General features: G+C 40.1%; 1 protein-coding gene across 1 annotated transcript; it reads left to right on the forward strand.

Annotated features, from left to right (window-relative positions):
* Positions 1–2,746: 2,746 nt before the first annotated feature.
* Positions 2,747–19,621, forward strand: LOC117062266 (ATP-dependent RNA helicase DDX3Y-like). The gene is given in 18 exon segments (XM_033175622.1): positions 2,747–2,941; positions 5,494–5,554; positions 7,803–7,850; positions 10,331–10,460; positions 11,221–11,376; positions 11,457–11,556; positions 12,181–12,316; positions 13,036–13,121; positions 13,344–13,442; positions 13,527–13,687; positions 14,435–14,579; positions 14,687–14,777; positions 14,780–14,830; positions 15,076–15,257; positions 15,336–15,453; positions 16,022–16,175; positions 16,526–16,659; positions 17,172–19,621. Coding segments are annotated over 18 exon segments (1,977 nt in total). The 5' UTR covers positions 2,747–2,896; the 3' UTR covers positions 17,252–19,621.
* The last annotated feature ends 52,468 nt before the right edge of the window (positions 19,622–72,089 follow it).

The raw sequence follows: 72,089 nt of genomic DNA on the forward strand, positions 1-72,089 counted from the left end.
GATCTCCTGACCTCGTGATCCGCCCGTCTCGGCCTCCCAAAGTGCTGGGATTATAGGCTTCAGCCACCGCGCCCGGCCTGCTAATTTTCATATACAAATGAGAGGTGTCAGAATTCACAGCTTCTGAATATCAGAAGCTCATGTTTACCCTGGTCTATACAAAAAGGAAATAAGTGAGGCCAAAAATGTACTTTAACAGTTCTCCATAATACGAATCTCATAAATGAGCTGGAATAGACCCTGAGGTCTTCAAGCCTAGTTTCTCAAGATCATATTTTGTAAACTGATGCTAGCAGTTTTGAATGTCAGAATGATTGGCAAGGGCTGCTGACATTTTAGCAGGCAGGGCTCAGGGTGTTAGATGTCCTGTAATTCAGGGACAGTCACAGTAGAAAATACTTTTATTAAGATTTCAACCTACAAAATTGCTTTACACATAAACCCCCCAAAAAAGTATTTTTAGGCCGGTTGCAGTGGCTTGTGTCTGTAATCTTAGCACTTCGGGAGGCCAAAGCAGGCAGATCTCTCGAGCCCAAGGGTTTGAACCCAACTTGGGCAACATAACAAAACCCCTTCTCGATTATTTAAAAAAAAAAAAAAAATTAGCCTGGCATGGTGGGCCTCCATGGTGGGTGGTGTGCAACTGTGGTCACAGCTACTGGAGGCTGAGGTGAATCACCTGAGCGTGGGAGGTGGATGCTGCAGTGAGCCAAGATCCCACCACTGCACTCCAGCCTGGATGAGGAAGTGAGATCCTATCATAAAAACAAAAACAAACAAACAAACCAAAAGGATTTTTGAATAGTTTAAACATACAGGGGTTGTTGTTTTTTCCCCCCAAAAGGCAAAGACTGTATAAATTTATATTGTTATCCATTTTAGAAATATTACCATTTGCAACCCTGTTCATAATACAGTGAGTTGTGAATACATTCTGTTTGTATTTGCAGTCAAATTAGGCAACCACTTGTCTTGTGTATTTGTCAGTGTAGCAGTGGCAGTCATTTACATGCTAAAATACATATATTATTATAAATATTCTTTTAATTCTATAACAGTTAGGCTTGTTAGGGGCCAGAGGGGTGTCATTGTGAATCACTTACTTCTTTGGGAGCAAGGAGATAGAAAAGGAAGGTCAAAAATGGACAAGGCCAATAAATTTATTTTATATCACGTATGAATTTACTTGAGAATGGTAAAGGTGTCCACACAAAACATGCTATGAAAAAGGAATTCTAGTTGAAACTTTAACTTACCAAAGCAGTAAAGCAACTTCACTCTGGGAACACTGAATAGAATATGTATGTTCCAATCCCTTTGAATGTTTTTAAATTAGGAAAAGTAGAAATATTTGTGATAATGTTTTGACAATGCAGGTGTTTGAATTTCAGCACTAGGAAACCCATTGAAGGACGGTGTAAAACCTGTATATTTAATCTGGTTTCACTGAGAGTTCAGACGGAAGAAGTGTTTGTAAAACCACGCATACGGCTATATGTTAGTTAAAGCCAGAGATCTCGTACTACAGTTCCTCGACCCGCTCCCCACCCCCTCCCCATCTGTCCGCTGAATCTGGATTAGAGAGAGGACTGAGAATCTGGCCAAGAAAAGTAACTCCTTCTAGGGCAAAAGACTATTTCCCACCCACCGCAGCCGCCTGTAAGTTGTTACGAAGGTAGGACAGCTTCGGCATAGATCCCCCTCAACCCCAATTCCTTTGGGCAACCGAGAGTCTTTCACAATCCCATGGCTAGGCTTTGGGGACTCAGTATAGCATTGGTTAACCTAGGTTGCAGAGCGCCCGGAAAAACAAGGGAGCTATGCCAGTGTGCGTTAAGGGCTTAGGTCCCCCGGTAGGTGTGTTATCACCAGCGTCATTCAGTATATAATTGTTTCATTATTTCGTCAAAATAAGGGACTTATGCCAGTGTTCGTTAAGGGCCTAGGTCCCCCGGTAGGTGTGTTATCATCAGCGTCACTCAGCATATAATTGTTTCATTGTTTCCTCATCCTGTGATGCTAAAGCCCTATGCTCATAAAGCGCAGGCACACTGCTAGAAAAACTAGAGGGGTCTTGGGTTGCTAGCTGAACCCCAGCAGCGTAACCCAGTCAAGCCTGTCGAGCTTGTGGCTGGTCACACGTGCTGCGGAATCCACTCAACTTTCCTCAGGTACAGTCAGGTCCATCCTGCAGAGGGAACGACTGCGGACCTGTTCTTTCACCTCCGTAACCTGAGGACTGTACTGAAACCACCGTGGATCGCTCACGTAAAATGGTCACTGCGCCTGACACTTGGGATCCCGTAACCCTGATCTGTCTTGGCTTCAGAGAGTTTTTTGACTAGTTCCAGCTTCGCTGAAGCTTGTCAAAGGTAGGCGACGGCTAGCTAGAACGGAAAAATTTTACAAAACCTCCAATTCTCGAAAGTAAAAGGGAAGAGAGAGTGCTTAAGGAAGAAGGGAAGTTGAGGGTGGGTAAGGAGGAGGGAGAGGGAGTTAGCGGTAGATTGTCACTGTGTTTAAGAGTTCCCCAAGTGGAAAAAGGCGAAATACGCTTTCTTGCAAGATCCCTAGAATTCGGAGACACTGAGAGGGGGCGGGGATAGCAAAGATCTCGCGAATTTTGAGAGTTGTTGGGACTACTTAATGCCGCGATCTTATGACTAAACGAACGCGATTTAGGCAGAAGTAATGGTAGCGATAAAGGGATTGGGTGGTGGTGGAGGGGTGGAGCCAAGGAGGTCGCACGTCGTGCGTGCTGACGTATAGTGTGGGAGGGGCCATATTACCGCGTAGGCTAACCAGTGTACCTAACAGCTGAAGTTCCCTTGTGAGAGCTCAGCTATTCGGTCTCGCACTTACAGTGGACTATACGATTTTTCGCTTCTCTTCAGGGATGAGTCATGTGGGGGTGAAAAATGACCCTGAACTGGACCAGCAGGTGAGTCAAAGTAAGCCTACCGAGGCTCCTTTTACTTGGCTTAATGGTTTGTGGCGCACTGCTAATTGATATTTGTTTGGCCTCTTTTGGATTCGTGTGTTATGTGACTGGGACTCTAGAGAAATGGGAGAGAAACTGCATGAGACCATGATTAGACCACGTACGGTGGAGACCGGACGATGGCAGTAACGTTAATGGTTGTGGTTACGTGGTATTCTGGTGTAGTACTGGGCCGCACGCAATGGCGGCTTTTGTGTTTGCCTGAGCGGTAGCGTGGAGACGCGCATGTGCGACCACGGACCCATTAGAGAGGGCGGGAGAGGGAGGCGGTTCGTAAAAGGGGACCATTTTTTATGTCTAGAGGTTAGGCCCTCACCAGGCGCCCCTGACGTATTCGCAAAAGTGTCATTGTTAAGAACAAAGTGTATTCAGGCCACCTAGTGTGTGTAGAGAGAGGAAAGAGTATGGTCTTTGCTCGGGCAAATGGCCAGAGTCTTGTATACGATTGTATGACTGGGCAGCGGTGTGGTCCTTCAGCAGAGGGACCAGGTCTGTGGAGTTCTTGAGGAGGAGTGCATGTAAAACACAATGAAACAAGTATCTTATATCTTGTTTCTGGCGGGGTCCCCTAGCGACGGAATAACCGTTGCCTAGGTGCTGAGCGTGCCGAAACCGGGCTTCCGGTGTGGAAAGTTTTGTGACGCAGAAGTACCGGAAAGGATGGTGGAAGGGAGGGAAGGATGGCTGCCGCGTGCTTTGCTTGACTCGTGTAGAAATAATGGAAATTGAACGGCAGCGGAAAGACACCTGGAGGGTTAGGAATCCAGCATTGCACTATACTCCTTTTTTAATTCAGTTAATTCAGTCACTGGATAGCTGCCTAGCCGAGAGCTGTGCGGTTTTTGTATAGTATTGTACCTTTACGTTAGGCGATACATGCAGAAGTCGTCCGGTAGAAAATTAACCCCGCATGTTGATTGGCGGGACAGGTTATTTGTGGTTTACTTTCTTGTTACCGCTGAAGGAATGTTGATACAGGTGTAACTTTGTCTCCATTAAGGACTGATCCTTTACTTTGAAAGTCTGGGCGATGAGGCAGAGGCGTGAGCCTGGGCGTGTTATTCAGGTCGTTTTCTGTGTCAGGAACCTACCGCGCTTTTACATTTGGCACTCCAGTCGTTTGCAAGATTATCCCTGCATTTGTGCCTCCCAAGTCTAGGGGAGAGAATTGAATAAAAGAGCAATATATATATATATATATATATATTTTTTTTTTTTTTAGCCAAAAAATACTGCCCGAACTTTTTACTTGTGATTAAAGCTTAGTGATGCTAAATGATTTTAAATTTTGCTGTTAGGTGTCGTTTGAGGGATTTAGCGGTCTGCCTTTGAAAGTTGTTTTTCCACTGGCGACATACTAATGCCTTCTGTTTACTGACAATATGTTAAATGTTAAATAGACCACAGAAATAGAAAATTAAGAGCCTGGGCAATACGAATTCATGTTTCTATGTACGTGGCATCCGTTTAACTCCTGATAAACTGTGCTCTCTAGTTCACTAGAATTAAGTAGTAACCAAATTCAGAAGGCAAAATGTTGAAGACAGTGTCTTAATTGCTGATTCATGTAATGTAATAGTATCTTGGCTTTTAATATATATGTAAGCATGTTATGGCATAGAAAGTTTGTGCAAAGAGGTGAAAAAGTTGCTCTTGGCATTGGTCTTAACGTGTTTTTTGAAAAAAATTATTTTGACGTACGTGTTTTTTTTCCCCCACCGCTTCAGAGTAGTTCTAGGTAAGGTATTATGCTGAAGCCCTTAAAGTGAAATAACCTTTTTTCTACAGTTTTAAAATCCATCAGTATAAGGAGGCAGGAATTGAGATTGCATATGTCATTTTAGGAACGTTAGTACGAGATGTGTCTGTCGCTTTTTACCTTTGTAACCGAAGACCTCCGAGTTTGATAGGGAGAAATAAGTGCTACTATCTTCATCGTAGAGTATCAAACATTAAATGACAGCTGTGTAAAGCCGCATAGTACTGAAAACATAGTGAGGTTGGTTTTTATTTTAACTTTCGATGTTTAGGAATTTATCTGCATTAAAAATAGTTTTACAGTCTTTAGGGCAAAGAGAAATTAAGGAAATCTTCAAATGCTTCTAATGTCCATTTATTTCTAGGTTTTGAACATCAAGAAAACCACTGTCTTTGGAAACATTTCACTATTATGACTGTAGCTAAATTGGATGTTTAAGTTATTGAGAAATTGGTGGTAAATTTTTTTAGTTATGAAAGCTTTTACTATGGAAAATTGTTAAAATTTGTTTTGAATTAATGAATTTGAACTCATTACTGTGAAACTGCTGGTATTCAGGTGCTGCCATTTGCATTTGTCATGGCTGGTAGACTTAGGCATCTTTAAAACCTAATGCCAGACCGATATGGTAGCTAAGTGTGTGGTACAGGTTAAGATTGGAAGGTCTCATTCGTCTTTTGTGATGTTATCTGTTCTTGTGTATCAGCGTGTGAGCTATTGATATCTCTTCTAGCTTGCTAATCTGGACCTGAACTCCTCTGAAAAACAGAGTGGAGGAGCAAGTACAGCGAGCAGTAAGTAAAACTTTTTTAAAGAATGGAATATTTATCTGAGTTTAATATTAATATCTTATTGGACTTGTTAATTTTAAATTTCCTTTTTTTTCTCTTCAATTTGACTATGTAACAATATGAGATACTTTGGTACGTCAGGGTAATAGAATACACTGTTTTGTTATTTTTCAGTTAAAGCAATTTAAGAAAAATCTTAGTGGGTGGGATGCGGTGGCTCAGGCCTATAATTGCAGCATTTTGGGAGGTCAAGGCTGGTGGATCGGTTGAGCCCAGTAGTTCGAGACCAGTTTGGGCAGCATGGCAAAACCTGTATCTCTTTTTTTTTTTTTTTTTTTTTTTTTTTTTTGAGACGGAGTCTCGCTGTGTCGCCCAGGCTGGAGTGCAGTGGCGCGATCTCGGCTCACTGCAAGCTCCGCCTCCCGGTTCCCGCCATTCTCCCGCCTCAGCCTCCGAGTAGCTGGGACTACAGGCGCCCGCCACCTCGCCCTGGCTAGTTTTTTTTGTATTTTTAGTAGAGACGGTGTTTCACCGTGTTAGCCAGGATGGTCTCGATCTCCTGACCTCGTGATCCGCCCGCCTCGGCCTCCCATAGTGCTGGGATTACAGGCTTGAGCCACCGCGCCCGGCGCAAAACCTGTATCTCTACTGAAAATACGAAAAATTAGCCTGGCGTGGTGGTACCTTCGTGTAGTCCCGGCTACTCATATGGGAGAGTTTGCTTGATTGAGCCTGGGAGACTGGAGGCTTCAGTGAGCTGCGATCAGGCCACTGCACTCCAGCATGGGCGACAGAGACCTTGACTCAAAAAAAAAACAAACCAGAAACCAAGGACCTTAATGTAATACACACTATTTTTAGAAAAGCAGTGCCATTCATTTCTGGCCCAGCATGGGTTATAACCCCATCCTTGTGAATTGACCTGCATTGTGTTAAACCTAATAAATTAAACCTGTGTATTTATGTGCTACATCTACTGCTGTTGCCCATGAAGGACCTAACATTCAGTGATAAGACCAAGCTCATCTGATTTTAAGGTGATGTGGTTAGCTATATTTCTTTGAAAGGAAATTAGTTACAAATACTTTTTGAAACACTTGGTCTCATTTGTTTTTGGAAGTTTGCGTGAGATTAGTATTTGGATAGGAGGGTAAGGTTGGTGATTATTTGGTAGTATTCCTGATTTGAGTCCATGTCTCTTCCTGTTGTTCAGCAAGGAAAGCAATTGGTATGCTCTGAAAAAACAAAACGAAACACTTTGTTTTATAAATTTATTTCAGGCTTTGTCATTATATGAGCATTATACAGATTTAACTGGTAGAGGCAGTTTTGGATATTTAGTTAAATCTAAAAGTAAGAGATTTATTTCAAATTCGGATTTTTTGGATTTTTGAGTAAGAAAATCAGGTGGTCAGTTAAGTAGACTTCTATCTACTTAGTAAGTTATTTTACTTCTTAATCATAGACTGGGCTCTTGATTTCACTTAAAACCTTGATTTGTTTTCCAGATCATTTTCACTTTCCAACTTTTCATGTGTTTTTATGGTATCATTTTACCAGTACAGATTTTCTTTTTTTTTTTTTTTTTTGAGACATATCTCGCTCTGTTGCCCAGGCTGGAGTGCAGTGGCGTGATCTCCACTCTCTGCAAGCTATGCCTCCCAGTTCATGCCATTCTCCTGCCTCATCTTCCTGAGTATTTGGGAATACAGGCGCCCACCACCATGCCTGGCTAAGTTTTTGAATTTTTTTTTAGTAGGGATGGGGTTTCATCGGGTTAACCAGGATGGTCCTGATTTCCTGACTTCGTGATCCGCCCACCTTGGCCTCCGAAAGTGCTGGGATTATAGCGTGAGCCACTGTGCCCAGCCCAGTACAGATTTTTTAAAAGCCTCTTACAGGTTAGTTAATTTAGTATAGTCCATAGTCTTTTTTTTTTTTCCTAGTAGGCTGTTATATTGGAGTAATGATCATGTTTAATGATCAATGTTGATTCATGTAGCAGTTACTGGAAATAGAGCCTTTTAAAACATGATTGTTAAATAACAACTGTTAGCTACTGAAATTTATGTGGTTTTGCAATGTATTTTAGAGTAAGCATTTTTTCCCCTCATCTTGCAAAGTAGTTTATTGTATAAAATACAGGTTTTAAAAGTTTGTTTTCCAGGACCTATTTTTTAATAGACATTTTCTAAAAAAGCAGTATCTTGGTGATGTCATGGGCTTTCTAATTTCACATTTTCTCTTTTAGAAGGGCGCTATGTACCTCCTCACTTAAGGAACAGAGAAGCATCTAAAGGTACGTCTTTAAGGCAACTTTGTAGACCTAACCTTTAGCAGCTGATCAAAGCCTAGGGAAAAAAGTAACTTTAGAAGTCTATAAACGTTTTTTGTCCCCTCCTGTGCCTCTTTTGGATTGTCCTTAAGAACTAGCATTTTCTGTTTTTGGAAAAGTTCATATAGTGTTGAATGATACATAGTTCTTGCTTCCTTTGGCAAACTGAGCTCAAAAAATCTGGGTTTTATATAGTTAACTATAGTGCTTTATCTGTTTGTAAACATTTATGTTTTGAAATTTGAAACCAGTGTATTTGTGGAATGCCTTATGTAATATAAACTGTGTAGTGATAAGGTCCTGCTTGATGCTGTCTCGAAAAGTTGGCACAGTGAAAATGGTTTTTTTTTTTTTTTTTCAAACTAGTTAACAGTTAGTTGTTAAGATTACCACTTTTGGCCACATCCAGTAAGTAAGCTGGTGAGATTGTCTAGTTTCAGCCTAAATGACTTCATTTGAAAGGTGTTACGTGAAATGCATTAAAACACCTAGGATTGTTTATTATTAAATTTGTAATTCAGAAAAGTTTAATTGGGGTGATGTTTTGAGTGCTGCGTATACATCAAAAAAAATTCTAGGAGAAGGAAAGGTCAGGAAAAGTATTTAAAACCAAAAGGAAAGAAGGTAATAAAGGGGTGTGGAGTGGGTTTGTACTTCTCTATTTAGTCTGTGGCCTCTGTATACATCTGTTTATCAGAAGACCACTTAGCTGATGATTATATTCTTTTTTCAGAATAACTGCAGAATTTTCTTTTATCACAGGTATTCTTAGTATTGTATCTGGCTGGAATTGCATCCAAGGTTTATTAAGTGCCTTGAGAGTTAGCAATATTTTAGTATTTAGGGGGATGGAAGAGACCTTAAACATCTGACTTCCTAAATCTGGGAAGTACAGTGGATTTAGTACAATAGATCTAGATTTAGGAAGTACAATTATTCATTTGTCTAATACTGGATATTTAAAAGCAGGGGAAAATAACTTTATTAACTTGCAACTTTAAGCATTTATTGAAATGTTTGAGTTTAGGTAAGCCCTCAGCTTAAGCAAGTGTGTGGTTGTGGAGCAAGTTTATTCTTCTAATTTTTCTTTTTTTTTTTTTTTTTTTTTTTTTTTTGAGGCGGAGTCTCGCTCTGTCGCCCGGACTGGAGTGCAGTGGCCGGATCTCAGCTCACTGCAAGCTCCGCCTCCTGGGTTTACGCCATTCTCCTGCCTCAGCCTCCCGAGTAGCTGGGACTACAGGCGCCCGCCACCTCGCCCGGCTAGTTTTTGTATTTTTAGTAGAGACGGGGTTTCACCGTGTTAGCCAGGATGGTCTCGATCTCCTGACCTCGTGATCTGCCCGTCTCGGCCTCCCAAAGTGCTGGGATTACAGGCTTGAGCCACCGCGCCCGGCCCTAATTTTTCTTTTTATCAGTGTGTAGACCTGGAAAATAGGCAACAAAGAGCGTTTTTTTTTTTTCTTTTTTTAAATCAAGTATACTTTATTCTCACTGAGCATGTTAAGATTACACAATTACTTTTGGACTTTTAGAATTTGAGGCTATCTTAGAGGTCTGGTGGAGCAAGGTAGACAACATGGAAATTCCTTGTTTTGTATTGACTGTTTCCATTTAGTTGATCTGTTTGTTTTTGATGTTACTAGACAAAGCTAGATTTTAAAAAAATACATTCAGATGCTCAACTAACTAGTCCTGTTTATACTGATGTTGATAGGTAGCAAGTTGCCTTCTCCAGGTTCTTTGTTGATGAGTTCTTGTTTACCATGATGCTTGCTACATACAGTTGCTACATACTACTACATATGAGTAGTTTTTGGTCATAAAGTGCATAGAGTTGGAGTTTTTTTTGAGATGGAGTCTTGTTGTGTCATCCAGGCTGGAGTACTGTGGTGCCATCTCAGCTCACTGCAAGCTCCACCTCCTGGGTTCATGCCATTCTCCTGCCTCAGTCTCCTGAGTAACTGGGGTTACAGGTGCCCACCACCACGCCTGGCTGATTTTTTTTGTATTTTTAGTAGAGACAGGGTTTCACCGTGTTAGCCAGGATGACCTCGATCTTCTGACCTCGTGATCCGCTTGCCTTATCCTCTCAAAGTGCTGGGATTACAGGTGTGAAGCATGTCTGTTTTAATACATCTGACATATTTATTCTGATTATGTAGATCTCTTCTGTTAGTTTGAGCTTTTCTTTAGGTAACCCACAGTCCCTGAGGTAATCTTTTGTTTAGCTGGGCCTACCCAAAATGTGTATTATATATAGCATATGTTAAGTGTTTAGGTTTAACACCTTCTGTATTATTCAGAATAAAAATTCTGCTTATGGAACCTGTTGACCTTTGGTCCCATAAGATAAAGGAAGACTACATGTGAAGGACTTCATATTTGGAAAGATGCAAATTATGTAAAAGTCTTGTCACCTTCTAATTTTAACTTTTTTATTGAAGGATTCCATGATAAAGACAGTTCAGGTTGGAGTTGCAGCAAAGATAAGGATGCATATAGCAGTTTTGGGTCTCGAGATTCTAGAGGAAAGTCTGGTTATTTCAGTGAACGTGGAAGTGGATCAAGGGGAAGGTAAATCTCAGCTTGTGTGTTTGTACAGTAGCAATTTAGGAATCTTAATTGGTAAGTTCTCATTCTTCATACTTTGATCAAGCATGTCTTTGACAGGCTACTAACGGATTTAAAGCAGAATGTTGGTTTACTCATTGTTTTGTTAGCAGTAAGAGGTCTTTACTAAAATTAACTTTTTAAATTAGATGAATATGGTATATGACACAGTGAAATCTGTTTCAACTTAAATGATACAGGTTGTCTGTGACAGCTTTAAACACTTCATTTTTGATGTATAAGTCGATCTTAAAAACCTAATAGCTGTATTTAATCCTGTCTTCTGTTTTTCACAAATAGGAATAAAACTCTAAAAATGTTTTCTTCTCACATGTCTACTTCTATATAAAGGAAAAACTCAAGTGTTATTCCTGCTTTCCTATCAGTAAATATATTTAGATGATACTATTTTAAATGAAGATATAAAGTATGTACTAGTTATAAGTATCTGAAAACCTAATTCTTAGCATGTGAGATCTAAGCTGTGAGTTTTATAAAAATTTTTATAATTTTCTTAAAATGAAGACATAAATTACACATCAGTACTGGTTAAAGTTAGGGGACCTTACTTCACATGAGAAACAAATATTGAATTGCTGGTATCTTTGAAGGATGGTTTTGCTCAGTTAGTGAGCAAATGTACTGATAACCCGAGTACATTTCTAGAGAGATGATAATTTAACATTGGCTAAATCGTGTACTTGCGATTGCTTGTGCCATTCAGATATGATGATCGTGGACGGAGTGACTATGATGGTATTGGCAATCGTGACAGAACTGGCTTTGGCCGATTTGAACGGAGTGGACACAGTCGGTGGTGTGACAAGTCAGATGAAGATGATTGGTCAAAACCACTTCCACCAAGTGAACGCTTGGAGCAGTAAGTTTTTGAAATTTATGTTAATTGTTACGAAATTTATTGCTTAGTATAACATATATGTAATAATTTTTTAATTTCAGAGAACTGTTTTCTGGAGGAAACACGGGGATTAACTTTGAGAAATATGATGATATACCAGTAGAGGCAACCGGCAGTAACTGTCCTCCACATATTGAAAATGTAAGAGTTTTGTTTGACCTTTAAAGTTATTAATGCAGACCCATTGGATTATGTAAAAAATTAATGTCATTATTAAGAATAATCTTAGAATTAAAAGCATCCAATTTTTTTTTTTTTTTTTTGAGACAGTCTTGCTCTGTCACGCAGGCTGGAGTGCAGTGGTATGATCTCAGCTTGCTGCATCCTCCACTTTCTGGGTTCAAGCCATTCTCCCACGTCAACCTGTTAAGTAGCTGGGACTACAGGTGCACATTACCACACCCAGCCCATTTTTGTATTTATAGTAGAGACAGCTTCACCATGTTGGCCAGGCTGGCCTCAAATTCCTGATTTCAAGTGATCTTCAGGCCTTAACCTCCCAAAGTCCTGGGACTACAGGCATCCGCCACTGTGCCCGGCCTCCAAATACTTCTTTCAGTGTAGAACAGACCCAGGCATTTTCTTAAGAAATGCCGTGAATCTTTTACTGAAATCATAGCATCTGTAAACCAAATCAGACAGTTGGTTACTTCCATTAATATGTTAGTATAAAACAGAAATTGCAACAGATACAGCGTTTTATGCCTGCTATGTTTACTTCTATATTTACTTGTGTTTGATTAACCTGGCTAAATTTCTTGGCAGTTTAACGATATTGACATGGGAGAAATTATCATGGGGAACATTGAACTTACTCGCTATACTCGCCCTACTCCAGTGCAAAAACATGCCATTCCTATTATTAAGGGAAAAAGAGACTTAATGGCTTGTGCCCAAACAGGTAAGCTTACTTGATACAAAGTAAAAGTTAAGAATACCTGATTGGACTTACTTTAAAAGTAGTATGTTCTGTGAAGGGATGTCTGAATCCTATGTTTAGCATTTGAGATAGGTAAAGATTAGCTCGGGATGTGTCTTTTTGTGTCTACCTTTGGATCCTTGGGATGAAACTAGTGTTTTCATCTGGATATCTTGAGGAAGCTTATGGCGAATTCTTATTTAAGAAATAGAATTGCGTATTTTGCATTTAACTCCACAGGAGTTAGCAAACTGCATTCTTCAGGTCAAACCTAGCACTTACTTATTTTTCAGTAGCTATGTTCAGATATAGCCATACTCATTTGTTACATTTGTAGCTGTAGAGATTAGCCAGAGATGCGGCACAGAGACTGGCCTGCAAGAGCTGTGTAACCCTTTACAGAAAGTTTACTGACCCCTGCTTTACATTCCAATAGTATACAGTGATGACAAAGAAATATTGAACTGAAAGTTGATGCTACTTTTCAGAAAAATGTTTGTGTTTTGTTCAAATTAAAATGCGTTGTTTAAAGATAAAGCACAGTAGTCACTTTACAATCTTAGGTTTGCCATATAAATTTACTGTAACTTCCTAGAAAATTGGAAATAAAGTAAGAAAACTTTTCTCACATTTCAAGGGCATTTAGAACACTTTGTCATCTATTAATATTCAGAAATGATAAGTCATTGTTTTGTTTTCAGGATCTGGGAAAACTGCAGCATTTCTTTTACCTATACTGAGTCAGATATATACAGATGGTCCAGGAGAAGCCTTGAAGGCTGTGAAGGTAAAGGTTTTGTTATAAAATAAGACATTTTGTTTTATAAAGCTTTGTAAAGCCCTGTTGACTTTTCTAACCAATGCCAAATATACCTTATTTTCATTTTTTTTACCCCGTTCACCCACTGAAAATAAGTTTATAGATGTAATCTGTAAATTATAAAGAGAAAGTGAATTTTTACAAATAAAATTTTGGGTTTTAAAATTTTAAATTATATTTATTTTTTAGGAAAATGGAAGGTATGGGCGCCGCAAACAATACCCAATATCCTTGGTTTTAGCCCCAACAAGAGAATTGGCTGTACAGATCTATGAGGAAGCCAGAAAAGTAAAGTACTCATTTTACTGATTATTGCTTTTCTGATTTATCAAATGATGTTTTTATAGCCACTGACATGTTCTTTGCTTATAGTTTTCCTACCGATCTAGAGTTCGTCCTTGTGTAGTTTATGGTGGTGCTGATATTGGTCAGCAGATTCGGGACTTAGAACGTGGATGCCACTTGTTAGTAGCCACTCCAGGACGTCTAGTGGATATGATGGAAAGAGGAAAGATTGGATTAGACTTCTGCAAGTATGTCAGTTTTTATATTTCATTTTATACAAAATGTATATACATTTTATACAAAAATGAACTATTTTTGTATTTAAAGTTGATTACTCTTGTTGTATTTTACTAGTACTGGTTTAATGATTTAATTTTCTATATAGTTTTGAAAATTACAGTTAATGCTTTTGTTAAAGAGTAAGTGAAATTGGCCGGGCGTGGTGGCTCAAGCCTGTAATCCCAGCGCTTTGGGAGGCCGAGACGGGCGGATCACGAGGTCAGGAGATCGAGACCATCCTGGCTAACACGGTGGAACCCCGTCTCTACTAAAAAATACAAAAAAATTAGCCGGGCGAGGTGGCGGGCGCATGTAGTCCCAGCTACTCGGGAGGCTGAGGCAGGAGAATGGCGTGAACCCGGGAGGCGGAGCTTGCAGTGAGCTGAGATCCGGCCACAGCAATCCAGCCTGGGCGGCAGAGCGAGACTCCGTCTCAAAAAAAAAAAAAAAAAAAAGAGTAAGTGAAATTTTAATTGAGGCTGAGCTTCATTTTAACAATCAGCCTGGGTAATTTGGTTGTCACCTTGAGCTTTTTATCTCATGATTTTGTGTGTGTGTGTGTGTGTCTGTATGTATATATGCATTTGTTGAATATGTGTCAAATTGTGACACTGCGATATTACTATTTGACTATATGAGTGTAATTAATTACACAACTATATATAGTAGTTTCTCAGATCTAATGATCCAGTATCAACTGAGGGATTTTCTAATAGGTACTTAGTGTTGGATGAAGCTGATAGGATGCTGGATATGGGATTTGAACCTCAGATACGTCGTATAGTTGAACAAGACACTATGCCACCAAAGGGCATTCGTCACACCATGATGTTTAGTGCTACTTTTCCTAAGGAAATACAGGTACTATTTGATGTTTGAACTTTTATTCAGAACATTTGTGTTTATTCATTATATTCAGATAATTTATGTATTAAAATAGGTAATTGAGTATTTTTCTCACGTTTCAGATGCTTGCTCGTGACTTTTTGGATGAATATATCTTTTTGGCTGTAGGCAGAGTAGGCTCTACCTCTGAGAACATCACACAGAAAGTAGTTTGGTGGAAGACTTAGATAAACGGTCATTTTTGCTGGACCTGTTAGGTGCAACAGGTAAAATTATGAATAAGAATAGTCAGTTACATGTAAAGAGAATCTCTTTACCTATTTTCTGGCCTTTCCCCCTGTCTTTTCTCCTCTTTCTAAACATGGCTAAGACAGTGCTTACATTAACTGGCTCTGTTTGCATGCTTCCAAGATTTATTCTAGCACGAGGACTAGAATTAAGTCAGTTAATAATTTAGATTAAGTAGTAATGCTAATTCCCTATGAGAACACAAAGCCTTACAATTTTTCAGGAAGGGATTCGCTGACTTTAGTGTTTGTGGAGACCAAAAAGGGAGCAGATTCCCTGGAGGATTTCTTATACCATGAAGGATATGCCTGTACCAGTATTCATGGAGACCGGTCACAGAGAGATCGAGAGGAGGCCCTTCACCAGTTTCGCTCAGGGAAAAGCCCAATTCTAGTGGCTACAGCTGTATGTATATTTTATTTTCTAATTAATCATGTGTATAGTGCTTGTTTTTTTTTTTTTTTAATAAAAGTTATTTTTCAGGTGGCAGCACGAGGACTAGACATTTCAAATGTGAGACATGTTATCAATTTTGATTTGCCAAGTGATATTGAAGAATATGTTCATCGTATTGGCCGTACAGGACGTGTAGGAAACCTGGGTAAGGAGTTTGTTAAAGACAGTTTCTTTTTTTTTGAGACGGAGTCTCGCTCTGTTGCCCAGGCTGGAGTGCAGTGGCCAGATCTCAGCTCACTGCAAGCTCCGCCTCCCAGTTTCACGCCTTTCTCCTGCCTCAGCCTCCCAAGTAGCTGGGACTACAGGCGCCCGTCACCACGCCTAGCTAATTTTTTGTGTCTTTAGTAGAGATGGGGTTTCAACATGTTAGCCAGGATAGTCTCGATCTCCTGACCTCATGATCTGCCTGCCTTGGGCCTTCCAAAGTGCTGGGATTACAGGCGTGAGCCACCATGCCCAGCCGACAGTTTCATTTTTTTAAATTATGGTGCATACAGCCGAGATTTGACACAGAATCTTAAAAATAGAACCCTTACTTCTGAGGAAAAATTTTATATTAATCAGCCAAGTAAAAGTTTTTTTCTTCCAGTTTCTTTGATGTGGTTATATTACAAATTGTATCATATTTTAGTTTCTTACTATATTTTATGTAGGTATATAAGAATACCCCACTATTTTATGGAAACTTCATGAGCTTTTTTTGAACACTTTAGGCCTTGCCACCTCATTCTTTAATGAAAAAAATATGAATATTACAAAGGATTTGTTGGATCTTCTTGTAGAAGCTAAACAAGAAGTGCCTTCTTGGTTGGAAAATATGGCTTATGAACACCACTACAAGGGTGGCAGTCGTGGACGTTCTAAAAGGTACACACTGTTTTTTGAGCCTTCACTCTTGTTTTTACTTACTAGGGCAAGAAGCTTTCACAGTTAACTTAAAAGTGTTAAACAGTTACTTTTAACAATAATACACATTTTGGGCAAGGGATGATTATTAGAAAGGGTGACAAGGAATTAAGTGTCAGTTCGTCACTGCTGAGTCCTTGAGAAACACTGTTAGAACACGTTGGGACGTTAATGGCATGATTCCCATTGGAACACGATGAAATTGAACTGAAAAATCAAATTGGGAATTGCAAAGCTGAAGCAGGAATTTTCAATTTAATTGAACTTTATACTTATACACTGCCATGGCATATTTTTGCTTACAATAATAGATTCAGTGGAGGATTTGGTGCCAGAGACTATCGACAGAGTAGTGGTTCCAGCAGTTCTGGCTTTAGTAGTAGTCGTGGAAGCAGCAGCCGCAGTGGTGGAGGTGGTTACGGCAACATCAGAGGATTTGGTGGAGGTAATTAATGTTAATTTTTCTTTTAGGAAGGGCTTTTTGTTTTTCTCCTTTTTTTTTTCTTTTTTTTTTGAGATGGAGTGCCATGCTGTCACTTAAGCTGGAGTGCAGTGACCTGATTTCAGCTCACTGGAAGTAACTGTCCTGCCTCAGCCTCTTAAGTAGCTGGGATTACAGTTGCATGGCAACATGCCCAGCTCATTTTTAGTATTTTTAGTAGAGATGGGGTTTCACCATATTGGCCAGGCTGGTCTCTACCTCGTGACCCCATGATCCACCCACCTTGGCCTCCCAAAGGGCTGGTATTACAGGCTTGAGCCACCGTGCCTGGCCTGGGCTCTTTGTTTTTCTTACGAGTTCTCTTTTTCAAAGCATAATTTATTGGGGAAATTTGATTTCTGAGGGACACAAAAATCCAACACTACATTTCTTTTACTGGTTTTATGTTAAAAGTACTTGAGAAAAAAAGGTATTAATGGATGACTTAATTTCTTTCTAAACATTTTTCTTGATAGGTGGCTATGGAGGCTTCTACAATAGTGATGGATATGGAGGAAATTATAACTCCCAGGGGGTTGACTGGTGGGGCAACTGAATCTGCTTTGCAGCAAAGTCACCCTTACAAACAAGCTAATATGGAAACCACATGTAACTTAGCCAGGCTGTATTGTGTAGCTTCAAGAACTTGCAGTACATTACCAGCTATGATTCTCCTGATAATTCAAGGGAGCTCAAAGTCACAAGAAGAAAAATGAATAAATAGCAACCCTATTCAGAAATTGGTTTGAAGATGTGATTGCTATAGTTTGGATTTAACTCTTCCCCTCCTGCTTTATTCCCACCCCAAACTGCATTTATAATTTTGTGACTGAGGATCGTTCGTTTGTTAACGTACTGTGACTTTAACTTTAGACAACTTATTACTTTGATATCCTGTTGGCTCAGTAATGCTCACGATACCAATTGTTTTGACAAAAATAAATTTACTAAACTTGGCCTAAAATCAAACCTTGGCACACAGGTATGATACAACTTTAACAGGAATCATCAATTCATCCAAAACTATCAAAAGGAAAAAAAACTTGGGCAGTAGCCTGCGTTAGGACTGTTTGATTTTTGCATACTTGGGGGTTGGGAGAACATCTTAAAGCATTAAAGCATAGTTTTTTATTTGGCCAACCTGTACTAAAATTCTGACTTGCTCACTCTATCCTGGATAGGCACTTAGAAACTTACACTCTTCAAGCCATTCCAGTCATGACGAGGTGGAATGTATCAATATACCCATTAATATTTTTGAAAGAGCTGTTTTAGGTTAATTTAAGTAAATACAGCAATTTCTCATTTAATGTTCAGGGAGTTTATTCTAAGCTAGGCAACTGTGGGCAAACTATCACAGGAAAGATTTAAAGCTTTGATACAATGGGGGAGATTTCATTATTTTTTTTAATGCCTGCTATAAAAATTTGAAATGTTAGAATGGCTGACCATGGCAGTGACCAGCCCTCACTATAGGCCTGGTTGGATTCTGGTCTTTTATGCATGCTAGTGTTGATGTTTTTTGGTCAAGAAGTGTTTAAACAGGAAGGATTATGCAGCAGGCTTTAATTTAATGTAGATTCATATTGCGCTGTTAAAGCTGCATTGAAGTGTTAAAATGGCTTACACTTGTAGACTTACACTTGTAGATTTCAAGACTAACAAATTCTTGAAGTCACACAGGTTGCAAATATGTACTAAACTGCACAAGGTGTGTGTGCTATATGTGCAGCTTTAGTGTATTTTAGTTGCATAGGTTTCCATGGTATTTATAGTCTCTTGTGCTAAATTTGGCCAAAGATGATTGTCCACCACTAAAAATGCCTCTCCCACTTGGAATTCTGTACTGATTTTGTGGCCAGAATGCAATGATCTTTAAAAACAAATCTTTTCAGTGGCATAAGAAGTTGGCAAAAATTTCTTAAAGTGCAATAGATTTTCAAGTGTATTGTGCCTTGTTCTAAAACTTACAAGTAGGTGCACTTGACAGTATTGAGGTCATTTGTTAAGGTGCTATTTCAATTAGTATAGATTTAGACTCTTGTACATTTCTCCCGTAACTTTTTACAAAGTACTTATTTTATTGCACATTCAGAGAATTTTATATATATATATATATGTCTTGTGTGCGTGTCCTTGACCTTCCAATCTTATTTTGTCTCTTGGAGATTGTTGAATGCAGCCAGTGAAGCAGTAGATCCTAAAATTTTATTGGGGACCATGGAATGGTAGTTGAGAAGAAAACTATTTGCACACAACAGATTTTAGATACTTTTTGCTGCTAGTTGTGTAATATTTATTGAACATTTTGACAAATATTATTTTTGTAAGCCTAAAAATGATTCTTTGAAAGTTTAAAGAAACTTGACCAAAAGACAGTACAAAAAAACACTGGCACTTGAATGTTGAATGTCATCATATGTGAAATAATATATTTCGGGGTAGTGTGAGCTTTTAATGTTAAGTCCTATTAAACTTGAGTCAAATTAAGCAGACCCGGCATTGGCAATGTAGCTGTAATTTTCTGACAGAATTAAAGACAAAATTGTCAACTTGAAACTAAAACATGCCAAGGTTTTGATATACTTGTCTTAAGATATTAATGAAACACTTCTGAACGCGGATAGGAATTGTCCACATCCACAATAGTTTTCTGAGTCTTGTTATATGTTTTGTTTTGTTTTGTTTGATCTTCGGTGATTGTCTGGCATATTTACAGTCCTTCAAACGTGGTTATTTTTTCAGTGACTTACATTCAGTTTTATCAGCCAGCAGTATTTTTAGTAAAGAATGGAATTGCTGAATGTAACCGTTGAACCTCGAGTCACTGTAAAATTTTAGTAATTGCTTATTGTATTAGTTTTAGATGCTGGCATGTGCTCTGTTTATTCCGATTTTACTAAAATAAAAAGTTCAAAAATCTTTTTTGCTGTCACTTGTAGCTTAATGTTGACATGAAGATGAACTTGTTCTCTTAACCTGAAGACTGGAAATCTGATTTCTTGACTACCAAAGCTGTTTGCAAAATACGCCCTGAGGCTGGAAGTACTTTGCCTTACATGTTTGAATAAATGATGTGAAGGTGGTAGAAGGTTGGAGTACAGAGGCAGGATTTGTATTCTGATGGAAAACTAAAAGGTCTATACATGCAGCATGTATTGCATTTTGGTCTAAGCAACTTAATATGAGTGTGGTGGTGGTTTTAAGCATTTTTGATGTGAAAGATGGCTGAACTAAGAATGAATTGGGTAAAAAGTTGCCCAACAAATTACTTTTTGATTGTAAAAGGTCAAGAGTTAATTGGAGTAGGTTATTGATAGCTGAGAATCACATACACACCTTTTGTCCAACTTCTTTTTTCTGGTGGCTGACAATCCCATTAATGCATTGCAGCAGTTAGTGCCAGTTAACAAACATGATAGGCAAACTGATCTAATGTTGCATGTTTGAAATAGGTCTTTTTTTTTTTTTTTTGAGACGGAGTCTTGCTCTGTTGCCCAGGCTGGAGTGCAGTGGCTGGATCTCAGCTCACTGCAAGCTCTGCCTCCCAGGTTCATGTCATTCTCCTGCCTCAGCCTCCCGAGTGGCTGGGACTACAGGCGCCCGCCACCTCGCCCGGCTAGTTTTTTTTTGTATTTTTTAGTAGAGACGGGGTGTCACCATGTTAGTCAGGATGGTCTCGATCTCCTGACCTCGTGATCCACCCGTCTCGGCCTCCCAAAGTGCTAGGATTATAGGCTTGAGCCACCGCGCCCGGCCTGAAATAGGTCTTTTTAAGGAAGTCAAGAACCTCAGTGTCCCTTTGTGTCCCCTTTTGGCAACCAGCCTCAAACTGCGAAGGATAAGCACTATTCTTTAAACAGCACACATAAGCTTTAGTCTGATAATCTTGGTGTAAAGGAAATCTACAGTTTATTTTGTTGTTACTTCTTGCACTTAAGTGTTATGTTTGTGAGATGAAATTACATTATTACTTAGAATTGTAACATTCTGATTGCTGTGTGGAATCCTGTTGTGTAAATAGCACCTAATTTCTAGTTTGTAGCAGCAGCAACAAACTTTTTTTTTTAAAGATGGAGTCTTGCTCTGTGCCCCAGGCTGGAGTGCATGGGCATGATCTCAGCTCACTGCAAGCTCCGCCTCCCAGGTTCATGCCTTTCTCCTGTCTCTGCCTCCTGAGTAGGTGGGACCACAGGCACCCGCCACGTGACCGGCTAACGGCTAATTTTTTGTATTTTTGGTAGAGATGGGGTTCACTGTCCAGGGTGGTCTTGATCTCCCGACCTCGTGATCGCCCGCCTTGGCCTACCAAAGTGCGGGGATTACAAGTGTGAGCTACCATGCCCAGCGGCAACAAACTTCTCATGATTTTGGTAAATGCCAGTGCTCTTGTCCTACGTGTTTTCAGTAGATACTACTGGTTTTCAGAAGTTCTTAACGCCATTTTGCACTTTGTTGCAGGTCATTTCTGGTTGCTCTACATTCTCACCATTACTTGGTTTCTTGCACACCTTATATATTTAGGTATGTTATTATCTTAACTTTTAATTTGTATTTATCATCGGGATGACTAAAGATTAACACTTGAGCTGTGTTGAGGTTCATGCAGTTAAAAAGAATTTGTCCTTATTAGTTACAGGCATACTTAGTAATGATCTGATTTTTGGGAAATGCTATCTCTGGATAAAAGATAAAATGTAGGTAAAATTGGATTTGCAATTATCAAGTTGTTCAGGTTGGTTGATGGTAGCACAGTTTAGTTAACAATTTACTATTGATGTTTGAAGATTAGTAAATATTTGTAGAACACATACTATGGAAATTCTGCAGTGAATCAGCCAAATAGTGACCAAATTACGGTAACTTTTTCTACTGATGGAAATGGTCTCCCATTTCCTTCCCTCTTGCTCAGGCCATTTTTAGGTGTGATTTTGCACTAAATCATTGTATCTGTCTTTTCTGGGACCTAGGGCTGAGAAATTGAATGTGTGTGTGTTTGCACCCAAGTATGTGTATTTGTCCTTTGAAGACCACAGTAGTCTAATGCCCGTTTTTAGAAGTATGAGTTTAGATTCAGAGAATATTGATCAGTTGGGAACTGAGGTCCATGGCAGGAAGTATAGCTGGAATGATCTCATTTCTATTGGACAAATGAAATGAGTACATCTGTACAGCAGTCAAGAGAAAAGTTAAGTCTGTCCTGCAAGAAAATGTGAACTTGAAATGGTATTGATGTATACTATGTAGCAGTTCTCTATGAAAAATGAGCTCTTTTAGAACTTCAAAGACAATCATTGAATATGTTTACAAAGATGAGCGTATTCACAATAGGTGCAAGGAAGGGATGAATAGATTGCTATAATGAGATACTATGTATTTGAAATAGGAAAAGTTGCTGTATCCCCCTCACAGGGTATGTGACTGGGGAGTGGCTCAGTTCTTAAGTGTCCCGCAGCTCCAGATCTTAGGAGGAGCAGGCAGACAGCAGATCTTGGTGAGTGTAGACTGTGACCCGTTGTGTACAGCTCTCAAAGCCCAGTGGGCGTGTGCTACAGTGTGCTCTCTAGGTTTTGCCATCTGCAGGCAGCTTGTGCTGATCAGCTCAGACCGTCTACCTTATTGCAAGGACAGAGGGCTTTCTGTGTCCTGGATTCTTGCCCTGGTGTACCAGAAAAATCAGATCACATGCAGGCTTGGAGAATGAATGCAAGGTTTTATTGAGTGGTGGAAGTAGCTCTCAGTTAAGTGGATAGGGAGCCAGAAAGGGAATGGAGTGGAAACGTAGTCTTTCTTGGAGTCAGGCTGCTCAGTGCCTGGGCTCTCCTTTGACCCCTATCTACCGAATTTACCTCAGCATCCATGTCATTCCGCTGTCAGTGGTTTGTTGCCATCTGTGTGTTCTGCCAGCGTATTTCTCTTGATGTCCAGCTGTTTGTGTGTGTGCCCAGTATGGTCTTGGGGGTTTTTATAGGCACGGGATGGGGGTGTATGGGAGGCCAGGATGGTCTTGGAAAAATGCAACATTTCCCAACATTTTTGGGAAAAGAGCAGTCATTTCCTCCCAGACGTTGGTCTGAAGCTTCACATTGTCTGAGGCTCTGGTTGCCTGCCTGTTTGGAGTTTGATGGCATCTATGTGTGTGAGAGAGAAAAAAATTTTTGTAAGGTTGAGTATGCATGGGTTACATGTGTATTATACAAGGAAAAATTTAGTGCCAAAAATTACAGAGATGGGCCGGACACAATGGCTCAAGTCTGTAATCCTAGCACTTTGGGAGGCCGAGATAGGCGGATCACGAGGTCAGGAGATCGAGACCATCTGGCTAACATGGTGAAATCCCGTCTCTACTAAAAATTACAAAAAACTAGCTGGGAGAGGTGGTAGGCACCTGTAGTTCCAGCTACTGAGGAGGCTGAGGCAGCAGAATGGTGTAAAACTGGGAGGCGGAGCTTGCAGTGAACTGAGATCCAGCTACTGCACTCCAGCCTGGGCAACAGAGCAAGACTCCGTCTCAAAAAAAAGGAAAGAAATATACTAACAACATTGTATCCTAAGCTGTTTTACCCTGGTGAAAGAAATTAAATCTTGAATAGGGTCAGTTAAACTTTATAAGAGAGGTAGCTATTGCAGCCATATCTTTAGCAATTAACAAGTATACCCTGCCTGGAAATCACGAGGTCAGGAGGACCTCTAATGTACTACCTGGCTCCAGGGACTGTTTCTCTAACTTCCTCCTAGTATCAGGGGCTGCCTGAGTTACAAATTTATCCTTAGGATTAGCTGTCCCTTGATTGAATCAGGAGATAGGTGTGCTTTACCAAGGCCTCTCTCAGCCTTTCCAAGAAGGCAGTGGGATTTTCATCAAATCCCTGGTCAGTCATGGACAACTTAGCATAACTGAGAGGCTTGGTCTTCATCCTGTGTAAGACTTCCATTATGCATACTGGAAAGTATCTCCTCTTCCAGTCTCCCATCTCATCCCTGGGATCCTCTTTAGGGTCATTCACTGATACTGCTTTTCTTAGAGTTGGATATTTGCTTCCTTCCCTGACGCTATATGTGATGCAAAGGTCATCCCCAAATCTCTCTGCTGCTTGCAGAGCAGCCTGCTTCTCACTGTCCATCAGGATCTGATTCCAAAGTAACATAACGTCTGTCCAGGAGAGTTCAAATATTTGGGTGAAATTCTGAAAATTGGCTTTAAGTTTTATAGGGAGAAGGGGACCTGGACCTTAATGTGGCCAAATTCACTAGACATTTGTTGGAGAGGCAAGAGTGGGACTGGGGCTTGTTTAGTGGAAGGATTTCTAGCAGGGGGCAAGTGAGAGGCTGAAGTTGGGTAGGGAGGTTGGTGTATACCCAAAGGAGCAGAACTGGAGGGAGGTGGCTTCTCTGCAGAGGGTGCTTCTGGGACTCAGATCTTTAATTCCTTGGGCTTGTCCCTTCCAGCCTTCCCTGAGATGGCGATCAATCCTACACTGTTGGCAAAGTTTGGATTGCCTCGCAAGGTATAGAAAGCCTGCATATGTGGGGCCCCAGACTATATGTCCTCACGTGTACAAAAAAGTTCCAACTGTTGGATAGTAGAGGTGAGTAGTTCCTTCTTGGGGCCAACCCAGTCCTTTATGATTTGTCCAAACCTTTGTGCAAAGGGATATGAGGCATTTTTCCTCCAGATTCTGGGGGTCAAAGCAGTCTCAATGGTTCAGGACACACTGCAGAGGAATAGAAACTGGGTTGGTGAAGAGAACTGGTTGCCCATTCTGAAAGACAGGAAATAGAGACATTTCTTATTTCCTTTCGTTGGTTTTGCTGAAGCAAAAACTCGGTGTGATGGAGAAAGAAAGCTAGCGCCTTCCCTTTCCTTTCACCTCTCATCCCTGAGTCTCAGAGACCTTGGCAATTGCTGGCCATAGGTACCAATGTGGTGTGTACCCATGAATCAGGGAAAACCTGGAGAATAGGAATTAATCACCCTCACCTCTGCCTGCCTTTCTCCCTGCTGTTAGGAAACTTTGAGTTCCCTGGGCCTGTTTATGCCATGGAGTATGACCTCCTTCCATGGGTTGAGGGTTTAGTCTACAGGAATTGGTCCTCCCTATTTACATTGTGCCTGTTGCCTGGCTTTGAATCCCTCCAACCTGGTCTTTCTAAGTTCTCAGCCTGAAGCTCAGAATCAGGATTGGGGCTGAAAAAGTATTCCAGAGACTGTTTCTGTTTAGTGTCTCAAATGAGTGCTGCTGAATTTGCAGTTATTAGCCAGCAAGGGATGTTCCTTTGTTAACTTCCCTATCAGAAATAGTGTTGGGAAGAGGGAGTCCTCTCACTTAGAAAAGGAAAAAAATGGAAAAAACAGTTTAAGGGTCAAAAGGGGGATGTCCTGGGGAAAGAACTCCTTGCTCAGTGCAAGTTGTTCTCTTTAATCCTTGTGTCCTTTCCCAGATTCAGGCTGTGTTGACTTCCTTGGCCAGGGGAAGAAAGGTTCTGTTGGCATGACAGGCCAGAACTACCCACCTGCCAGCTCTGTGAGGTCCCGGCTACCACTGGGGTTTTCTGTCACCTACCTCAGCTGGTGGCTGTTAAGCACAGCCTTTGCAAGCTGTGAACAAGTCTAGGTGCCTGAGCTGGGAGGCGAAAGGGGAGGTTCCCTGAGCTGCGTGTGTCTGCACCTGTCAGGGTGGAGGCAGAGATGGCACCTCTAAGAACAATTTGTCTGATTTGCACTTTGGCAGCTAAGCACTGCCGCGGCCTGTAGCAAAACTCTTTTAACATTATAAACGAAGAGATAATAGCCATTTCAAACCATGAGAGAGAGAAGAGACAAAGCTGGGGTTTTGACCAGCCTGGTTAGGGAAGTTAAATCTTGAAACATCGTTTTATCTGCAGGAAAGGGAGGTCACAGCGTTTTGGAAAAGAGGCAGATCTGACAGTTTCACATTTGCTCTCACCTTCTGGGATCCCAGATGAGCCCCCAGTTGAAACAGGAAAAGTTCCCTTATCCCTGTCAGGGTGTAACACTCGGGGAGTGGTCCTCTTCAGTGTCACACAGCTCAAACCCATAGTGGGAGAATGGAGACGGGCAGATTGTGGGGAGTGTGGGGTCCAGCCCCATGTCAGTGTCTAGGACTGAGTGTTTACAGCTTCTGAAGCTCCAGTGGGCATGTGTTACAGTATGCAGGCAGCTTGTGTTAATCAGCTCAATAAGACCTTCTGCCTTATCGCAAGGGCAGAGGGCTTTCTATATCATGGGGTTCTTTCCCTAGCCCACAGGAAAAATCAGTTCACACGTGTGCTTGGAGAATGAGTGCAAGGTTTTATTGAGTGGTGGAAGTAGCTCTCAGTAGATGGATGGGGAGCCAGAAGGGGGATGGAGTGGGAAGGTGGTCTTCCACTAGAGTCAGGCCACTCATTGGTCTGACTCTCCTTGTACTAACTACCCTTGGCTGAATTTCCCTCAGTGTCTGCATTGTTCCACTGTTGATGGCCTGTTGATGTTTGTGTGTTCTTCTGCCAGTGTGTTCTTCTTGACATCCAGCCACTTGTGTGTATCCCCGCTATGGTCTCAGAGTTTTTGTAGGCACAGTATGAGGGGTGTGGTGGGCCAGGGTGGCCTTGGAAAATGCAACATTTGAGCATGAAAACAGTGCGGGTCCTCACCTGGGTTCATGGGCACAGGCCTGAGGGTGGAGCCCTCACCAGGGACCCCGACTTCCTCTACCCAGAACTTCCCTGCCACCCCTCCTGCATCATATTCACGAGGATTGATACATGGTTAGTCTCAGACTAATGAGCTGAGGAAGTCAGATACAAAATGGTACATACTGTATGATTCCATGTATAGAAAGTTTAAGTGGTAAAACTATGATTAGAGATGCCTTTGAAGGGATGTTTACAAAGAGGGTTTTTATGGTGTCGATAAGTGATGTTCTTTTTGTAGGTATACTTCAGAGATAGATGTTCGCCTTCTAATACATTGAGCTGTACATTTACTATGCATGCATGTTTCTGTTTACCAGATGTATTTTGTAGATGACTTTTCCACAAAAGTAATATTTTATAAAACCTTTCATAAACAGCTCCATGAATTTTGAATTATAAACTCACACTTAGATCGATATATGGAATATTTCTAGCATTCCGAAGAACTTTGTATTTCATCTTAAACTTAGGAAATTAGTGCTGTTAGTGGCTCCATGTCACCGTTGAGGAACATTGGCACAGGAGGTTAAGAACCTGTCTGTTGGTACTACCAGCTCTTCTCTGGATAATTTTTGCCTGCCCATTGTGTCAGAGATGGCAAAGAGGACAGTGATATTAGCTGCCTTTCTTTGTGAGGTGAAATTGTCAACCAATATGTTGTCCTGGAAAATAATATTCTCTTTCCACATGACTAGGCCAAGAGCAATCGGGTAGTGGAACATCAGGCACTCTTCTGAATCATTTCCCAATCATTGTCATCCTTGATGATGCTATGGAGTCTTAAGAATTGCCAATGCCGGCCGGGCGCAGTGGCTCAAGCCTGTAATCCCCGCACTTTGGGAGGCCGAGACGGGCAGATCATGAGGTCAGGAGATCGAGACCATCCTGGCTAACATGGTGAAACCCCGTCTCTACTAAAAAATACAAAAAACTAGCTGGGCGAGGTGGCGGGCGCCTGTAGTCCCAGCTACTTGGGAGGCTGAGGCAGGAGAATGGCGAAAGCCCAGGAGGCGGAGCTTGCAGTGAGCTGAGATCCGGCCACTGTACTCCAGCCTGGGCAACAGAGCCAGACTCTGTCTCAAAAAAAAAAAAAAAAAAAAAGAATTGCCAATGCCAGGTGCAGAGGTGTTAATAGCAGGCTAGAAACTGCTCCTGGAGGATGTGATCATCTATCAAGCTGGATTGTTAGTTTTTGTTTTTTACTGGCAAACCAAAGAAGTGAGGCTGAAGCCCTAGGAATTTCATTGTACATACATTTAAGGTCTGATGCTTTTATCGGACCTAGATAAAGTAAGTGTTGACTGAAGCAAATACATGCCACATCATGGGATTTCATGTGAATTCTCTAATTCAAATAAATTTCTCAGTGGCCTCATGTAGTGCCACCTTTGTCTTAGAATGACCCAATGCTCTCATCTCAACATTTTGTTCACTGTTACAAGAGATTTCTAGCTTCCCTTAGGAATTAAGAGCCCTCACCTAGACTGCAGCTCTCTAGTCATACTAAAGTGACATGAGAGGTCCAGGGAAGTTATGTGTCTGTCTCTGAAAAGCATAGGATTAGAAATTAAAATAGGTTTATTAATGATATCTGGCAGAGAAAGTGATGAGAGATGCTTATCAAAATGTAGCCAAGCTTTGAGGCAGCCTATGAGAAATTCATTTATTTTTTTGGCCACATCTCAGGGCAATGAAAGTTCCAGGATGTAAGAAAGCAAGCCTGTAGTAGTTGAGAATTATGAAATTACTCATATTGGCCCTATCTCAACTGTCTTGTGGGATGATTTGGCAACAAGTACAAGGAAAAAGAAAAGTTTTCCCTGACACACTTCATGAGGAAGGTGGGGCACCAAGGAAGGGAATACATGGCCAGACCTTAACAAGTTTACAGGTTGATGACACAGGGATTATGAAGGGAGTAAAATATTTTACCCAGACCCTCTTCAAGATGGAGTCACTCTGGTTTGAATACCTCTGACAGCAAGAGGATAGTTAAAATCATGACACAGTTTCTAAATGAATATGAAATGATTGTTCTCTTGTATCAAGGATAAAGCAAGAGGGAACAGAAGCCACTCTGGAAGTGTCCCAAACTGCTATTTCAGATTATTTTGTTGTCCTGCCAGCTGTTATTCATTCCTTGGTCTTCTGTTAGTTAAAGGATCACCAACAAATTCTAAAATATAAAAGATTATTATCTGGTAAAACTAGATGTATCTATAATAAAATGAAGAACTCAATTATGTTTAATTATTGAACACATGAGGAAGTATATATATTTTAAAACTACTCAAACTATCCTCCTACCTTAATTTTAAGTTTGCATTTTTTGATACATGAATTATTTGGAGTAATTCAGTTGAGAGCTAATGCCTAAACTGATTTGTGTTAAAATACAAAAAATCTGAGCTGAATTCAGTAGCTCATGCCTACCTGTCCTAGTTACTTGGGAGGCTGAAGAGGGAGGATTGCTTAAGCCCAGGGGTTTGAAGGTGCAGTGAAAAAAATCAATTAAAAATCTGCATTTCTTTGCTTAATTAAAATATTATTTTCAAATAATAACTTCCAAAATTGTAAAATCTGGAAAGGTACAGTAGCTCATGCCTGTAATCCCAGCACTTTTGGGAGGCTGAGGCGGGTGGATCACCTGAAGTCAGGACTTTGAGTCCAGCCTGGCCAACATGGTGAAACCCCGACTGTACTAAAAATACAAAAGTTGGCCGGGCGCGGTGGCTCAAGCCTGTAATCCCAGCACTTTGGGAGGCTGAGACGAGCGGATCACAAGGTCAGGAGATCGAGACCATCCTGGCTAACGCGGTGAAACCCCGTCTCTACTAAAAAATACAAAAAACTAGCTGGGCGAGGTGCCGGGCGCCTGTAGTCCCAGCCACTTGGGAGGCTGAGGCAGGAGAATGGCGTAAACCTGGGAGGTGGAGCTTGCAGTGAGCCGAGATCCGGCCACTGCACTCCAGCCTGAGTGACAGAGCGAGACCCTGTGTCAAAAAAAAAAAAAAAAACAAAAAAACCAACCAAACAAAAGTTAGCTGGTCATGGTGGTATGGCCTGAAATCCCAACTTCTTGGGAGGCTGAGGCAGGAGAATTGCTTGAACCCAACAGGCGGAGGTTGCAGTGGGCTGAGATTGTGCAACTGCCCTCTAGCCTGAGTGTGTCTAAAAAATAAAATAAAATAAAATCTTACAAAAATGAAATTGGGACAAAATTACAAACATATTTCACTCTATAATTATTAGTACTAAAAGTAAGTTATTAAAAGGTTTCCCCCAGTTTAAGAGATGTATATGGGTTTATAGCTTAGTTATACAACATTTTATTTCCACTGAGTATGCAATAGATAGAATATTCTTTGATAAAAGACTATACATTTTGTTGATAGAATAAGGATAGAAAGTATTTTTTTTTAAAAACTACAGATTTTCTTCTTTGGTACAGGCACAGTGATCTGACATGTGTTACTCAAGACTCAACTTCGTATCTTTAAAAGATTTTCAGAGTATTGTAAAGAGACTATATTATCACATCTGGAAGTTACATGAAAGAAAGTAAAAAAAAAAGGAAAAAGTTTTTAAGACATTGTACTTTATCACTATTTGAAATAAATTAAGAAAAACCTTTTAATCAATAAAATCAGACTAAAAAGTGCAGTGTTCTCAGTTCAAGACTTTGTTATTAATAAAAGATAATTTTTATTATTAATAATATGGATTATAGAAAGCAGCAGCTATTTTGTGCAGTTATTGGAGCCTTGACAATAAAAAGCTATGATTTCCAATTATCTGTAATCATTCCAAATAACTGAATAATTTGTACACTGAAATATACATTTAATTAAAGTTTAGGATAATTAGTTTTAAAATATATGGTCTCCTTAAATTACTTTTTTTCCTTCTTTTTTTTGAGCATGACAATAATTGTAAATTTAGGTAACACTGTAACTAACGAGTCTCTAGTTAGACCTGGTGAAATAGGACTGATAATGACAAGGTAAGAGATGATTTCTAGTTATACTAAAATCCTTCAGATATCTAGTCTCTAGGAGATTGGGACTAATGGAGCGTCTGTGCATATGCACTCAACAGCTTCTTTCAGATGTCTAATCATTTTTGTCAGTTTTATTGTTGAAAATTATTAGATCAAAGTAGTATGCATATATTCCCTCTAAGATCTTGGACTCCCTTTGCAGGTGATGAAGAGGTTAATTCCACAGGATGAGGGATTGAAGGTGAAATGAGCATAGGGGAAAGAAGCATGTGGAAGTCAGTTGAATTTGTTATCTTTCTGTATTTGTTTTTGTATCATTGCCAGAATTAGCCAAAGTCAAACTTCAGTGTATTATGTATAAGTATGAGACAAAATCTATTTCATGACAAAGGAGACATTGTTCCCTATGTTGGTAAATTTGTACAACAAACACTGGTCATAGAAACTACTCAATGTGCATTACTAGTCGTCTCCAGGATATGGGAAGTATACTATGGAGGATGTGGACAAAGTAGAAAAAGAATGTACATTCTTCAACAAACTCATTTCCAACGCCCAGGCCTATCTGTGTCTGTTCCAGAACTAATCAGGATACGTCCATGAGAGGTGCTGGTTGCCAGTAGCTTTTATAATCTAAGCTACTCACTGGTATTTCTATAGTCAGGCTAACGAAGACCCAGAACCTGCTTTAACTTCAGTCTCCTAACAGAGGTCTTTCATGACTCTTTGCTTGATACCTTATATTCAAAAAATTCTTTGGAACCAAATTCTGGAGCCCAGTTTTACTTGTACCAATACATATCTGACTTTTGCATTACAAATTAATTTTTTCTCATTTCCTATTTAAAGGTTCAACATGTTTTATAAATCCCGTTACATACAATGAACCTCAAGCAGGGGATGCATTTTGGAAGTTTAAAAAGCTATTTTGCTGGTTCTGAAGTATAGAAATAGTGATGTATAGGTACAATGATTAAATATTTACTTATTTGGTCAACATTTGCTCCTTGACTAGAATGTGAACTTGCCTTATTACTATAGTCCATCCACTGGTATAATACCTTATGTATAGAAAATGCTTGAAAAACATTTGAATTGTAATTTGTCTTATTGATACTGGTCATTATAAGATTTGATGAATATTAAATCTACAGTGAAGAAATAGAACAATGGGGAAACAAAAAATGGTGTCCCTGGTCGACAGAGACAGATTCTTGGAGAAAAAATAAAAGGTTTGATGCCTTCAGATACTTTGCAGCAGTACTTCTTAACACTGTCTTAGGATTCTTACACTTCTTTGTGGCCTGTTATTTATGAGAGACTCCAATGAGCCTGATACTGAGGTCACTAAACCTAGAATTTAGACACAGCCATATACAAAGGAGATCAGAAGTGTAATAATGAGGACTAAGAGACTGAGTTAATTCTACTTAGCATCTCTCCAGTGGAGATGGGCAGAAATCAAAACAGTTTAGAACTTAATCTTTTTATCTTGACAAGCTAAGGAGAGAAATTTCTTACCCATTTTAATATCTTCTACAGGAATTTCAAACAGGATATAGCATTATTTTAATGTCAGGTATTTACTACTAATGTTTAGGTAGTTATTTTAAATTTACAGTGTCAGGTATTAACTGCTAAAGTTTAGATAGTTGATTAATTTATAATCATCACCTCATCATATAGACATACCTTTTGCTGTTACTTAAAAGCACAGTATTTTCACTGTGTTTTACAATAAACACAATATTAAAAATCTCTATTTTAGGAAACATGTTCACCCAAAGATAGGAGTGCTTTCCTCCAGTGAAACAATAATCGATAAAACTCGTTTCCTAAGATGTAGATCTATGGAAATTTGTCAGGCAGGCAACCTCTGGCTATGCATCTGTGCTTAACTTTCATGTGAGCATGGTTTACTAATGAAAATTAATAAAAACAAAATACTTTTCTTCTTTTTTTCAAACTTTATTGTAAATTCAGGGATACATGTGCAGGTTTGTTATGTAGGTTAATGTGTGTCCTGGGGGTTTGTTGCACAGATTATTTCATCACCCAGGTATTAAGCCTATACCCATTAGTTAATTTTTCTGATCCTCTCTCCTCCCACCCTCCACCTTCTGAAAGGCCCAGTGTGTGTTGCTCCCTCTATGTGTCCAGGAGTTCTCATCATTCAGATTCCACTTACAAGCGAGAGCATGTTGTATTTGGTTTTCTATTCCTGCGTTAGTTTGCTAAGGATAATGGCCTACAGCTCCACCCGTGTCCCTGCAAAAGACATGATACTATTCTTTTTTATGGCTACATTATAGCCATATGTACAGTCTATATGGACCACATTTCCTTTATCCACTTATCATTGATGGGCATTTAAGTTGATTCCATGTTTTTGCTGTTGTGAATAGTGTTGCAATTAGCCTAACGCATATGTCTTTATGATAGAATGATTTCTATTCCTTGGATAAATACCTACTAATAGGATTGCTGGCTTGAATGGTATTTCTGTTTCTTTTTTTTTTTTTATTTATTTATTATACTTTAAGTTCTAGGGTACATGTGCATGACGTTTATATCATGTATAACTCCCCAATGCAATCCCTCCCTCCTCCCCCCTCCCCATGATAGGCCCCACTGTGTGATGTTCGCCTTCCCGAGTCCAAGTGATCTCATTGTTCAGTTCCCACCTATGAGTGAGAACATGGGGTGTTTGGTTTTTTCTTCTTGTGATAGTTTGCTAAGAATGATGGTTTCCAGCTGCATCCATGTCCCTACAAAGGACGCAAACTCATCCTTTTTGATGGCTGCATAGTATCCATGGTGTATATGTGCCACATTTTCTTAATCCAGTCTGTCACAGATGGACATTTGGGTTGATTCCAAGTCTTTGCTATTGTGAATAGTGCCGCAATAAACAGACGTGTGCATGTGTCTTTGTAGTAGAGTAATTTATAATCCTTTGGGTATATACCCAGTAGTGGGATGGCTGGGTCATATGGTACATCTAGTTCTAGGTTCTTGAGGAATCGCCATACTGTTTTCCATAATGGTTGAACTAGTTTACAATCCCACCAACAGTGTAAAACTGTTCCTATTTCTCCACATCCTCTCCAACACCTGTTGTTTCCTGACTTCTTAATGATTGCCAATCTAACTGGTGTGAGATGGTATCTCACTGTGGTTTTGATTTGCATTTCTCTGATGGCGAGTGATGATGAGCATTTTTTCATGTGTCTGTTGGCTGTATGGATGTCTTCTTTTGAGAAATGTCTGTTCATATCCTTTCCCCACTTTTTGATAGGGTTGTTTGTTTTTTTCTTGTATGTTTGTTTGAGTTCTTTGTAGATTCTGGATATTAGCCCTTTGTCAGATGAGTAGGTTGTAAAAATTTTGTCCCATTCTGTAAGTTGCCTGTTCACTCTGATGGTAGTTTCTTTAGCTGTGCAAAAGCTCTTTAGTTTAATTAGATCCCATGAGTCAATTTTTGCTTTTGCTGCTGTTGCTTTTGGTGTTTTAGACATGAAGTCCTTGCCCATGCCTATGTCCTGAATGGTACTACCTAGATTTTCTTCTAGGGTTTTTATGGTATTAGGTCTAACATTTAAGTCTCTAATCCATCTTGAATTAATCTTCGTATAAGGGGTAAGGAAAGGATCCAGTTTCAGCTTTCTACTTATGGCTAGCCAATTTTCCCAGCACCATTTATTAAATAGGGAATCCTTTCCCCATTTCTTGTTTTTCTCAGGTTTGTCAAAGATCGATGGCTGTAGATGTGTGGTATTATTTCTGAGGACTCTGTTCTGTTCCATTGGTCTATATCTCTGTTGTGGTACCAGTACCATGCTGTTTTGGTTACTGTAGCCTTGTAGTATAGAGTCTCTGTTGTCAGGCTGGAGTGCAGTGGTGCGATCTCTGCTCACTGCAAACTCTGCCTCCCAGGTTGCCGCCATTCTCCTGACTCAGCCTCCCAAGTAGCTGGGACTACAGGCATCCGCCACCACACCTGGCTAGTTTTTTTGTATTTTTTAGTAGAGATGGGGTTTCACTGTGTCAGCCAGGATGGTCTCGATTTCCTGACCCAGTGATCTGCCCGCCTAGGCCTCCCAAAGTGCTGGGATTACAGGCTTGAGCCACCGCGCCCGGCCTTTCACCCACTTTTTAATGGAGTTGTTTTTCCTTGTAAATGTGTTTAAGTTCCCTGTAGATGCTAGATAATAGACCTTTGTCAGATGCATAGTTTGTAAACTTTTTTCCCATTCTGTAGGTTGTCTGTTTATGCTATTGATAGTCTCTTTTGCTGTGCAGAAGCTGTCTTGATTAATCCATTCCATTTTTCAGTTTTTGCTTTCGTTACAGTTGCTTTTGGCATCTTTGTCATGAAATCTTTGCCTGTGCCTGTGTCCTCAATGGTATTGCCTTGGTTGTTTTTCAGACTTTTTATAGTTTTCAGTTTCACACTTAAGTTGTTAATCTACCCTGAGTTGATTTTTGTGTGTGGTGAAAGGAAGGGATCTAGTTTCAGTATTGGACATATAGCTGGCCAGTTATTCCAGCACATTTATTACATAAGGAGTTCTTTTCCTGTTGCTTGTTTTTGTCAGGTTTTTAAAGATCAGATAGTTGTAAGTGTGCAGGCTAATCTCTAGGTTCTTTATTCTGTTCCATTGGTCTAAAATTATTTTATTCTAATAGCAAAAGCAAATACAAATGAAACAAAACCAATCTACTAAATATATTAAATCTACTAAAAATATAAGAATATATTTAATCAAATTAGTTTTTTTCTCATTTTCTATAACTGATAATCAGTGTTGCATAACTGATATTCAGTGGCAATTTCAACACCATTTTGGCGACTTGGGAAATTAATAAAAGGAAAAGTAAGTGCGATCGAAGAAAATAATACAATTAAAGACAAATACTTGGTAATAAAAAGGCAAAATAAAAACCACAGTATGGACTGTTAAACATGTTTGTTACTGAATACAGTGTTAGAATTTTACCAAGGAACACAACTTTTCCAAATAAAATGGCAAAATAGGGAACAAAAATAAGAATTATGCTGGTGAATTTAAACATTTAATCTTCTGTGAAAGTGCAGAAAATTAACATTGCAAACCTTGATTTTCCTGAATTGTTAAAGGATTGTAAAAGGACAAGACTATGTATTCTTTGGCTAAGTTTATGCCAATTTTACATGTTTACCAAACAGAACCAAGAGTACTCTTGATAGTCTATGCTATCTCCACAGGTAGTATTTCTTATAACAACTTTGTTTAGCAGTCTTCTCCTTCTATACAAGAACACCCTTTTTTATTTACTAGCAATAGAAGGCCCTCTAAGCAGACCTGTTACAAGACAGCACAGCCAAATATTGCCGGTGCCATGTCTGTGGCAGCTGCTATTTGAGTTCTTTCCCCTCTAACAGCCCAATTCATTTTTAAGTTTGGTAAGCAGCAGGGGTCTTGATATGAATATCACATGTGCTTACTTCAGGAGCTGCCTAGAGGAACCTAGGTAGCCATGTCAAGGTAATGAATCTGTTTTAGCTTTCTTCAGGTAAAGCAGCTCTTGATACAGAGTTCTTTCCTCTCTCATCTCTTTCCACATTCCTCCGTCAGCCACTTCACTTCAGAGTTGGGCCTGAGTTACTGCTTTCTTGGTGTATGTCTACCAGGACAAGAAATGGGCAGAAGGCATTGTGGGACTCAAAATTCTCAGGAGACTTTGTGGCCTGGAAGAATGTCTTACTGTTCCCCAAATTTTAGAGCTATACTAATGAATAAAATCATGACTGACTATTCTATAAATCATCCTTTATACCACAATAGGCTTCTGTTTTAAATGTACACTAACATATGGTTTAGACACTGCATAAGACTAATGTGTTAATTTGTCTAAGGATTCTGAACCATATTACTCATGTTACTTAGTTTCTTATGTGAAAAAGAGCATCTCAGATTCTGCAAATGTTAATTCTTAGGATCAATAACAAAGCGCACAGTATTTGTTTTAATGAAAACAAACTTGTTTGTGTGCACAGCAAGCATGAATCCTATGAACAAGATGTACTTACCTGGAGAAAAAGTACTATTACTCTTATTTAAGCTTATGGTAATAGTAGTTATAACAGCAAAAACAAAAAAAATAAGCAAACTCTTCAGCTCCCGTGACTTTTAATGCTTGTATAAAAAAGGAAAGATCTCACAATAACTTCCTAGTACAACTTAAAAATCAGTTTGTGGAATATTAACAACAAAACAAAAAATGCCCTTGGTTTATATTTTGTGTAATTTACTGATTTCATTCATTACCTATTCTTTTTTTCCCTCCTTCCCTCCTTCCCTCCCTCTCTCCCTCCCTCTCTCTCTCTCCTCTCTCTCTTTTGTGTGTATGTTTGTGTGTGTGTGAGTCACCATTTTGCTCTGTCACCAGGCTGGAGTGCAATGATGCAATCTTTGGCTTACTGCAACATCCGCCTCCTGGGTTCAAGCAATTCTCCTGCCTCAGCCTCCCAAGTAGCTAGTAGAACAGGCACCTGCCACCATGCCTGGCTAATTTTTGTATTTTTAGTAGAGATGGGGTTTCACCATATTGGCTAGGCTAGTCTCTTGGTCAGGCAGGTCTCAAACTCCTGACCTTGTGATCCACCCTCCTTGGCCTTGCAAAATGCTGGGATTACCGGCGTGAGCCACCACCCTGGCCCCTATTATTTTTTCTAAAAGATATATAATAGCAACCCACAAAATATACAAAATAAACATTTATTTTAAATCTCTTCTCTTACAGGAGGCCATTGTTTTGGACCAAATTTCTTCACTAGGCCCAAAAGACCAGACAAAACCAGAATTCAGAAGAGATTTAAATAAAGATTATTTAAATCTCAATCTTTTCTCCCCCTGCAGGAAAGTTAATGCTGATTTGAATTGTTAACAATGTATATAAACATTGATTTTAACTTGGATGTTAGCTTATAGGAAATTAATTCTTAGGTAGACATGGATTAGTAGACTGGTCTCAGTACTGATTTAGATCCACTTCACCATCAAATTGCCAACCAGTGGTGGAAAGTACTTGTTACTTATATAAATGTGAGGACTGCATTCACACTTAAATAATGCATTTAAAGTTTCCCTAATGAAGGGCCCTTGTGAGGCTCACTGAGAAGGAAGCCTCGCAGTGTGGGAGATACTGTCTGAGACTGGAATCAGGAGTCTGGTTTTTTTTTTTTTTTTTTTAATCTCAGCACTGCTATTAAGAAGTGGTGGCTACGGTCAAGCACAGAACTTTAGCAGAATAACAGCATGAAACCACGGTTTTCAAGCTGAAAACCTTTGGGTCCCATTTCAGTTTTCTGCTAAGGCATTAAAAACCACTAACAAAGTTACTAATTAGTATAGTTATACTAAAAAGCTGAAGTCAGATGTAGCAGAGTTGATTTTGGCAAGAGATACCTTCTTGTGTCTTTTATGTGGACATGAAATTCTTGTATGTTACTAATTCCTTTTGAAGAACCAAAAATCTAATATATATGATTACATGATTCACATGACCCTACCAGGTAATTGTTTTATATATGCCGGGATTTATATGTTACTGTCATTTTTCAGGAATGTGGCTTTTTCCTATTTTTTTATATTCTCTTTTGCTCTATTATGTTTTCTAAATAGTTTTCCCATTATTATGTTTTCTACATAGTTTTTGAACCTGTCAACTTTAATCCCATTTTTTTATGGTGATACAAACCACAGAGGTGCTAACAATGAAGGATACATAGTTGCAGTGATAAACATTAAATGTGTTGTGACTGCACTGTCACTAGAGGGGAAAAGAGAATTTACAGGTAAATTCTCATGTAATAAGAAAAAAATGGCATGATTGTTCTCCAAAATCAGAGCACAGTAAAACATTCTTCCATGCCAGAAAGTCTCCTGAGAATTATGAGCACCACAGTGTCTCCAGCCCATTTCTTGTCCTGGTAAACATGTACCAAGAAAGCAGCAACCTGTGGCATGGTTGTTCTTGTGGACAATCAGAAACGTGCTGTTACTGTCTTCTTTATTGATTTTATTTAGCATTCAAGCTATGTGATTTTGTTTGGGTAACCTCAGAGTTAAAAGTAAGGGTGAAAACAGTTAATAATTTTGTGATTATTTTTCTGTTTTAAATGCCTAGAAATTGGCTTGGGGTGAGAAGAGGAAATAAAAAATTTTGTATATTAATTTATCCCATGTTCACTGGATTTATGAACACAAGAAGAAAGAAAAAGTCCCAAAATATTATTGACAAAATAACATTTTTAAGAAAGTATCCATTGTTCCCTTCTTAATATCTATGTATGTATCTATGTGTATATCTATGTATGTATCTATGTATGTGTCTATGTGTCCATCTGGCTATCTATGTAGCTACCTATCTAATCTAATCTATATAAGGGATGGCTAGGAAAACAAATTTCACACAGTAGCTTTTAAGTACAGCCGTCTATTTAAAGTTTAAATAGAGATTATCTTATGGCATGCCCAGGTAAAACTCCTGATGAAATGGACACTTTTTGAGAAGAGCTAGTCTCCATTTGTGTAGTTATTCTACTAATTTCATTCACAGTGATAAATTTTGGTACACATTAGTCTTAGAAATAGCAGAGTAGAAAGTCACATGGACAGGTACAGGTCTTCTCTTGTAGCCTTCTTTAATGTTTCCAATTCCAATTAATAGCTCATTTACATCCTTCCCACTGTGCTTTTTCTTTTAATAATCAGTTTGTGCTTACAAATGAAAAAGCAGTTTGTCAGCATTCTTAATATAAGTCTCTCAGCTTTTTCTGTTTCAATGTTAACATTTATATTTTTAAAAGCATAGGTTTGATCAATGAAATTTACAGGAGGCCATTGTTTTGGACCAAATTTCTTCACTAGGCCCAAAAGACCAGACAAAACCAGAATTCAGTCACTGATGCTAGGTAACACGACTAGGTGCCACACAATCAACTCTAAATGGACCAATTTTCAAAAAAACAAGAGTGACAGTACTAATAGAAGGGGCCCAGCTTACCTGAACTACCAAAATAAGGAAGTCCCATCTGTTTTAACACTATAAGAAAATAACTTTGACTTTGGGAGGCCGAGGCGGCAGATCACGAGGTCAGGAGATCGAGACCATCCTGGCTAACACGGTGAAACCCGGTCTCTACTAAAAAAAATACAAAAAACTAGCCGGGCCAGGTGGCGGGCGCCTGTAGTCCCAGCTACTCCGAAGGCTGAGGCAGGAGAATGGCAGGAACCCGGGAGGCGGAGCTTGCAGTGAACTGAGATCTGGCCAGTGCACTCCAGCCTGGGCAGCAGAGCAAGACTCCGTCTCAAAAAAAAAAAAAAAAGAAAAAGAAAAAGAAAATAACTTTGAAATGATCAATTCACTTTTTGTTCCCTTTCTGCTTTTTTGAGCAGAATTTCCTGTTCTCAGCTTATTTTCTTGTACATGGTCAGTACAGATGCAACTATCCATATACTCCTGTCCCTGAATAGAGGTGATCCTTGAACAATGCAAGGATTAGGGGCACCAAACCCTATCTGCTCCAAAATCTGCATTTTTTTTTTTTTTAAAGGCAGAGTCTTGCTTTGTTACCCAGGCTGCAGGGCACTGGTTCAAGTGATCTTTGTTGCCGCCTTGACTTCTCAGGCTCAAGTGATCCTCCTACTTCAGCCTGCCAAGTAGCTGGGATTAACATACCCAGCTAATTTTTGTTTTCAGTAGAGATGGGGTTTCTCCATGTTGGCCAGGCTGGTCTCCAACTTTTGAGTTTAGGTAATCTACCCACCTCAGCTTCCCAAAGTGGTGGGATTCCAAATGTGAGCCACCACACCAGCCCAAACCTGCATTTTAGGTTCCCAAAATGTATCTACTAATAACCAAATTTAATGAATTTTTAAAAATAAACTGCACTTTGGGAGGCCAAGGTGAGTGGATTACTAGACGTCAGGAGATCAAGACTAGCTTGGTCAACATGGTGAAACCCTGTCTCTACTAAAAACACAAAATTAGCTGGGCATGTTGGCATATGCCTGTAATCCCAGCTACTTGGGAGGCTGAGGCAGGAAAATTGCTTTAACCTGGGAGGCAGAGATTGCAGTGAGCCGAGACTGCGCCATTGCACCACAGCCTGGGCAAAAAGAGCAAAACTCCATCTCAAACAAACAAATAAAATCAATCAATCAATCAAATGGCCGGGTGCGGTGGCTCATCCCTGTAATCCCAGCACCTTGGGAGGCCAAGGCAGACATATCAGTTGAGGTCAGCAGTTCAAGACCAGCCTGGCCAACATGGTGAAACCTAATTTCTACTAAAAAGACAAAATGGCTGGGTGTGCTGGTCTGCCCCTGTAATCTCAGCCACTGGGGAGGCTGAGGCAGAAGAATCTGTTGAACCTGGGAAGCAGAGGTTGCAGTGAGCCAAGATCACAGCACTGCACTCCAGCCTGGGGGACAACAGCGAGACTCTGCCTCAAAAAAATAATAAATATAAATAAAAATTTAGAAAACCAACCAACCAATGAAACAAGATAATTACAGGAGTCTTATAAAGCCCAGCACCTCTGAGGGGAGCAGAAATTGCTAAAAGTCTTCCTGACATGCTTCAGAAAAGCATTTGAAGGCATTTCAAGTGGAATCTTCACATTTTCTCATATCACAGTCTTAAAAAAAAATCAGACTTTAATTTCGAGATAACTGGAGATCCACATGCAGAGGTGAGAAACAATAAAGATCCCAGGTATTCTTTATTCAGTTTTCCCTGGTAGTAATATCTTGCAAAATTATAGAACATGTCTAAAGTAGGATAGTCACATTGATAAAATTAAGATACAGAAAAATTTTATGACCACAAAGATCCCTTGAATTACACTTTTAGGACAACATTCACTTTCCTCCCATCCCCATTTTTATCCCAAATCTCTGACAGCTGCTAATCTGTTCTTTATTTCTGTAATGTATCAATTCAAAAATATACAAGTGAAATTGTATAGTGTGGAACCTTTGAGATGGGCTTTTTTTTTTTTTCCTGACCAAATATAATTCTCTGGAAACCAATAGTTCATCCTCTTTCATCACTGAGCTGTATTCCATGGATTATCACTGTTTGTTTAATGATTCTCCTGTTGAAAAAAAAAAATCTCAGTTGCTTCCTCAAACGTTTTCACTCATGAGTGGGCAAAACACTCAAGAGCAGAGATACGGTCTATTGTATTTTCCTTTGTTTATTCTTTCCTGATGTTTCAGAATTCTTTATTGTTTTATTTTTAGGACATTTCTACTAGCCATTCCTTTAGCATATATCTTCTGGCAATAAAGTATTTTTATTTTCCTTTATATGAAAATGTCTTGATTTCCCCTTTATTTCTGTAAAAAAAAATGTTGTTTTTTTTTTTTGAGATGAAATCATGCCCTATCACCTATACTGGAGTACAGTGGCATGATTTTGGCTCACTGCAACACCCTCCTCCCGGGTTCAAGTGATCCTCCTGCTTCAGCCTCCCAAGTAGTTGGGATTACAGGTGTGCGCCACCACACCTGGCTAATTACTGTATTTTTAGTAGAGACAGGGTTTTGCCATGTTGACCAGGCTGGTCACAAACTCCTGACCTCAAGTGATCTGCCCACCTTGGCCTCCCAGATTGCTGGGATTACAGGTATGAGCCATCATGCCCATGCTGAAAAAAAAATATTCTGTTTTTTTGAGACGGAGTCTCCCTCTATCACCCAGGGTGGAGGACAGTGGCTCGGGTCACTGCAAGCTGTGCCTCCCGGGTTCCCTCCATTCCACAAACACCATGGCGCGGCCCAATATTTTTAATATTAATAACCCATCATGGCATTAGTGATTATTTACATTGTTTTTGTAGCTATTGTGAATGGCATTATTTTCTTGAATTCTTTCTTTCTCTCTCTTTTTTTTTTTGAGACGCAGTCTCTCCAGGCTGGGACGCAGCGGCGCCATGTCGGCTCACTGCAAGCTCCGCCTCCCGGGTTTAGGCCATTCGGCCTCAGCCTCCAGAGTAGCTGGGACTACAGGCGTCGCCACCACGCCGGGCTAGTTTTTTTGTGTTTTTAGTAGAGGCGGGGTTTCACCGTGTTTGCCAGGATGGTCTCCATCTCCTAACCTCGAGATCCGCCCGCCTCGGCTTTCCAAAGTGCTGGGATGACAGGCGTGAGCCACCGCACCTGTTCGATTTCTTTGTAAAATAGTTCCTAGCGTATAGAAATGCTACAGATTTTGGTATGTTAATTTTGTGTCCGGCAACTTTAATAAATTTATCAGTTTATCAGTTCTGGGGTGTGTGTGTGTGTGTGTGTGTGTGTGTGTGTGTGTGCAGTCTTTAGAGATATCTAAATGTATTAAGATTATGTCATTTGCACACACACGCACACAAAATTTAACAACTTCCTTTCCGTTTGAATGCATTTTATTTTTAACTTATTTTATTTATTCTACCTAATTGCTCCGACTAGGACATCCACTACAACGTTGGATAGAAGCAGTGAAGATGGATATCATTTTGTGTTCAGATCTTGCTGAAAAAGCTTTCCATTTTTTCTTGTTCAGTATATTAGCTATGTGCTTGTCATATATGGCCTTTATTGTGTTGTCGTACATTCCTTCTATAACCAATTTGTTAAAAGTTTCTTATCATAAAGGATGTTAGATTTTGTCAAACACTGTTTCTGCATCTATTGAATAATTATATTTTCCCTTTATTATGTTAATGTGATGAATCACATTTATTTATTGTGTATGTTGAGCCATCCATGTATCCTTGGAATGCATCCTACTTGGTCACAATGAATGATCTTTTTAATGTGCTGTTGAATTTTGTTTGCTAATATTTTGTTGAAGATTTTGACATCAATGTTCATCAGAAATATTGGCTTGTAATTTTATATAGAAAGTAATGAAGAGTCCACCAAAAGAAATTAGAACTAATCAAAGAATTCAGTAAACTTGCAGTATACAAAATCACTATACAAAAATCAATAGTGTTCTATAATATAAAAACAAGCTATCATATTAGGAAATCAAGAAAGCTATCCCATTTTTAATAGTTACAAAACAATACCTACAAATAACTTAGACAAGAAGGCGAATGATTTCTAGAATGAAAACCATAATGTCTCAATCAAGAAATTGAAGGCAGAAAAATAAATAAAAATATATTTTATGTTCATAGATTGAAAGAATTAATACAGATAAAGCATTCCTACTCAGAGAATGTGAAATTTTAAGTGGTCCAAAATCTGAAACTGATGTCACATATGGAAAATTTTACACCTGCCACCTTTGCTTTCTGATGGTTTAATGAACATGAAATTTGCTTCATATACAAAGTATTTAAAATATTGTATAAAATTACCTTCAGGCTATGTATATATGGTATATGTGAAACCTAAATAAACTTCATTCCCATCCTCATGATATCACATTATGTACATGTAAATATGCCAAAATCTAAAAAAATTTCAATTGGAATCCCAGCACTTTGGGAGGCCGAGACGGGCGGATCACGAGGTCAGGAGATCGAGACCATCCTGGCTAACACGGTGAAACCCCGTCTCTACTAAAAAATACAGAAAACTAGCCGGGTGAGGTGGCGGGCGCCTGTAGTCCCAGCTACTCAGGAGGCTGAGGCAGGAGAATGGCATAACCCGGGAGGCGGAGCTTGCAGTGAGCTGAGATCCGGCCACTGCACTCCAGCCTGGGCGACAGAGCGAAACTCCGTCTCAAAAAAAAAAAAAAAAAAAAAAAAAATTTCAATTGGATTGAAATTTCAGTTGGATCCAAATTTCAATTGGAAACTTTTTCTCCGAAGCATACCAAATAAGGCATAGTTAACATGTCTTGTTAAGATGTCCATACCAGCCAAAACAAACTACAGATTTAATATAGTCTCTATCAAAATGCCAGTGACATTCTTCACAGAAAGGGAAAAATACTTCTAAACTTCATATGAAACCGGAAAAAACCCAAAATAGCCAAAACAATCTGAGTAAAAAGAACAATGCTGGATGCATTCTAATACCTGACTGCAAAATACACTACAAAGCAATAGTAACCAAAACAATGTGGCATAAAAATAGACAGACCAATGGAGCAAAATAGAGAATACATAAATAAATCCATACACTTAAAATTAACTGATTTTTTTTTTTTTTTTTGAGGCGGAGTCTCGCTCTGTCGCCCCGGCTGGAGTGCAGTGGCCGGATCTCAGCTCACTGCAAGCTCCGCCTCCCGGGTTTACGCCATTCTCCTGCCTCAGCCTCCCGAGTAGCTGGGACTACAGGCGCCCGCCACCTCGCCCGGCTAGTTTTTGTATTTTTAGTAGAGACGGGGTTTCACCGTGTTAGCCAGGAGGGTCTCGATCTCCTGACCTCATGATCCGCCCGTCTCGGCCTCCCAAAGTGCTGGGATCACAGGCTTGAGCCACCGCGCCCGGCCAATTAACTGATTTTTTAAATCACAGCACCAATATCCATATTGGGAAAGGGGACAATAAATGGTGCTGAGAAATCTGCATATTCACCTGCAAAAAAGGGAAACAAGACCACTATTTATCACCATATACAAAAACTTAACTAAAGACTTATTAAGGACTTATGCATAATTTTCAAAACTATAAAAGTTCCTTAGAGAAAATTTATTGGTATGGAAAAGACTTTATAAGACTTCAAAAACACAGATAACAAAAGCAAACAGACAAATGGGATTACATTAAACTAAAAAACTTCTGCACAACAAAGGAATTAACCAACAGAGTAAAGAGAAATCTAAAATAAAAAATGAGGAACTGGCTAGGTGCGGTGGCGAACACTTGTAATCCCAGCACTTTGGGAGGTGGATCACAGGGAGCGGATCACAGGGAGCGGATCACAAGTTCAGGAGATCGAGACCATCCTGGCTAACACGGTGAAACACCATCTCCACTAAAAATACAAAAAATTCGCCGGGTGTGGAAGCGGATGCCTGTAGTCCCAGCTACTCCAGAGGCTGAGGTAGGAGAATGGCATGAACCCAGGAGGCAGAGCATGCAGTGAAGTTCATGACACTGTACTCCAGCCTGGAGTATGATCATGAGGTCAGGAGTTCAAGGCCAGCCTGACCAACATGGTGAAACCCATCTCTACTAAAAAAATACAAAAATTAGCCAGGCATGGTGGTGCAAGACTGAAATCCCAGCTACTCACGAGGCTGAGGCATTAGAATCTCTTAGACCTGGGAGGCGGAGGTTGCAGTGAGCCAAGATCACGCCACTGAACTCCAGCCTGCGGGACAGAATGAGACTCCGTCTCAGAAAAAAAAAAAAAAAAAGACACTTAGTAGCCCAAAAACAAATAATTCAATTAAAAATGGGCAAAACACTTGAAGAGATACTTTTTTAAGAGAAAACATAGACCCAACAGGTAAATTAAGAAAAACTCAACATTAGTGACCATGGGATATTTATATATAAATGATAAAATAGATATACAATAAATTTATAAATATATTTAGGTACTGCAATGTTGAGTGCATATATATTTATACCTGGATATATCCTCTTGATATATTAATGCCTTTATCATGAAACAATAACCGTTTTTGTCATTTTATAATTTTTCACTTAATGTCTACTTTAAGTATAACTACTCTTGTACTTTATTCAGTTTCCATTTGTACAAAATATCTTTTTCCATGCGTTTACATTTAGTCTATATGTATCCTTCAAGGAAAAGTATTCTCTTGTGGTGTTTATATTAATAGTTAAGTTTGGTGTTTTGTAAAAGTTCATATATCCACTGTATGTCTCTCTGATAATCCATTTGCTTTCATGATAATTGTTGATAGTTAAGGACTACTATTCTCCCATTTTATTAATTATTTTCTGGTTACTTAGTATATTCTCTATTTCATTCTTCCTCTATTGCTATCTTCTTTTGTGAGGAGTTGATTTCCTGTAGAGGCATGCTTTGATTGCTTACTTTTTATCTTTTGTGTATCTACCATACAATTGTTGCTTATGTTACCATGAGGCTTACCAAAAACCTCTTATACTTAAAACAAGCCATTTTAAACTGTAACAACTGGACTTTGATCACATAGGTGGGTTTTATTTTTATTTTTATTTTTTTTTGAGACGGAGTCTCGCTCTGTCGCCCAGGCTGGGGTGCAGTGGCCGGATCTCAGCTCACTGCAAGCTCCGCCTCCCGGGTTTACTCCATTCTCCTGCCTCAGCCTCCCGAGTAGCTGGGACTACAAGCGCCCGCCACCTCACCCGGTTAGTTTTTTGTATTTTTTTAGTAGAGACGGGGTTTCACCGTGTTCGCCAGGATGGTCTCGATCTCCTGACCTCGTGATCCGCCCGCCTCGGCCTCCCAAAGTGCTGGGATTACAGGTGTGAGACACCGCGCCCGGCCCACATAGGTGGGTTTTACACGTTTGCCCCATCCCCTCCCAATTTTATATTTTCCATGTCATAATTTATATCTTTTTATGTGGTATATCCTTTAACACATTATTGTAGCTAGTATGATTTTGAATAGTTTTTTTTAACAACCTTCAGAAGAATATATAAGTGGTTAAGTACTACTTACATATTCTAATACACAGGAGATCGAGACCATCCTGGCGAACACAGTGAAACCCCATCTCTTCTACAAATACAAAAAATTAGCTGGGCATATTAGAGTATTCTGAATTTGACTGTGTATTTGCTTTTACCAGTGAATTTTATACTTTTATTTTTTTTGATACTAATTTGTATATTTTTGTTTTTTAAGGCAGAGTCTCACCCTGTCACCCTGGCTGGAGGCTCTCGGCAACCTTCGCCTCCTAGGTTCAAACAATTCTCTGCCTCAGCCTCCTGAGTAGCTGGGACTGCCACCACACCCAGCTAATATTTTTAGTAGAGACGGGGTTTCACCATCTTGGCCAGGATAGTCTTGAATTCCTGACCTTGTGATTCACTCGCCTCAGCCTCCCAAAGTGCTGGAAACAGTCATGAGGTACCCCGCCCGTCCCTAATTAGCATTTTTTTTTTTTCAGCTTGAGGGACTTCCTTCAGTATTTCTTGTAAAAAGATCAGATAGTAATGAAATGCCTCTGCTTTTATTTGTCTGGAAAATCTTGCTTGCCTTATTTTTGAAGAATAGCTTTACAGTATTCTTGATTTTTTTTTTTTTTTTTTTTTTTTTCTTCAGCACTCTGAGTGTACCATCACATTTTCTGGCCTGTAGTCTCTGCTGAGAAAATTGCTGCAAGCCTCATTAGTAATACCTTGTATATTATTTGCCTCTTTTCCTCTTTTCTCTTGCTGCTCTCAATCCCATCTTTGTTTTTTGTTTTTGACAATTAACTATAACATGTCTTCATGTGGTATTGCTTGGATTGAATCTGATGGAAGACATTTAATCTTCCTCTGCCTGGATCTTTATATTCTTTCCAGGTTTAGAAAGTTTTATGCTATTATTTATTTAACCAAGCTTTTTATAACTTTTTCTTTTCTCCTCTATGAACTTCTATAACTAAAACATTTCCTCTTTTGATGCTGTTCCATCAATCCCATATGATTTTTTTAATATTTGTATTATATTTTCTCTTCTGCTTGTATGTTTTCAAGTAACCCATATGTTCATGGATTCTTTCTTCTGTATGATTAGTTCTGCTGTTCATATTGTCCACATCTTTTAAATTTTCATTCATTGTATTTTCCAGCTTCATAAATTCTCTTTGTTAAAAGTAATTGTAATCTCTCTGCATTACTTCTAGTTTTGGTTATTCTTTACCCAACTTCACTGAATTATTTCTCTATATTTTGTTATGTTGTGCTTTCTTAAAATGATTAATCTATGAAGGCCAGCCTGTCACCAAGGTTTACTGGGACTGTACTGGACTGTGGGTCTGTTGGAGTGTAAAGCTATTAGGGCAGGGTAGAAAGGTAGAGCCAAAAGGATAGGTAGTATTTGGTAAAACAGAACCTGTATCTGCAGGTGTACGCATGATTCCTGAGGCCAGGAATCATGACCTGGTGAGACAGAAGATTGAAGTTTTGTGTCTTACCCTATCTCTGGGCTGATCTGGAATCTGGGACAGGATGGTGACAGCATGGAGGGAAGCAGAGAAAGAAAACATTACAAATGTTGGTATAAAGTAGTGAAAATGCTTCTATGGAGAATGTAGGAGTGGATGGCTATATTCATATTTTCTGCTCCAAACCTGATGTGATATTCATTAATTAATCAGCTGTTCTCTGGTTTTTCTAGTTCTTTCCAGATGAAGTCTTACTCTGTTGTCCAGACTGGAGTGCAGTGGTGCAATCTCAGCTCACTGTAGCCTCTGCTTCCAGGGTTCAATCCATCCTCCCGCCTTTGCCTCCCAAGTACGGTGTGCACCATCATGCATGGCTAATTTTTGTATTCTTAGTAGAGATGGGGTTGCACCATGTTGGCCAGGCTGGTCTTGAACTTCTGACCTCAAGTGATCCACCACCTTGCCTTCCCAAAGTGCTGGGATTATGGGTGTGAGGCACCATGCCCAGCCTCGTTCTTCTATTTATTATCTGTAAAATAAGCAGCCATGTGATAGTCTCTTTAAAAGCCTCCACTCTGTAACTAAGGAACTTACTAGACCTTGAGGATTTGGAATTCCTGGTTGACTTATTTGAATCTTAATGGGCCAGAAAAGCAAGAATATATTAATAAGGATTTTGTGTCAAACAATACTATTAAGTTGAAAAGCAGATGGCAGGAGTTTTAGACCAGCCTGGGCAACATGGCAAGAACCTGTCTATACAAAAAAATATGAAAAAATTAACAACACATGGTGGCACACACCTGTAGTCCCAGCTACCTTCGAGGCTGAGGTGGGTGGATCACCTGAGCCCAGGGGGCTGAGGTTTCAGTGAGCCAAGATTTTGCCTTTGTAGTCCAGCTCGGGCAATAGAATAAGACCCTGAAGGAAAAAAAAGTAAAGAAAAACTGATGGGGAGCCTCTATTTTTGTAGAAAACAAAAACAGCACATCATTTCTGAAGGTCTTCAGGAAAACCTAAAACCTGCAGTTCAACTTGCTGTTTTCCAGTTTACTTAGCTACCAGTTGTTGATAATCTGGAAAAATCACCAACTTAATTAATTTCTTTTTTTTTTTTTTTTTTTTGAGACAGAATTTCTCTCTTGTTGCCCAGGCTGGAGTGCAACAGTGCGATCTCAGCTCACTACAACCTCTGCCTCCTGGGTTCAAGTGATTCTCCTGTCTCAGCCTCCCAAGTAGGATTACAGGCACCCGCCATCACACCCAGCTAATTTTGTAGTTTTAGTAGAGATGGGCTTTCTCCATGTTGATTAGGTTGGTCTCGAATTCCTGACCTTGAGTGATCTGCCTGCCTTGGCCTCCCAAAGTGCTGGGATTACGGGTGTGAGCCACCACAGCTGGCCCCAAATCACCAACTTTAAGTTAAATACTAGCTTTTTTTTTTTTTTTACAGGGGATGTTGTCATCTTTCGCTAGATCTTATTTAAGTTATTCTCTTATATAAATCTATAAAATTGAAGGTTATAAGAAAGGATGCCATGATGATGTATACACGACATTAATCTAGTAACAATATGTCAACATTTGTAATACAAATAGGATATAGATAATATCAGCAAAAATGCACCGAAGATAGAAGATAATACAACACAGAATCTTCTGAGACAGGAAACGTTTTATCTTTGATGCCCAAAGGTGAAAAAAACTATCATTTTGGACAGGTATCATGGCTGACTCTTGTAATCCCAGCACTTTGGGACACTGAGGAGGGCAGATCACCTGAGGTCAGGAGTTTGAGACAGCCTGTCCAACATAGAGAAACTGCATGTCTACTAAAAATACAAAAATCAGCTGTGCAGGGTGACACATGGCTGTAATCCCAGCTACTTGGGAGTCTGAGGCAGGAGAATTGCCTGAACCTGGCAGGCTGAGGTTGCATCACTGCACTGCAGCCTGGGCGACCAAGCGAGACTTTTTCTCAAAAACAAATAAACAAACAAAACAAACAAACAACAACAACAACAAGATGCTATTACTGGGTATATACCCAAAGGAATATAAATCATTCCACTATAAAGACACATGCACATCTATGTTTATTGCAGCACTATTCACAATAGCAAAGACGTGGAACCACCCAAAATGTGTATCAGTGATATACTAAATAAAGAAAATGTGGTCCATATACACCATGGAATACTATGCAGCCATAAATAAAATAAAAAGGAATGAGATCATGCCATTTGCAGGGATGTGGATGAAGCTGGAAGCCATCATCCTTAGCAAACTAACACAGTTAACAGAAAACCGAACACTGCATATTCTCACTTGTAAGTGGGAGTTGAACAATGAGAATACATGGATATAGGGAGGAGAACAACACATACTGGAGCTATTTTGGGGTGATGGGGTTGAGAGGAGGAACCTAGATGATAGGTCAATAGGTGCAGCTAACCTATTACACAGATAACCTATGGCACACGTATACCTATGTAACAAACCTGCACTTTCTGCACATGTATCCCAGAACTTAAAGTAAAATTAAAGAAATAAACTATCATTTTAATTTGGTAATATATTTATTTGGGTAAATATAAATGTAATTTCTACCTCTACTTATGTAATAGGCATAAGTAATTTATTACAAATCAGCTATAGCTTATAACTATAAAAAGATGCTTTTCATTTTAAATTTGCACATATTAGAAGATACCATAAGTAATCATAAATATGTAATTGCCTTGGAATAAGAAACACAAGTATTTGTAAGAGGTTTTGAAAATAAAATAGTATGTTTGAAAATAGTGGGACTATACACTCACATTTTTTGATAAAAGTGCCTACATTACAACTTGTTAGTGTGTCTACATATAACATATAATCTTTTTTTTTTTTTTGAGATGGAGTCTCGCTCTGTCACCCAGGCTTGAGTGGAGAGGCTCAATCTCGGCTCACTGCAAGCTCCGCCTCCCGGGTTCATGCCATTCTCCTGCTTCAGCCTCCCGAGTAACTGGGACTACAGGCACCCACCACAACACCCAGCTAATTTTTTTTATTTTTATTTTTAGTAGAGACGGAGTTTCACTGTGTGAGCCAGGGTGGTCTCCATCTCCTGCTCTCATGATCCGCCTGCCTTGGCCTCCGAAAGTACTGGGATTACAGGTGTGAGCCACTGCGCCCGGCCTAACATATAATCTTAAATGCAAAAAAAAAAAAAAAAAAAATCAGATATTATTTTAGGTTTTATTTTTATTTGGAAATATTTCTTAATTTTTTTCTCTTCCATTTTTAGTTGCCACATATAATTCTGCATACTATCAGATACAGAGTAAGATTTTGATATGTGTATACTGTACCACCTACAATGATCAAACCAGAGTAATTAGCATACTTATTATTTCAAATATTTATTTCTTTGCTTTGTAAACTGTCAAAATCCTTTCTGGTAGCTTTTGTTTGTTTGTTTGAGACAGAGTTTGCTCTTGTTGCCCATGCTGGAGTGCAATGGGAGGATCTCCTCTCACTGTACCCTCAGCCTCTTAGGCTCAAGCGATTCTTCTGCTTCAGCCTCCTGAGTAGCTGGGATTACAGGTGCCCAGCACCGCGTCTGGCTAATTTTTGTATTTTTGGTAGAGATGGGATTTCACCAAGTTAGTCAGGCTGGTCTTGAACAACTGATTTCAGGTGATCCGCCTCCCAAAGTGCTGGGATTACAGGCGTGAGCCACAGTGCCTGGCCCTTTTCTTGTAGCTTTATGAAGATATACAATGAATTATGGCTAGCTGTGTTTGCCCTGCAGTGTTACTAGAACTCATTCCTCCTAACTAGCAGTAATTTTGTATTGATTAACCAACCTCTCTGTTCATGCTCCCCTCCTTGCTATACTTCCTTAATACTCAAATTGTACTTCCATGAATTTGTGTCTTTTTAGCTCTCACAAATGAGTGAGAATATGTAGTATTCATCTTTCTGTGCTTCCTATGCTTGAGTTATTTTGCTTAACATTATGTCTCCAGGCTCACACATATTTGTACAAATGACAAAAGTCATTATTTATGTCTGAATAGCATTTCATTGTGTATATATACTTTTTAAAAAGTAGCAGGGTTTTTCCTTATCACCCACTCTAGAAAAGCAGTGGCTTTTCAATCGTAGCTCACCACAGCCTCAAACTCCTGGGCTCAAGGGATCCTGCCTCAGCCTTTGTGACAAAGGCAAGAACCCTCATGGGCTAAGCCATACTTTGGGACTCATCTGTCATGTTTCAGTGTAGTGCTCAACGTGGGGTGAGGAGAGAAGACAGCGACATAAGAGAAGCCAGCAACGTGAGAGATGGTGAGGTGACGGTGTGAGAAGTGGGTTGAGAAGTGGCTGTCAGTGAGGTGATGGTGAGAAAGCAGTCAGTGAGACAACAGTTGGCCAGCAGGATGGCAGTCAGCAGGAAGGCAGTTGGTGATCGATGTGACAGCAGACAGCTGCACAGTAATTAAGATAGTGAGAAATGGCTGGTGGATTACCAGTCCCCATGCTGGCCCCTCCCACCATGGCAGCTGAGTTTACCTAAGCTAAGAGATCCTGGAGAGATCTTCACCAGGGTCCCATGTGGAAGATCACTTGGTGCCATTTCTGCTCTGGTGGATGGCTGAGTGTCCGTTCTGCTGCCATCTGCATAGCAGCAGCAGAACTAGGAAATAAAATAAAAGCCTTTGGCTAGGTGATCAGTTAGAAGTCCCAACTCACTTAAATGCCCCAAAGCATGTCCTTGTCACCTCCTCCCTCAGTCCTTTCCCTTCTGACTCCATTTTTATTGTTCTATCAGTCATTTATTTTCAGATCTAAAGTGTATGTTTTATTTGCAGTCTTATGTTTCCTTTTAACTTTCTGTTAACTGTGTTTGGGCAATTGTTTAAGGTAGGGCACTTGGTTGTGTGAGGTTCTCCATTGTGTTAATCCTGGGATGTGAGCATCACAGTGTTCTGTGACCCCAGCTTGTTCCTGGTTTCATTGTTGTCTAACCCCTCTCCCCAGGCGCCTGAAGGTTTTTGTAATTTGCTGCAGCATCCCTCATTGGCTGAAACTTGGGCACTCTGAGTTTACAGCATTGATATTTTTGATCCCCCAGTTCCTCCATGCCAGATGTTCTGTGGTACTTGGTACTGACATTCCTTCTAGGATGGTGGGTTATAGCCCTTCCTCCTAGGGGAATATTGGTCTCACTTTGTTCTGCCCTAGCATTAGAAGTTTGCAACGTGCTTTCTATGTACTATCCTACAACTGCCTGTTCAAACCCATCTTGGTCCAAGGAACTGGGAGGTTCCAGGCCCCTAGTCTGATGGACAGCCACCGATAGCAGTAGTCAAGTGGCCACGCAACTTTTTTTTATATTTTTACTACTGGGTAGGTTCTCTGACAAGTCAGGGCCTTTGATGTTGATGTTGCCCCTTGGGCAATGCTGTTTACCCTTTTGCTTCCTCTCTTGCATCCCTCCTCTCTGTCTGTTGCTCACTCTCTGTGGAATTTAGGCTTAACATCCAAATGCCCATTTGAAGCTTATAATTCACTTTTGTAACACCTTATTATCTACAGAAAGTGAAAAGTAAGTAGTCATTTGCTAAACTTAGGCTAACTGAATTAGCCTTATGGTGACTCTAGCCATAGGGACAATGGCAAACATCCCAAAATAATTACCAGTGGGGTGTTTTTTAGACAGTTGAAGTAAGTTTAAATTATTAGACCAATTGAAAAAGAAAACCTCATTGGGTTCAATACAAATTTGCAAACCAATACATTTGGGCTAGGCATAGTTATTTATATTATAATGATATTATATAATTAGCTTTGCTTTATAAAAAGGAAGAAAAAGAATTTCCTTATGTGTAGACTTTTATGGCCCTCTACCAGGATCCTAACCTAAGGGCTAGTTGTAGAATGTGTCTGGCTCATGATACTCCCAGATATCCAGAAGCTGCATCAGATATGCTGATGACCTCCTCCTAGCTGCTTCTCCTAGAAGGCCTGTAATCCCCCTTCAGACCTTCCTCAGTCCCCTAGTGCTGAGGAGCCCCACTGGTTTTTTAGTGCAGGATTCCACTCCAAGGTCATCAGGCACCCCTCTATCTTATCCAACAAACCTGGCTCATATCCCCCACTGCAAAGAAAGTGAGCCCAAACAATACTACTAGGATTGAGGCCCCACGCTAGCCCCCCAAATCAAATTTGTGTCTACTGTCAGAGGTAGCTGATGGAGATGGAGGAACAATTGAAGTACATGTGCCTTTTTCCATGTCTGATTTGACCATATGCAAGGAAGAAATTGCTCAGTTTTCAAAGGATCCAGGGTAGTTTGTAGATAGGTTTGTGAAGTTGACTGATTTAACTTGGTATGACATGCAAATATATCTGCTTATTTCCTTCCTTCCTTCCTTCCTTCCTTCCTTCCTTCCTTCCTTCCTTCCTCTTTTTTGTTTTTTTGAGACAGCGTCTTGCTCTGTCACCCAGCTGGAGTGCACTGGCGCAGTTTCAGCTCACTGCAACCTCCACCTGCCAGGTTCAAGCGATTCTCCCTGCCTCAACCTCCTGAGAAGCTGGGATTATAGGTGACTAGAACCATGCCCACCACCACAGGCGCCCACTACCACATGGCTAATTTTTTATACTTTTAGTAGAGATGGGGTTTCATCATGTTGGCCAGGCTGTTCTTGAACTCCTGACCTCATGTGATCCACCCACCTCAACTCCCAAAGTACTGGGATTACAGGTGTGAGCCATGGTGCCTGGCCTACTATCAACTTACTGTAATGTAGATGAATAACAAAGAATCCAGTGTTTATATTATAAACATACAGATAGAATAGCTGTGTGTAACCCAGGTCATGCCATTTATCTTGTGGGAAGAGATGCAGTCTCAGATCTAGACCTCAATGGGGTTACTAGAAAGGGTCTCAAGGAATCAAATGCAGAAATTACATACTACTTATTTAATAGAAAGAAAAACGGTGGGATTAAGCCAGTGGATTATGATAAAGTAAGAGAAGTATATCAGGAAAAAGATGAAAATCCCACTCTAATTCAGGGCTGTTGGTTTGAGGCACTGAGAAAAAATACTAATATATACCCTGACCCCTTGGAAGTGTGAGCTCCTTTGGGTGTATATTTTATTACTCAGTTTGCCCCTGACATTTGGATAAAGCAACAAAAAGTAGCAACGGGACACCAAGCGAACTCTTAGACATTGCTCTTGGGGTTTACAATAATAGGGACAGAGCAGAGGAAGAGGCAAAAACCAGAAGAACTGGCCAAAAAGCACAATTGTTAGTGGTTACTTTAGGACCACTGCTGCCTCAGAGTTACCCTTCTCAAAGAAATATGGTAACCCTGGCATTTAGGATGCTCAGATGACAGTCCCTCATTTACCAATCTCTAGACCAAAATCAGCACTTGTCTTCTGTATGCAAGAAGGTCATTGGAAGGATTGCACCAGGATTAAAAGACAGACTGAGATACAGACTCATAATGGCCCAAAAAGTAGAGGACTGATAGGCCTAAGATTCTCTGTATCTCCCACTGGACACCTTACTATCTCCACAGAGGAGCCTCAGGTAACCCTTGATATAGGAGACAAAAATATTGAGTTTTTATTGGAAATTGGAGCTGCCTACTCAATTTTAACCCATTTCCAAGGGCTACTCTTTTCTCACTCTTGTACAGTAATAGGAATTGATGGCCAGCTAAGAATGAGGAGATGTACCCATCTACTTGGTTCCACTGTGAAGGACCATACCTTTTCCAAGAGGTTTTTTAATACTTTTACCTGAGTGTTCTATCCTATTAGGGAGAAACTTATTTTCCAAATTACAGATCACAGTTCACTTTAAAGTGCCCCATGAGAAGACAACAGGCCAGAAAGAACACTTCTCTTAGCTCCGAGTATTGTATTAACACAGATATGAAGAAGAGCTACCTTCCATTACATATTGCTTCTTTAGTAGACCCTTCTGTTTGTGACATGGAAGTTTCTGGTAGAGCTGTTAATGTACCCCCAGTCCAGATTTTCCTAAAAACCACTGTTAATTACCCATGGAAAAAAACAGTGTTTTTTGAATATTGAGGCTCAGAGGGACATCCAGCCCTTAATAATGAGGGTCCAAAGGTACAAATTATGACAGTCCTGTCAGTCTCCATGTAATTCCCCATTATAAAATGGAAATCAAATGAGGGATATAGATTTGTTTTGACTCTAAGGGGATTTGATGGGACAGTAGTCCCAGTCCACCTGTTAGTTCCTATTGCTTGACTGAGATTCCTGAAGATGTTCATTGATTCACAGTGTTAGACTTAAAGGATGCTTTCTTTTGTATATCTTTACACCATGCTGCCAGTATATTTTTGCTTTTGAATGAACTGATCCAGACACTCATGCTACATCTCAACTTACCTGCACAGTTCCTCTGCAGTTTTTTGGCATAGTCCTCGTCTCTTTGGCAATACATTGGCCAAGGAGTTAAGGGAACTACAGTTAACTAATCAATTTATTTTGCAACATGTAGATGGATTTCTACATCTACTAGGGAAGACTCCAAAAGAAACACAATTCAGCTCCTTAATTTTCAGGGAAAGCAAGGATATCGTGTATGCCCCACAAGGCCAGGTCTCTGTGCAAAATGTTAATATTTGGGGTATGTGCTCATACCTGGGACAAGAACTTTGTTTTTTTTTTTTTTTTTTTGAGGCGGAGTCTCGCTCTGTCGCCCGACTGGAGTGCAGTGGCCAGATCTCAGCTCACTGCAAGCTCCGCCTCCTGGGTTTCCGCCATTCTCCTGCCTCAGCCTCCCAAGTAGCTGGGACTACAGGCGCCCGCCACCTCGCCCGGCTAGTTTTTGTATTTTTAGTAGAGACGGGTTTCACCGTATTAGCCAGGATGGTCTCGAACTCCCGACCTCGTGATCCGCCCGTCTCGGCCTCCCAAAGTGCTGGGATTACAGGCTTGAGCCACCGCGCCCGGCCAAGAACTTTGAACCAAAAGTGAAAAGTGACAATCTTGGCCCTCCAACTACCTCAGACTAAGAAACAGTTAAGAGACTTTTTGGAATGGCCTGATGCTGCCAGATCTGGATTCCTTGGTTTGGTCTTACGGCAAAGCCTCTCTATGAAGCTCTAAAAGACAGTAATCATGCGCCTTTGAATTGGGATGGAACCTGCCAACAGGGCCTTCTTTACCCTAAAAGCAAAACTAAAAATAACTCCTGCTTTGAGGCTCTTTAACTTAGAAAATAGTTTTATCTTCTATGTGACTGAAAAACAAGGCATGAGGTTGGATGTCTTACCCCAAAGGCTCAGAAATAGCCCTAGGCCAGTGGCTTACTTTTCTAAACAGCTAACCCAGGTGGCATCTGGGCAGCCAGGATGCTTGTGCGCCAAAGAAAAAAAACCAGTAAGTTTACTTTACGTTGGGACAATTACTAGATGTTATGACCCCGTAAACAATATAGGTTGTCCTAGAGGAGAATGAATGTCAGTGGCTAACGGAAGATACCTACTTAAGTATCAGACCCTCTGCTTGACACCTGTATTAGTGTGTTCTTGAACTGCTAAAAAGAAACAGCTAAGACTGGATAAGATGATTTTAAAATGTTTTTTATTTTATTTTAAAACGATGTTTAATTGGCTCACAGTTTTTGCAGACTGCACAGGAAGCATAATGGCTTCTGGGGAGGCCTCAGGAAACTTTCAGTCAAAGTTGGGAAAGCCTTAAGAGTCAGTATATTTATTGATTCCAAATATGGGTTCCTGGTGCTCTGTGCTCATGCTGCTATACAGAAAAACAATGGAATGCTAACAGCTAAAGGGTCTCCCATACATCACTCTCAGATCTTGGAACATTTAGATGCTTCCTAGCTCTCAAAAGAGTGAGTCAGTGCAGGGGACACGAAAGGAAGACACCTCTATTATCAAACGAAATACTCTGGCAGACAGCGTAGCTAAGGCCACAGCTAGAGAAACATCAGTGTTATAGGACACTGACTAATGCCAGGTACTGCACCCATGTTAGGAACACCACCCTATACCTCTGAGGATATTAAATGGGCAGAACCGAAAGGCTTACAAAAGTATCCCTTGTGATGGTTAGTAAGAAGCAACAAACTCTTCCTCCCTGAGGCTGAGCAATGGAAGTAGTTAGGCATTTTCATGACTTAACTATCAAGTTAGTTTCTCAATTTTAGGAAAAAAACCTATTCACTGCAAAGAGGGTCCCAGGGCCTGTGATCTTTGTGCCTGTAATGATCCAGTAAGCAACACTATACCCCCACCTCTATGCAAACCATTACAACATTGAGGGACATGCCCTGGAAAGACTGGCAAATAGACTTTCTTTAGATACCATCCTACAGGGGATAGAAATATTTGCCAGTATTTATGGACATTTTGACCAAGTAGATTGAGGCTTTCCCCACAATGACAAAGAAGACATTAGAAGTGTCAAAATTTGACTGGACATAGTGGCTCACACCTGTGAGCTGAACAATTTGGGAGGTCAGGCAGGCAGATCACCTAAGGTAAGGAGCTCAAGACCCACTTGGCCAACATGAGGAAATCCTGTCTCTACTACAAAAATAAACTGGCATGGTGATGCGCGCCTGTAATCCCAGCTACTGGGAGACTGAGGCAGGAGAATCTCGGGGACCTGGGAGGGGGAGGTTGCAGTGAGCTGAGATAGCACTATTGCTCTCCAGCCTGGGTAACAGAGGGCGACTCTCAAAAAAAAAAAAAAAAAAGTGTCAAAATTTTTACCTAATCAGATCTCCAAAAAGCTTGGATTACCTAAAATCTGTAGAGTGATAATAAACATGCCTGCACTCCTAAAGTGGCCCAGGAGCTTTTCTTCAGTCTTAGGCATTATCTATCCCTTTCACTCTCCTGGAATTCTCAATCCTGAAGTAAAATAAAAAAGCTAATTATGTTTTATTTTTACTTATTTATTTTATTTTTATTTTATTTTTTTTGTCCATGAAATGTCATTTTTATTTCTGCCTTATTAAAATTTGCCTTGGTTTAAAGATACTATTTTGGCATACAAAAACAAATTTAATACCTGGGTGATAAAATAATCAGTACAAACAAGCCCCCATGACACAAGTTTACCTGTGTAACAAACAGCACATGTTCTCTGAATCTAAAGTTTAAAGAAAACAAATTTGAGAAAAAATTAAGTTTTTAGAACATTGTAATAGCCTTTAGAATTAATAGCTCTTTCAAAAGTGACATCGTGGTCACTTTTGCAGATTTCAACCTTAAAAGGTAAAAATCCAAAAGAGAATTGATTCTCTTTTCTGATATCCTTGGGAAATTAAACTTTTTTTTTTTAATTTTTTTTTATTATACTTTAAGTTCTAGGGTACATGTGCATAACGTGCAGGTTTGTTACATATGTATACCTGTGCCATGTTGGTGTGCTGCACCCATCAACTTGTCAGCACCCATCAATTCATCATTTATATCATGTATAACTCCCCAATGCAATCCCTCCCTCCGCCCCCCTCCCATGATAGGCCCCAGTGTGTGATGATCACCTTCCTGAGTCCAAGTGATCTCATTGTTCAGTTCCCACCTATGAGTGAGAACATGTGGTGTTGGTTTTCTGTTCTTGTGATAGTTTGCTAAGAATGATGGTTTCCAGCTGCATCCATGTCCCTACAAAGGATGCAAACTCATCCTTTTTTATGGCTGCATAGTATTCCATGGTGTATATGTGCCACATTTTCTTAATCCAGTCTGTCACAGATGGACATTTGGGTTGATTCCAAGTCTTTGCTATTGTGAATAGTGCCGCAATAAACATACGTGTGCATGTGTCTTTAGAGCAGCATGATTTATAATCCTTTGGGTATATACCCAGTAGTGGGATGGCTGGGTCATATGGTACATCTAGTTCTAGATCCTTGAGGATTGCCATACTGTTTTCCATAATGGTTGAACTAGTTTACAATCCCACCAACAGTGTAAAAGTGTTCCTATTTCTCCACATCCTCTCCAACAACTGTTGTTTCCTGACTTTTTAATGATTGCCATTCTAACTGGTGTGAGATGGTATCTCATTGTGGTTTTGATTTGCATTTCTCTGATGGCGAGTGATGATGAGCATTTTTTCATGTGTCTGTTGGCTGTATGCATGTCTTCTTTTGAGAAATGTCTGTTCATATCGTTTGCCCACTTTTTGATGGGGTTGTTTGTTTTTTTCTTGTATATTTGTTTGAGTTCTTTGTAGATTCTGGATATTAGCCCTTTGTCAGATGAGTAGGTTGCAAAAATTTTCTCCCATTCTGTAAGTTGCCTGTTCACTCTGATGGTAGTTTCTTAGCTGTGCAAAAGCTCTTTAGTTTAATTAGATCCCATTTGTCAATTTTGGCTTTTGCTGCCGTTGCTTTTGGTGTTTTAGACATGAAGTCCTTGCCATGCCTATGTCCTGAATGGTACTACCTAGATTTTCTTCTAGGGTTTTTATGGTATTAGGTCTAACATTAAGTCTCTAATCCATCTTGAATTAATCTTGTATAAGGGGTAAGGAAAGGATCCAGTTTCAGCTTTCTACTTATGGCTAGCCAATTTTCCCAGCACCATTTATTAAATAGGGAATCCTTTCCCCATTTCTTGTTTCTGTCAAGTTTGTCAAAGATCAGATGGCTGTAGATGTGTGGTATTATTTCTGAGGACTCTGTTCTGTTCCATTGGTCTATATCTCTGTTTTGGTACCAGTACCATGCTGTTTTGGTTGCTGTAGCCTTGTAGTATAGTTTGAAGTCAGGTAGCGTGACACCTCCAGCTTTGTCCTTTTGACTTAGGATTGTCTTGGCAATGCGGGCTCTTTTTTGGTTCCATATGAACTTTAAAGCAGTTTTTTCCAATTCTGTGAAGAAACTCATTGGTAGCTTGATGGGGATGGCATTGAATCTATAAATAACCCTGGGCAGTATGGCCATTTTCACGATATTGATTCTTCCTATCCATGAGCATGGTATGTTCTTCCATTTGTTTGTGTCCTCTTTGATTTCACTGAGCAGTGGTTTGTAGTTCTCCTTGAAGAGGTCGTTTACATCCCTTGTAAGCTGGATTCCTAGGTATTTTATTCTCTTTGAAGCAATTGTGAATGGAAGTTCATTCCTGATTTGGCTCTCTGCTTGTCTGTTACTGGTGTATAAGAATGCTTGTGATTTTTGCACATTAATTTTGTATCCTGAGACTTTGCTGAAGTTGCTTATCAGTTAAGGAGATTTTGGGCTGAGACGATGGGGTTTTCTAAATATACAATCATGTCATCTGCAAACAGGGACAATTTGACTTCTTCTTTTCCTAACTGGATACCCTGATTTCTTTCTCTTGCCTGATTGCCCTAGCCAGAACTTCCAAGACTATGTTGAATAGGAGTGGTGAGAGAGGGCATCCCTGTCTTGTGCCAGTTTTCAAAGGGAATTTTTCCAGTTTTTGCCCATTCAGTATGATATTAGCTGTGGTTTGTCATAAATAGCTCTTATTATTTTGAGGTACGTTCCATCAATACCGAATTGATTGAGCGTTTTTATCATGAAGGGCTGTTGAATTTTGTCAAAAGCCTTTTCTGCATCTATTGAGATAATCATGTGGTTCTTGTCTTTGGTTCTGTTTATATGCTGGATTACATTGATTGATTTGCGAATGTTGAACCAGCCTTGCATCCCAGGGATGAAGCCCACTTGATCATGTTGGATAAGCTTTTTGATGTGCTGCTGAATCCGGTTTGCCAGTATTTTATGAGAATTTTTGCATCGATGTTCATCAGGGATATTGGTCTAAAATTCTCTTTTTTTGTTGTGTCTCTGCAGATTTTGGTATCAGGATGATGTTGGCCTCATAAAATGAGTTAGGGAGGATTCCCTCCTTTCTATTGATTGGAATAGTTTCAGAAGGAATGGTACCAGCTCCTACTTGTACCTGGTAGAATTCAGCTGTGAATCCATCTGGTCCTGGACATTTTTGGTGGGTAGGCTATTAATTGTTGCCTCGATTTCAGAGCCTGCTATTGGTCTATTCAGGGATTCAACTTCTTCCTGGTTTAGTCTTGAAAGAGTGTAAGTGTCCAGGAAATTATCCATTTCTTCTAGATTTTCTAGTTGATCTGCGTAGAGGCATTTATAGTATTCTCTGATGGTTGTTTGTATTTCTGTGGGGTCAGTGGTGATATCCCCTTTATCATTTTTATTGCGTCTATTGATTCCTCTCTCTTTTCTTCTTATTAGTCTTGCTAGCAGTCTGTCAATTTTGTTGATTTTCAAAAAACCAACTCCTGGATTCATTGATTTTTTGGAGGGTTTTTTGTGTCTCTATCTCCTTCAGTTCTGCTCTGATCTTAGTTACTTCTTGCCCTCTGCTAGCTTTTGAATGTGTTTGCTCTTGCCTCTCTAGTTCTTTTAATGTGATGTTAGAGTGTCAATTTTAGATCTTTCCTGCTTTCTCTTGTGGGCATTTAGTGCTATAAATTTCCCTCTACACACTGCTTTAAATGTGTCCCAGAGATTCTGGTATGTTGTATCTTGTTCTCACTGGTTTCAAAGAACATCTTTATCTTTCATTTCGTTATGTACCCAGTAGTCATTCAGAAGCAGGTTGTTCAGTTTCCATGTAGTTGAGCGGTTTGATTGAGTTTCTTACTCCTGAGTTCTAGTTTGATTGCACTGTGGTCTGAGAGACAGTTTGTTATAATTTTTTTCTGTTCTTTTACATTGCTGAGGAGTGCTTTACTTCCAATTATGTGGTCAATTTTGGAATAAGTGCGATGTGGTGCTGAGAAGATTGTATATTCTGTTGATTTGGGGTGGAGAGTTCTATAGATGTCTATTAGGTCCGCTTGTGCAGAGCTGAGTTCAATTCCTGGATATCCTTGTTAACTTCTGTCTCGTTGTTCTGTCTAATGTTGACAGTGGAGTGTTGAAGTCTCCCATTATTATTGTATGGGAGTCTAAGTCTCTTTGTAAGTCTCTAAGGACTTGCTTTATGAATCTGGGTGCTCCTGTATTGGGTGCATATATATTTAGGAGAGTTAGCTCTTCCTGTTGAATTGATCCCTTTACCATTATGTAATGGCCTTCTTGTCTCTTTTGATCTTTGATGGTTAAAGTCTGTTTTATCAGAGACTAGGATTGCAAACCCTGCTTTTTTTTGTTCTCCATTTGCTTGGTAGATCTTCCTCCATCCTTGATTTTGAGCCTATGTATGTCTCTGCATGTGAGATGGGTCTCCTGAATACAGCAGACTGATGGGTCTTGACTCTTTATCCAATTTGGCAGTCTGTGTCTTTTAATTGGAGCATTTAGTCCATTTACATTGAAGGTTAATATTGTTATGTGTGAACTTGATCCTGACATTATGATATTAACTGGTTATTTTGCTCGTTAGTTGATGCAGTTTCTTCCTAGCCTGGATGGTCTTTACATTTTGGCATGTTTTTGCAATGGCTGGTACCGGTTGTTCCTTTCCATGTTTAGGGCTTCCTTCAGGGTCTCTTGTAAGGCAGGCCTGGTAGTGACAAAATCTCTAAGCATTTGCTTATTTGTAAAGGATTTTATTTCTCCTTCACTGATGAAACTTAGTTTGTCTGGATATGAAATTCTGGGTGATGAAATTCTTTTCTTTAAGAACGTTGAATATTGGCCCCCACTCTCTTCTGGCTTGTAGAGTTTCTGCCGGGAGATCTGCTGTTAGTCTGATGGGCTTCCCTTTGTGGGGAACCCGACCTTTCTCTCTGGCTGCCCTGAAGATTTTTTCCTTCATTTCAACTTTGGTGAATCTGGCAATTATGTGTCTTGGAGTTGCTCTTCTGGAGGAGTATCTTTGTGGCGTTCTCTGTATTTCCTGAATTTGAATGTTGGCCTGTCCTACTAGGTGGGGAAGTTCTCCTGGATGATATCCTGAAGAGTGTTTTCCAACTTGGTTCCATTTCCCCCTCACTTTCAGGCACCACAATCAGACGTAGATTTGGTCTTTTTACATAATCCCATACTTCTTGCAGGCTTTCTTCATTTCTTTTTCTTCTTTTTTCTTTTGGTTTCTCTTCTCGCTTCATTCATTCATTTGATCCTCAATCGATGATACTCTTTCTTCCAGTTGATCGAGTCGGTTACTGAAGCTTGTGCATTTGACACGTATTCTCGTGTCATGGTTTTCATCTCTGTCATTTCGTTTATGATCTTCTCTGCATTAATTAGTCTAGCTGTCAATTCTTCCACTTTTTTTCAAGATTTTTAGTTTCTTTGCGCTGGGTACGTAATTCCTCCTTTAGCTCTGAGAAGTTTGATGGACTGAAGCCTACTTCTCTCATCTCGTCAAAGTCATTCTCTGACCAGCTTTGATCCGTTGCTGGCGATAGGCTGTGCTCCTTTGCAGGGGGAGATGTGCTCTTATTTTTTGAATTTCCAGCTTTTCTGCCCTGCTTCTTCCCCATCTTTGTGGTTTTATCTGTCTCTGGTCTTTGATGATGGTGACGTACTGATGGGGTTGGTAGAGGGTCCTTCCTGTTTGATAGTTTTCCGTCTGACAGTCAGAAGGGCTGTCTGTTGGTCTGTTGGAGATTGCTTGAGGTCCACTCCAGACCCTGTTTGCCTGGGTATCAGCAGCAGAGGTTGCTGACGATAGAATATTGCTGAACAGTGAGTGTACCTGTCTGATTCTTCCTTTGGAAGCTTCCTCTCAGGGGTGTACTCCACCCTGTGAGGTGTGGGGTGTCAGACTGTCCCTAGTCGGGGATGTCTCCCAGCTAGGCTACTCAGGGGTCAGGGACCCACCTGAGCAGGCAATCTGTCTGTTCTCAGATCTCAACCTCCGCGTTGGGAGATCCACGGCTCTCCTCAAAGCTGTCAGACAGAGTCGTTCGCGTCTGCACCGGCCCCGCTGCTTCCCCTATTGGACTTCAGCTGTGCGCTGTCCCCAGAGGTAGAGTCTACAGAGACAGGCAGGCTTCCTTGAGCTGCTGTGAGCTCCACCCAGTTGAGCTTCCCAGCGGCTTTGTTTACCTACTTAAGCCTCAGCAATGGCGGGCCCCCCTCCCCCAGCCTCGCTGCTGCCTTGCGGATAGATCGCTGCAGACTGCTGTGTTAGCAGTGAGGGAGGCTCCGTGGGCGTGGGCCCCTCCCGGCCAGGTGTGGGATATATTCTCCTGGTGTGCCTGTTTCCTTAAAGCGCAGTATTGGGGTGGGAGTTACCCGATTTTCCAGGTGTTGTGTGTCTCAGTTCCCTGGCTAGGAAAAGGGATTCCCTTCCCCCTTGCGCTTCCAGGTGAGGCGATGCCTCGCCCTGCTTCAGCTCTCGCTGGTCAGGCTGCAGCAGCTGACCAGCACCGATTGTCCGGCACTCCCTAGTGAGATGACCCCAGTACCTCAGTTGAAAATGCAGAAATCACCGGTCTTCTGTGTCGCTCGCGCTGGGAGTTGGAGACTGGAGCTGTTCCTATTCTGCCATCTTCTAATTATGTTTTTAAATGACATTAGCAAAGCCCTTCCGGAGACTTCAGAGGCCTGGGTTTCTCTCTTAGCTATAGTGTTTTTACAAGTAAGGATGCCCTCAAAGGAAATTCTAAAAACTTAATCCTTTTGGGCTGACTTATGGCCATTTTTAGCTTCTGATCTTTTGCTTGATAAAAAGATGCATAGAATGCTCACCCATAATATCAACTTAAGCCAAGTTCAAAAGGCCCTCCAAGTATGTGGACACAAATTATTGCCCCCTCTCACAAAGCAAATAGTTGACCCTAATCTGCTAAAAACTGGGAAAGAACAATACTCTGAGGGATCCTTGGAACACTGGTGGCTCTAGAAGCAATAGAGTATCAGCGGCTAAGAGGAGGTCACCTACTTCAATATCAGGTCGTTTTACTTGACACCAGTAGTAGTGTGTTCTTGAACTGCTACAGAGAAACATAAGACTGCACAGTTTATTTTAAAAAGATGTTTACCTGGCTTATGGTTTTGCAGGCTGCTCAGTAACTATAGTAGCTTCTGGGGGAGGCCTGAGGAAACTTTCAATAATGGCAGAAGGTATCACCAAAATGGAAGGGTCCCTATCAGGTATTGTTGAGTGTCAGATTCCTGTTAAACTTCAGGGACTACCTACTTTGGTACAACTGTCCAGGATTAAAGCTGTTGCTCACAAACTGCAGGCACACAAATGGAGGACACCATAATCTACATTTAAGAGCTTTTGGAGGATGACTGCTACCTATTTAAAAGAATCGACACTCATCTAGAAGTTGTAACATGTCTGTGGGTGGCAGTAGAACCTTTAATCATTCTCTTCTTCCTGACTGTAGTATTACTTTTTTATCACATTAGCCAGCCTCCCAGGAAACCGATTTTGTTCTTGTTGGGTGTAGAGACCCACTCAACCAGACACCGTGTTGTCACTCTTGGTCCTATTTGCTCTCTCAACTACTTTGATCCCATGTGAGTGGGAACACAACTCTGTGGTAAATATTTCAACAACTGTAGCATCACGAAATCATCTTCTTGGCTGTTGGATTTATCAACATTGCTAGGATACAGAATTGCATCTTCTGTTTTTTTTGGAAAATCTCACCACCGGACCTCAGATCTCCTAACTAACCATAGTGATCCTGAAATAACCAAAACCCTACTTGCTACGTGAAACCCTCCCGCACATAATATATTCCACCTGAACCTCCCACCACTATTACATGGGCCTAGGAAGTTAGGTACCTATGTTTCCAGTGCAATTCTGTCTTTTACACTCACTGCTGTGTTAATGACACTGAAGGGGAAGTTTCCCTCTGATGCTATGATCCAACTTTAGCTGCCAAGTTCCCAAGGCCACAGTAAGGTGAATAGAATTCTACTTCTAAGTGAGGAGACCATATATGGTGCCTTCTCTCACTTCAGAGCAAACAAGAGAAAAACAACTGCTTAGTCTGAGAAGGGTGGAGTACTCCCCCTTCTTGAAAACAAAATTTTTTTGACCACCTTCATTGGAGCAGAAGGGAAATCTCTATAGACACAACTTGGCAGCAAAGGATGAACATCACACCCTCCAGAGTGTTTGTGCCCCAGCTGGGCTCATTTTGGTTTGTGACCATGAATGAGAAGATGTCACACTCCATAAACACTAACCATAGTGATCCTGTTATTTTAGGAGTAGCATTCCCTTGTATATAAAAAACTTGAAACACAGGTGAATATACTCTAGCCATCCTTACCCTCTGGGAGTCACTGTCTATTACCCCTTAAAACCTAAGAATACCAGAAGTAAGCAAGCCATAGAATTAATTGTGGCAGGAATCAGGGCAGCAATAGGACTAGCAACACTCCAGGGCAGCTTTGCTTACCATGAGTCAAATATAAAGAACTTAAATCAACACATGTCAGGCATTAAAGGGAACTCATGAGTACTTTGAGTCTCTGGCAAATGTGGTTTTTGATAACAGACTAACACTGGATTATTTACCAGTTAAACAAGAAGGAGTCTATATACTTATTACTAAAAGCTGCTGCACATATATTAGCAACTTTGGGGAGGTTTAGGTTAACATTAAAAAAAATATGGGCAAGCTACATGTATGTGTGTGTATATATATACATATACATATATATATATATATATGTAACCAGGCACTGATCCCAACTGTATCTGGTCAACTATCAAAAGTGCCTTCCCAAGTCTCACCTCGTTTTTAGCTCTCCTAAGACTTTTGATAGCTGTCTTGTTGCAAACTTTGGGCCCTTGCTTGTTTAACCTCTTAGTAAACTTTGTGTCTTTTAGATTACAAGTTATCCAGGTAAGAAAAATGTTGGCACAAGCCCTCAAACCCATCAAACCCATCCTGCCTGCTGTCCTAAAGAATGAGTGTCTTGCTTCCGGGTCCCTTAAATTAGGTATCCAGAGAATTTTGCTTCTCTGGTGGTAGGCAGAACCTACACCCGTAATTGCAGCAGGAAGCAATTAGAGAAGACAGACCTCTGCCCTTCTAGAGTCCTCTTAAGATTAGGGAGAATTTCTAATCTCGGAGGAGTGAATGAGGCAGGAGGCAGGACTGAACATCAGAAGCTCAGGGACTGGACTAGCTAAAACAGGGATGGGGCAGAAGCAGCTTTCCATAAGATGACCCCAGTGTGCAATGTTAGTTTACCATTGCCATGGCAACACCTGGGACTTACTACCTCTTTTCAGGGCAGTGACCTGATAATCCAAAAGTTACTACCACTTCCCTAGAAATTTCTGCATTAACCACTTCTTAATCTACATGTAATTAAAAGTGGATATAAATATGACTGCACAACTGCCCTAAGCTGCTATTGTCTGCCTATGGGAGAGCCCCACTCTGCAGGAGCAGTCATGGAGAGGTAACACCACTGGAGTTGGAACACTGCTGCTTCAAAAAAGCTGTTTTCTTCTACCTCTGGCTTGGGCTTACATTCTCTCCTGTGCAAAACCAAGAGCCCTTGTGGACTAAACTCTGCTTTAGGGCTTGCCTGTCCAGCATTGAGATGAGTAATTTGAGTAAATTTTCTCCCATTCTATAGGTGGTCTGTTTACTCTGTTTGTTGCTTTCTTTGATGTGTGCAACTGTTTTAGCTTCATAGAGCCTCATTTGTCTATTTTTGGTTTTGCTTCTTGGTGTTTTAGGTTAGTTATAAAATCTTTGTTTAGTCCAATGCCCTGAAGCCTTTCCTGCTGGTTTTTTTCTAGTAGTTTCAAAATTTCAGGACTTACATTTAAGTATTTAATCCACATTAAGTTGACTTTTGTATATGGTGAGAGATAGAAGTCTAGTTTCATTCTTCTGTGCATGAATATCCAGTTTTCCCAGTACAACTTGTTGAAGATGGTATCTTTTCCTCAATATATATTTTTAGCACAATTATTGAAAATCAGTTGAATGCAAACATTTATTTCTGTGTTTTCTATTTTTGTCTATTAGTCTTACTGTCTATTTTTATACCATTACTATTCTGTTTTTGGTACTACGGCTTCATAGTACTTTTTGAAGTCAAATAGTGTAATGCTTTCAGCTTTGTTCTTTTGTCCAGTATTGCTTTGGCTAGTCAGGGTGTTACATGGCTTGCTGTAGCCTTGTCCTCCTGGGTTCAGGCCATCCAACCATCTGAATAGATGGTATTACATGAAACCCTGGATAATTTTTGCATTTTATAGAGATAGGATCTCACCATGTTTCCCATGCTGCTGTTGAACTCCTGGCCTGAGGTAATTCTTTAGCCCCAGTCTCCCAAAGTGCTGGGATCATAGTAATAAGCCACTACACTCAGTTGATATTTTATTATTTTTCTAGCTATTTTAAATGAGATTGCTTGCTTTTGTTTCCAGTAGCTCATTATTGGTGTAAAACAACATTACTATTTTTTGTGTGTTGATTCTGTATTCTGTAACTTGGCTAAATTTGTTTTTCAATTCCACAGATCTTTTGCTTGAGTCTTTTTCTCCATATAACATGATGTCATCTGCAAAGAAGGACAGTTTGACTTTTTCATTTTCAACTTACATGCCTTTTATCCCTTTAATTTAGATGCCTTTTCTTATTTCTCTGGCTGGGCTTTTCAGGACTATATTGAATGAGTGGTGAAAGTGGGCATCTTTGTTTTGGTCCAGTTCTTAGAGGAAAAACCTTCAAGATTTTTCAGTCAGTGTGATGTTAGCTGCGAGCTCATCATATGTGACTTTTATTAAGTTGATTTATGTTTCCTCTATGTCTAATTTTGAGAGTTCCTCCCAGATGTAGAACTCCCTTAAGTACGTTTTTGTGAGGCAGGTATAATTGTAGAGAATTTCTTCAGTTTTTGCTTCGCTGGGAAAGTCTTTATTTTTTCTTTATTTTTGAATACTATCTCTGTTGAATATAGTGTTCTTAACTACCAGGTTTTTTTTTTCTTTTATCACTTTGAATATATCACCCATTTTTTTTCCTTTTCTGCAAAGTTTCTACTAGAAAGTGCTGTTATTCTGCTGGGAATTCCTGTATATGTGACTTGCTGCTTGTCTCTTACTGTTTTGAGAATTCTCTTTTTGCCTTTGTGTTTTGAAAGTTTGACTATAATGTGTCTCACACAAGATGTGGAAAGTTGTCAGCTATTATTTTATTTTAAAAATTTCCATTTCTTTTCCTATTTCTTCTGCTTTTCCTTAAACTCCCAATTCAATTATTTGTTTACTTGATTTTGGTCTATATGTCTTGTAGGGTTTCTGTATATTTTTTATTCTTTTTTTTTTGTTTGACTGGGTTATTTTAAAAAACCTGTCTTCAAGTAGGAAATTCTTTCCTCTGCTTGGCATACTCTATTATTGAAGCTTAAATTGTGTTTTTAAATTTTACTTATTGAATTCTTCAGTTGCAGGATATTGGTTCTTTTTATCATTTCTATCTATTGAATTTCTTATTTAGAGTATAAATTGTTTTTGTATTGATCATAAATCAATTTCTTTGTATTATCTCTTGTGTCCTCTTGTGTCTTGCTGAGTTTTCTTACTCTGATTATTATTCCAATTTCTTTTTCTTATATTTTATAAATTTTATATTCTTTGTGATCTGTCATTGCATAATTATGTTCTATTAGAGGTGCTATGTTCCTTTGCTTTCTCAAAATTTTAAAATTCTTGTTCAATGTTTGCACATCTGGTGTAACTGTTGCTTCTTATAATTTTATAAATTGTCCTTTATAGAGAAAGTCCCATTTTTCTGTAGGTGTATCAGAAGTGTTGGTTGCATAGTATACTTTGACTTGATTCTGGTGAGGGCTTTACTGTAGTCTTCACAGGATTTATTCAGCAGTACTCAATTTTAGTGTTTAATATAAGTTCCTTAGAGGTTTAGTCTGTGGTTTTGTGGGGGATGTGTAGGCTTTCCCGGAGATGGGAACACCAGGAGGGCCATTATTCAGTATGAGCATTGGTAATGGTGTGCTGGCTTTTGAGCCCTTGGGTGACATACAAGGGTGCTGGAGGTGGCAGTGGGGGTCCCTTGTGGGCGGGTACTCAAGCCTCACAATGGCATGCCTTTGCAGCAGTCATTGTGTTAGCTGACTAGGTGGCCTTGTACACAGGTCCTAAGTGGCACACAAGTGGGCATCAGCAGTCGTGATGGCAGACTTGGCAAGCTGGTTCCCCTTTCTTGGAAGTGGTGCCTAGGCAGAAGTAGCAGCCAGTAGAGTGGACCTGTTTTCAGGATCCTGGATGACATACATGGGTGTCTGCAGTGGTGGGTAGTGATGGGTATGTTAAGTCAGTTGTGAGGTGACAGGACATTAAGTGCTGGTGACAATGGCATCTGGCCTATCCTCAGGCCCCTGGATGGCATGTGTACACATCAGTGGTGGTGGCACATAGGGTATGCCAATCCTCAGGCTCCTGGACTACATCTGTAGTTATTGGTATGGTTGGTAGTCTCATCTTCCCTCTGACCTCTTGGAGAATATATGTGGGAACCAACAACCTCAGCAGGAAAAGTAAGCCAGTTTTCAGGATTTTGTTCTCTATGCACAGGTGGCAGAAGCAGGTGAGTGGGCCTAAGCCTCTGGATGTGTGGCAGAGGCTCTGGCAGATCTCTGGGAGGTGCACAGGTCAGGCTAGGCTCAGGCTCATTGCAGATTTTATTTTAAATATTTGC

Source organism: Trachypithecus francoisi, unplaced genomic scaffold, assembly GCF_009764315.1.
Source record: "Trachypithecus francoisi isolate TF-2019V2 unplaced genomic scaffold, Tfra_2.0 Contig00131, whole genome shotgun sequence".
NCBI lineage: Eukaryota > Metazoa > Chordata > Mammalia > Primates > Cercopithecidae > Trachypithecus > Trachypithecus francoisi.